The following is a 72,089-nucleotide window of genomic DNA, read 5'->3' on the forward strand; positions in this document are numbered from 1 at the left end:
CAGAAACCGTGGAGCTTGATCACATTGCGGTGCCGGACCTCAGTCAACACGCGAATTTCGTTCTCAAAACTCTGGCGGTTGACTGCTGGTATGTTACCGGATTCTAATGTGTTGAGCTTTTTGACGGCAACAATTAGGCCAATACGGCCTTGTAAACGCTCCCAAACCCGCCTTTTCCAATGCAGCACTCTTCGCTGAAATCATTGGTGGCCTTGGCGATGTCGCTAAATGTGAACTTCCCTAACCTTTCCCATATGATCTGCTCAATTTTCTCGTGCTCTTTAAGATGCTTGATCTCTTCCTCTTCGTTGAGAAGCTTTTTCCGCCGCTGAAGTGCCAAAATCACTGTAATTAGAGTCGCTAGAAGTAGTAAGCAGCAAACACCAACACTTACACCAACTATAACTTTTTCCCTATGGTTCGTCGATTTACTGCTCGTCCCACAAGGAGATAATCCCGTCACGTTTCCACACAAGCCCAAATTCCCAATAAAAGCACTTCCCGGTGCTTGTTGGAACAGGCGACCACTAGGAACCGCACCCGTCAGCTCGTTGTACAATAAGTCGATTGAGCTTAAACTCACCAAGCTGGTGAGAGCAGCTGGGATTGTACCCGATAAATTGTTATGGGAAAGATTGAGATTTTCCAGTTTGGTAAGCTTCGCTAAATTGGACGGAATTGATCCCGCTAGTGAATTGTGGCTCAAGTCTAGGAGAATCTGTAGTGCGAGCAAGTTCCTGAGCTTCGACGGTATGACACCTGATAGATTGTTGTTGCTCAAGTTCAAGCTTAGTAAATTCTCGCAATTTGCTAGCTCGTTCGGTATGCTACCGCTCATTGCATTCTTCGACAAATCAAGATAATTTAGCTTCAATAAATTTCCTAATGAGATGGGAATCTCTCCGACCAAATGGTTGTTGCTCAAGTTCAGATTAAGCAACTCCCCTAGATTTCCCATCTCGGCGGGAATTTTCCCAGTCAATTCATTGTTGTACAAAGTCAGGCCACACAACTGAGACAATTTCCAAGCTCTGGGGGATGCTGCCGGAGATTTTGTTACCATCTATCTGCAAATTTGTGAGATTTGTGCATCTCCCCATTGTGCCGAGAGATTCCCAACAAATCGGTTGTTGCTGAGTGTTATAAAGACCAGATTCGGATAAACTCCAAACGCACTCGTGATATCTGCAGTGAACTGATTGCTCTCTAGACGGACTCTCCTTAGCCCCGAACAATTCTTTAAGCAGTCGGGCAGCAGCCCGGTGAAGTTATTCCCATTGACCGTGAGATATTGAAGAGCAAACCCACTGCATAAATTTGGCGGCAGTTCTCCGGTGAAGCTGTTGTCAGAAAAGCTAACTATGCTCAGAGAAGGACTGTACTTGCCAAAATCGCGTGGTATGCTTCCCAAGAAATTGTTCGTGAACAAAGAGATCGACTGCAAGTTAGCAAGGCGAGTGATGGTCTCGGGGACCTCCCCATAAAGCTGGTTCTCATTGAGGCGGAGATTGGTCACTGATGTGAGATTCCCGACCTCCGGAGGAATTTGCCCGGAGAGATTGTTTATTGAGAGGTCTAACTGGAGCAAATTCTTGAGGCTCCCAATCCCAATAGGGATCAAGCCGGAGAGTGAATTGTGGTCCAAGTAGAGGTAATTGAGTTTGGTTAGGCTTCCGATTTCTGGCAGAATTTGCCCGGAGAGATTGTTACTTGAGAGGTCTAATTGGAGCAAATTCTTGAGCCTCCCAATCCCCGTAGTGATGGGGCCGGAGAGCGAATTGTTGCCCAAGTAGAGATATCTGAGCTTGGTTAGACTTCCGATTTCGGGCGGAATTTGCCCAGAGAGAAAATTGTTCGGTCCATTTGAAGAAGGTATAACTGGAACAAATTCTTCAAGCTCCCAAATCTGACCAGATTGGACAGTGAGATGGCAGCCCCCAGAGATTGAATTCTGGGCAAGGGCTAAGTAGGTGAGGTTAGCACAGAGCCCAAGCTCCGAAGGGATCGAAGAGGTCAACTCATTTAGACTCAAATCAAGCTTTTCAAGCTTTCTCAATTGTCCAATGGAGCGAGGAATCGCCCCTTCGAAGAAATTGCCTGCCAGGTCCAAGAACCTGAGCTGGGATAGATTGCCGATTGAGGACGGTATTGGGCCGATGAGATTGTTGTCGCTGACGTTGAAGCAGGTCAGGTTTGGAAATGAAGCGACGTCGAGCGCACTGAGCGTGCCGTTGAGGCTTATGCTGGAGAGGATGATCTCTGAGACCAACCCGCCATCGTTGCAGGCAATGCCAGTCCAGTTGCAGCGATGGGTGATGTTGGTGAGTGACCATGAGCTCAGAGAAGGTGGTGGAGGAGGAGGAGAGAGAGAGTTCTTCCATTTGACAAGAGCTTGCGCCTCTGTGGTCGGTGATGGTGAGGCCTGAAATGGAAGCGAGAAGATGAGACAGAGGAAGAGGCAGAGGGAGAGAGGGCTGGTTGGAGTTGATTTTGTCATGCTTAGCAAGAATTCATGAGAAATAAGGGAGCTGAATGAACTTCTTTTGTAGCCCGAAGGGTTCTAGTTTAGACCAAGGACCTCGAGAAAGTGACGAACTCTGCGGGAGTCTTACGGTGACAAAATGTTTGACTCTTAGTCATTTTCCGACAACGTTGCATGAAAAGTCCTAAGGGGCTGCCTCCATGTCATTTCGCCCGCGTATATAGCCACGTTATTTTTTAAGAAAAGTTTTACCGAAATCACAAAAGTAGTCTTTGGACTACTAGTACTTCTTACTAATACCAGATTCTTTGATTAATACTAGGATGATATGATTTGAAGATTCTTGGTCAGGTGTCGAAATAACTGAAATCCATGTATACAAAAATTTGCTTGTTTAATTATAATAGACAAGCATTTGTCTAGTCAACGCACTCACTTGAGCGGGTGAGGGCAACCCCCACCCTCTCTTGAGGCCTGGCAAAGGTCAATGAGGCCTGGCAGTGGCCGATGGAGGGGAAAAGCAAAAAAGAAAATAAGAAAATAAAAAATAAAGAACAAAGAATAAAGAATAAAGAATAAAGAAAATAAGGAAAAGATAATATAAAAAAATTAAATTAATATAAAATTCAAAAAATTATTTTAAAATTATTTTAAAAATTATCATGCATTTAGAGTTGACTATAAATATGTATTTACCAATGGTTTGATGTGAATGTCTTATAATGCAATTATAATTGTCATAATCAGCCCCACTTTTCAATTTTGTCAATGTTGTCCTAAACAATTAGGTGATATTTTAATGTAGTCTTTCTAGCCAATTGCCACCTAAAATTGTTGACATGGCATCTAGTCATCACCAACCGCCTTAAGTGACATGCTACCATAGGCAATTTGTTGATTTTCCCATTATAATTTTCGACAACATTTGACAAGAAAGACTACATTTAAATATTGCACAATATGTAGCATTATATTGACAAAAATAGAAAGTTAAACCTGAATTGACATCCTTAAAGTATGTTTAAGAATACATTGATAATTTTCCCAAATATTTAAATAATCACTTCTTCAACAGACACATCTATAAGCATGTTTTGGGATAAGTACATTAGGAGTGCCATAACTTTTATAGAATGTTCACTTGAACATCACAAATTTGAAAAATCGATCACTTAAGTAACATTGACTGTTTGACTCACCGGAAAATCCGACGTAGGCACTGGTCATCTTGTATGGCAACGCCAGTGCTGATGTGGACAATTAATAAAATAATTCAAAAATAAAAAATAAATCCATGTCGAAATGGAAAATTAATGAAAAATTCCACATATGATGATTTGCTAGAAATGGCACTCAAATAATCAAATTTACTCGATGTGGCACTTAAATGAGGAAAAAAAAGGTCATGGCCTTCAAGTGAGCACCATATAAAAGTTGTGGCACTATTGCTATACTTGTCCCACAAAAGTGCAATAAATTTAGAACTTTTTAGACAATTGTTCTATATTCAACTTAACGTGGACTTGCAACTAGAAAATCCCGATATAACTGGTGCATAATCAACATAAACGATGCATATAGTGAGGTTGTGCCTATAAAGCTAGCAGTTACTATAACTGCTAACTTGACAAGGTGCATCTTCGATCTTATAACAGAATTGCATGCAATGGTGATGTTTCTTTATCTATGGTAAAGGATGTTGAGTTTAAAAATTCTTGTATGGTAATTAAAGGTGTTGGTAGATTTGGTACCTTGATGAGGCTCACTTTTATAGCGAATTTTAAGCACGAGTTAGTCTTTAAAGATGTCTGTGATGACTAAGGAGCCCAAGAAGGATTGTGGAAGAGTAGTGGTGGTGTTCGAGTTCAGGTGAAATTGTCATGAGTAAATTAAACGTCGAGCCAAAGTGAAGATTATTGTGAATATGTCTCAAATTGGTGCCCATAAAGGAAACTCAATCTAAATAGATTTTCTAAAAGAAGGTTGCTATTTTATATTCAAATATTATGGGGCGTTATTTTTTGCCCATCAGTGAGCAAAGGAGCGCTTGGTCATAATAATTCACTTTGTGGCATGCTCATAAATTACGTCGTGAAGAATATATATAGGTGGGTATTGGTTTTTGTTAGGAAAATCCCTTATGATATTTTGAAGATGACAAAATAAATCAAAAGTTACTAACGAGTTTAATGGTTGAATAATATACTATGCAGATGATAGAACATGTAAAGGATATTGTCAAAGTCTATGTTTGGAAGAACCAGAAGATGGACTCTATGCTAAAGTTGAACTTATTTAGATTGTGTCCAACCCTTAAAGCTAAATATGTTCAGAAGCATAATATGTTTAGACTCAGATTGTAAAGTCTATTGCATTCAAACTCATATTGTAAAGTTTACATCCAGAATGAGACAGACCGTAACACAAGCCCCAAACATATAACGGCTAGTGATCTGGTTTGAATTTTACATCAAAATTGATTTAATTGACTCGATCTAATTGATTGACAGTTAAATCTTGAAAACAAGAACTTTCTATACGAAGAAGCTCTACTTATGGAAACCAAGATTCTGTTTGTATGGGCGATTGGAATCAATTTGGGATTCTACTTTTATCACTCAACGGTTACCAAATCTTCTAAATACAGATCTGTCCAACGGAAGATTGGAAGGTGATCCTCTAAGATACTGTCCAACAGCTAGTTTGGAAGTGGATGAGTATTTAAGGAGATCAAGGACCGATGAGCAAGTAAAAGACGGAGCGTAGAATTTATAATTCGAAAGTCTGAGCGACATTCGATCATACACTTGTCTCTTGTGAGCTTAAACGTTTGTGATCGTAAGAGAAATACCAAAAAAGTAACTTAGTAAGATAGTGTGATCTACCACTAAGTGTTTGCACTTAAAGTTGTAATCTCTTGTTGATTGCATAGTGGAATCCAGCAGAAGGCTGTTAGTGTGGGAGAGTGAACGTAGTCTTGATTTAAGCCAAACCACTATAAATTATGTGTTATTATTCTCTTTCCTAAACTCCTTTATTTTATTTCGCATTTATTTGCCAAGGTTTATTTTAAACACCTATTCACCCCCCCTCTAGGTGTTCTTACTAGTCTTTTCAATTTTTTCCTATATTTAAGTAGAGAAACCATTGGCCGCGACAATCAATTGTTCAAGTGCCCTCATGAATTACATTGCGAAGAAATTGGAAATGTTTTAAAGACAAAAAAAAAAAAAAAAATCTTATGATGAGATTTGTGAATTCCTTTGTGAAATTAAGAAATTATTCATGAGGAATTGTGAGGGTCAAATATTATGTAAGTTATTGAATGTAATTGGAGCTAGAAAACACTGAATGTGTTTGAAAGATTTGAGTGCGATTGCAATATCCATAATATCATCTTATTTATAGTAGAATTTATGTGTTGTTCTTCCTATGGAATAGATCACATTGGTCAAATCATATAAATTCGATATTCGATTCATTTGTACTATTATTATGTATGATTGCATGTCGTTTTGCAACGCTATCTTTTAAAGGTAATGATGGATGGACTTAAGTACACTTTTAACATCGTCATTGCTATCCATGTTGGGTTCATATAATTAATTTCCCTTTAAGACTCCATTCATTTCACATAAAATGACTTATTTTTCGATGTTTGGCCAAAATCTAAAAAATGAACTAAAGAATATTTTTCATCGTTTGATATGGAAAATTTGATTTGATTTTCTTCTGTGTACTCATTTTAATAATATATTATTTTTTATTTTTTATTTAAAAAAACGAATTTTCTATTTTTCTTTCTTTTTCTTTTCTTTTTTATTTATTTTACTTCTTCTTGAACTAATCACTGACCACAGGCGAGATTGAGCTTTCTCGCCTTCAACGAGCGACTCCCTTGCCCCGTAGTCAATTGTCAGCCGTCACCATGGCAAGTGATTGGCCAAGGAAGAAGGCCAAAAAAAAAAAAGGAAAGAAAAGAAAAGAAAACTAGAAAAAAAAAAAAAAATAACTAAAAATTCCATTTTTTTAAAAAAATAAAGACAAATAAAAGAAAAATTAAAAATAATTAAAAGGAGTGCAAGGAGGAAAACATGTTTGGTTTGGGTGAAAGAAAGATGAAGAAAAATGATCTCTTATTTTCAAAAAGCGAAAATCATTTTTCCCTATTTGAGAAAACTCTTATTTGTGTACCATACATTAGAAAATCCAAAGAAATATTTTCGTGGAAGTTGTTTGCCACAAAATGAACGGAACCTAAATACTAAAATATTTTCACTTTTATTAATTAAAAAAAATTCATAAAATACTAGCTACTGGCCAGGTGTAGACTCTAGTCTACTGAAGATTGCCGCCGTTACAACGGAAGCCATTTTTAATGAAAAATCGCCCTCTTTTTGAATTTGCTTACTAAATACCTTACAAATAAAAATAGGATTGTGATTTAGCAAAACAAATAAAAAGAGGATTGTGGTCTCAATTGGAATGATAAAGTGCTACTGTCATTTTTTAAGCTAGTATACCTACAGCACCGATAAAATGTAGTCTTGATTCGTGCCATTTGACTGCACATCAACGAATAGAGATCTATTCAAATTCATGCGCATCATTGGAAGCAGTGAACGATAATTTTGCGCCATTAAAAGGTTGATTGAGACAGGTAAATTAGGCGGGAAATAAAAGCTGCGAGCAATGCATATGGATTTAAAAGGCTACAAGTCAATCGGAATCGAGCAGAGATAGCTGATAACATGAAATTTGTAGCCAAACTCTTTTCTTTTATGATTAAGAAATATCGTCAGGTCTGTTTTATGAACCTAAAAAGTTATGAAAGAGAGCACTTTTTCGATGGTTATCTGCTGAAGAGTCCATTTAAGACCGCTACGAGCTATCACCAATCTGATTGTAGATTTCGAAAATTTAGTAATATAAGGTAGGATGGAGATTGAACGATCCACCAATATTTTCTCAAAGTACAAGGAGAGGTCATTTGGAGGCGACACAAGGGACCACCATACACATTATTTTGGCTAGTGATCATCCATCAATCAATTCAACCATCGTCAAACAGATTTGATTAGAAAAAAAAAAAACCAATTGAAAAAGCTGAAACCAAGGATACAATAGAAAAGGAGGAAATTCATTTGTACCCTTAATCACGTCAGAATAAAAAAAAAATAATCGGGTAAGTCAAGACTTATCAAAGCTGGCATGAGGGTAGAATCACAGCGGACCTCCAAATTGACATTGACATTGACATTTATTGCGTGCATCGAGGGTGTTGGAAATATACTACTTTCTCTAGTTACTATATAGGATTAGATTAATTATAATCTATATTAATTGTAATTTTACTCTAATTGCATTCTCACCCTATACACAGGGAATGCGAGTTAAAGAGAAAATTGGCAATTGTTTAAATCAGCCCTCCTATTAAATATTTTTAATTAGAAACGTGTTGTAACAGAGGCACAATTACGCCATTTCTTGTTTGGTCAATCCTAATCAAAGGCCCGCAAAACAAGCTAATGTAAACATAGAGAGTCGTGTAGGAGATTTGTGCCGGCTAATCTCGTTATTAACAAAGACCAATAATACATTTGCGTACATGTATTTCACGAAAAATTAACCATCGAGAAAAAATGATTATTTGCATTGCTTACAAAAATGAATGGACAAAAAATAATTTCTTCTTCTATGAAAATATATATAAATAAATTGTTATTGACAATGAATTTTAATATAACATTTGGGAATTGGGGCCAATGAGGAAAAGGACAAGGGCGATATCAAGTATAAAACATGGGGGTAGTATTTTTGCCACGCAATATATTAGAGCAATTTTCCTAGACGCACTATTCACATATTCCAGCTAAACTACTTTAGCATCAAATCGATTGTACTCGAATCTAATTGAAATTTCTCGAAAAAAGCAGGACAAAAATTCATCAGGAACAACTACATAGAGGTTGATGTCTATGTACTATTATGAACAATTCAATTTAGGATTATAGAAAGCAGTTTTTTGGCTCGGAAATAATTGCAAAAATTGATCTATCTCAGGCATATCAACCAGAGCCAGAGCAAGTCCATTAGTATCTGTAGCTAGGATAATTCCAATAGTATTTGTAGCTAGGATTTTAGCTTTACATCTATATACGGATATTCTCTTAGCCTTTCATACGCATATATTGCAGTACAAGTCTAGCTTTACATGGATTATGTGGATCTACCTATATTTAACATGAAAAATGTTTGACAATTCCTAATTAAAGGCAAATTGCAATGAAAAACTAGATGCGCAGTTTCCATGTCTTATTTGAGATGTGAATATTGGGAACTTAACTCATCGCTTATTTTCCTTTGTTTGCTAGTGTATTTCCTTTAGATTATGTTGCACAATTACATTGTTGTCTTGATTGGTTTAGACCTATCAATCATGATTTGCCATGTGGCTCCCGATACTCCTCCCTGTAGACCTCTTGCTGACAAGTAAGGCAAAGCTATTTTAGCATTCTGTATGACTAAATCCACCTTATTTTCATTGAAGAGACGGAATTCACCTTTATTATTAAGTTGAAACTTAAAGTCGGGGATCCCAATTTACACATTGTCCTTCTCTTTCTAGCTTTATGTAGCATCCGGTTACCCTAATTGACAAGAACACATTTAAGCAAATATAACCGTGCACATCAAAAACCTATCTTTTCTTCTCTCTTTTTTTTTTTTTCCACTTCTACACATATTAGTAATTTTATTTGCTAGAGAGAGATCTTTAGAACTTTTCATTTTGTCAAGCAAATTCTAGATTAATTTCCATGTAGAAATCCAGAAAAACCTAGATATAAACAAAATTTTCAAAATAACAACTACGCCTAAAGTAAAAGAAATACATTTCACGAAAGCTCAATTTTATTCATGTTGGATTGACAAAAAAAAAATGTTGTTTTAATCCTCTTAAAGATAATGGGTTCAAATTTGAAGGGAACCCACTATAGAAAAGAAATAAATTGAGGAAAATGCATAAATGTGGAATCCATCAAGGGTGATTTCAACCATCTTGCATAAACAGAGTGTATTTAGTCATAGAAAGGGTGGAAATAATGTCAACCAAATAATACTGGAATGGTAAATGATGCAATACATTAAAGTTGCAAAGTAAAAAAAAAAAAAAAAAAAGTTTGATTTATATATGGGTATAATTGCTTGGTCAAGTCACCAACAATGCATTTTATGCCTAACTTCCAACGCATCAATAACTAATTAATCAAAGTGGTTTTAGGGATAGGTCTCTCATTGCCTCAGCATGCACACGCGGACTGTAAGCCAAGCTCTATATATTTGTACATTTCTATGATTTAGCTAGGATTAGGACTTATCAAATCGGCGCATTTGGTTAGTTTGGATGGGTTGCGATAGGATTGGACCCAAATTAACCTATATTTACCTATAATTTTAGTAACAAATACCCAACATGAACTCAACACATACCCAACCCAATCGAGACTCCAATCCTTAACAACTTTTCTCGTCAAATATAGAGAATAACTTACTAAAAGAAAATAACCAATTTTATATAAAGTAAACTTGAATAAAACTAGCAAATAATAAATTACCAAAAATAATCCTCCTTGGGCAATCATCATTGCACCGTCAACACTGTCGCATTAATGTCGTTAAAAATTTTGGAAATTAAAAAATTGAATTTGAAATGAAAATTATGATCAAAAATGTTTTTTTTCCTCCAAAAGAAAAACATAATAGAGTATAGAAGACCCAAAATTCATCCAACCATCTCCTGTAAAATATATTGTTCGCTATAACGAACATATTAATAATCCTTTTTATAACGTGTTATGTTCTTAAGAGAGCTAATTATGTGATTGGACCTTTGCACTCGTGTTCTTAATTTAATAAGAAAATAATTGAGGTAACAATCACTTTTTTTTTCTCTCTTTTCTTTATCGTGCATTGCATCATCTGCATAATCTTGAGCACGCCTAAGTAGAGAGGATTTCAAGTTTAATGACAATGGAAGCGATTTCAAAGCTTGCTGCTTTGGAACATGAGGCTGTCAACTATCAATCTTTCTACGTATATGCTCAAAGAAAACTAATTAACGATTTAAATTAGAGCTTGGTCAATCTGAAGTCTTCTTCACGCTCAACTTTTTTTTTTAAGGGGTTAAAAGTGGTTGAAAGTGAAGACAGAATTTTTCCAAGCAGACTGGAATTGCATTTTGGGCCATTAGTAGGACCTACCCATTGGATTGCACCCTGAAAGTGGGTGTAATTTGACAAGTCAAAAGTCACTAATAATGCGATTTACGCGCATCCTCCAACCCCAATAAGTAGGATTGGTGAATGTTCCCTCGAATTAGGACTTTTCCTAGTCAATTTATCTTTTTTGAGCAATGTGTCGTACCATGGAAATCAATATACCCCTAGCCACATTCAAAATCATGGAAACTTATGGTAGCCGACAAATTGCCAATCACTTTAAGCGATAATTTTTAAAGAGGTTTCACTTTAAGCAATCACAAATTGCCAATCACTTTAAGTGAAAACCAATTAGGGCCTGTTTGTTTGTATTTCTTTTTTTTGTTTTTGAACACTTTTTCTGTTTTTTTGTTCCTGGGAACAAAAAAGGAACAGAAACGCGTTTGGGTGCGTTTACTTCCTTTTTTTCCTTTTGTTCCCAGAAACAAAAAAGAAACAAAAATAAGAAACAACAAATTTGTGTTTCTTATTTCTGAAACAAAACTTAGAAACACTTTTTTATTTTCTTCTTCTTTTTCTTCTTTTTTTCTTCTTCTTTTTTCTTTCTTTTTTCTTTCGCCGGTCGCCGGCCTCGGCCATGGCCGGCGACCGGCCGACGAGGGCCGGCGGCCTCGCCCAGCCACGGCGAGGCTCGCTGGCCCCGGCGAGGCCGAGCTCGCCCGGCCTGGTGAGGCTCGGCCTCGCCGGATCTGGGCGAGCTCGAGCCGGGCCTGGGCGAGGCCGACCTCGCGCCGGGCTGGGCGAGCTCGATCTCGCCCCAGATCCGGCGAGGCCGAGCTCGCCTAGCGGCCGGCGAGGCTCGGCCTCGCCGGATCTGGCAAGTCGGCGTCGCCGCGGTGGCCCGGCGAGGCTCGGCCTCGCCGGGCGAGCTCGACCTCGCCGGGCCGGCGAGCCTCGCCGTGGGGGCGAGGCCACCGGCCCTCGTCGGCGGTCGCCGGCCATGGCCGAGGCCGGCGACCGGCCAAAAGAAGAAAAAGAAAAAAGGAAAAATAAGAAAAAAAATAGAATAAATAGAATAAAAATATTTAAAAATAAAAGAAATAAAAAAAATTATACAAATTTACCAAACGTGTTTCTGTTTATTTTTATTCCCAGAACAAGTTTACCAAACGCGTTTTTTTTTTGTTCAAAAATTGTTCCGGAAACAGAAACGGGAACAATTTTTAAACAGAAACGCAAACAAACACACCCTTAACCTCTAAAAACAGAGCTTGGTCAATATGAAGTCTTCTTCATGCTCAACCTTTTTAAATGGGTTGAACGTGAAGACAAGAATTTTCCAAGTAGACCAGAATTGCATTTTGGGCCATTAGCAAGCCGTACCTATTGGATTGCACCTTGAAAGTGGGTGTAATTTGATAAGTCAAAAGTCACTAATAATGTGATTTATGCTATCCTCCAACCTACCAATAAGTAGGATTGGCGAATGTTCTCTCGAAATTAGAAATTTTCCAAGTCAATTTCTTTTTTTGAGCAATGTGTTGTGCCATAGAGATGAATATACCACTAGCCACGTTCAAAATTATGGAAACTTATGATGGCCGACAAATTGCCAAACACTTGGGATAAGTATATTAGAAGTGCCAAAAGTTGTGTACGACGCTCACTTTAGTGCTAAAAAAAAAAATTTTGGATCACTTAAATACCACTTAAAAAAAAAAGATCATTTAAGTGCCAATTCCGGTTTGGGTTGTCGGAACTTTGATGTGGTTATATTTTATTAATCTGTTAGTCCTACGTGGCTCATCGTCGTGCCTAATTAACATATAACCCATAAATGACGTCGTCCAAAAATTGTAAATAATAATCATTTAAGAACCAAATTTTATTTAAAGTAATCATTTGTGTGCCAAATTTTTTTAAAGTAATCACTTCAATTGTTAAGAAAAACAATCACTTCAGTGCCAAACATGTCATGTGAAAATGCCACTTGAACTGGAGTTTTTATAAAAATTGCCAAGTCATATTAAAATTTTAATTATAAATTATTCGTAATCAATTTGGCTGAAATTTCTTGTTACTAGCACTTAAGTGATCGTTTTTTCTCCGATTTAGCACTTAAGTGAGTCGACGGGAACTTTTGACACTAAAGTAAGCGTTATACATAACTTTTGACACTTCTAGTGTATTTATCCCTAAACGCTTGAAGTGATGAATTTTAAAGAGGTTTCAATAGTAGATGATCAAAGGTTGTTGAAAAGGAAAATTCAAGATTAAAAAATGATGTTCGAAAGCACTATATTGCAAACTTTCAAAAAAAGATTCAGAATTTAGACCGCTTTGCTGGAATGGCAAAGAAGTTTACTCATTGATTAAGTAAGATTATTGGCTAAACAAAAGGAAATAGGGAAAATTGTCTAAAAAATCATAAACCTTATATATTTTTACCAATTCAGTTCTAATCTTTCTTAATTTTGCTAATTGAGTTTTAATTATTTTCAGATTTTATCAATTGAGTCTATATCACTGATATAAATGCTAACTATCTCATGTGGCATGTCTACTGCTAACGTGGATAATTTTTTATAATATTGTAATATTCTTTTTCTCATTTTTCTTATTTTCTTTTCCCTTTTTCCCCTTCTTCCTCCTCTAGTAGTCACCAAGTCTCGGCTACCAACCAGAGGTGAGGGTCAATGAGGACGACTTTGTTGGCTTCTAGCAAAGTTTAAGCCCACCAGCTACTAGTGAGGGCAAGCCTCCTTGTCGTTGGGTGAGGTCACCATTGGCAAGGCTCAACCTCACCAACCCTCGCCTCTGGCTGGTGGTCGAGGCCTAGCGACAGACTACAAGACGAAATTTTTTTAAAAAATATAAAATAATAAAATATTATTTAAAATTATCCACATCAACATCAAACTTACCACATAGGATGGTAGCATTCACATCAGCAATTTCTAGTAAAAATTGGTAAGATAGATCAATTAGCAAAAAGTGAAAATGTTTATGACTCAATTAGCAAAATTAAAAAGTTTAGAACTAAATTGGCTAAAGTAAAATAGGTGTAGGAATTTCTAGTCAATTTTCCTTAAAGAAAGAAAAAAAAAAGCAATCAAAGAATGAACGAGCGGAAGATAAGACAATGAATGTCAAATAATGTGTGAATTGGCAATGTGTATAGATATATGTAAATATATATACGTACGAAGTGTAGGTTCTCAAAAGCCAATTCACACATAAATTAAATCAAGAAATCTATTATGGAGCTACATGCATAGGCTCGGTTAATGATCAATTATGCCGAAAATAGTTGCACCAACTCCCCCTTTACCTTGAAGCCCCGGAAACCCTTCATGGTGGGTATTCACTTTGAGAGAATTATTACAAGAATATTAACTTTTTTGTTAGAGAATCTAACATCATAAATTGAGCGAAAAAGCCAAATCCTAAACATTCATGTGAGCTTCTCACGCTGGAGCTTCGGCTAGTCACATTGAAGTTTCCATCATAACAAAGTTCAAGATGTGAAATTTCCTTACACGACTCGAGAACGAGACTCGATCTTAACAAATTCGAGTTCATATTCATGATGTTCCGTTTGCGGATTATCGTCCACCCATCTGATGCAATCGACAATATGACTTCTATTAGAGTTTGTGTGCCAACAAACAAACCTACTTGGAAAAGGGCCATATTAGAGTTAGAATTTGAGTGCGCAAGTATCTTCACACGACCATTGAAAAGGCAACTTAGGAGTTGGGATACATTCCATATCCGTGTATAGGAAAACAACGCAGATAATGGATGACCTACTTTATACTCATTAGAATATCCGTACTTGAGATTTGTAAGAATGTTTTGAAGACAATGCAGACATCACAGGCCTAGCCATAATAATAAGAGTACATCGAGTGCCGAGTACCGCTATAGCCCGATTCCATTTTTAGGTTCGCATCACGGGTCGATTTCCCTGTTCCCTCGTGAGAAGAATGAAAACAGTAATAGAACCCGATATGAAGCTCCAAATCCAAGTATACGGTAACCCAAATCAACACAACCTGGATATGATTTCACTGTCAACAGAGAAACCCATCTCACTATATCTGCTCAACACCACCTATTTTATCACACCTCCTTTATCACTGATGGTCATCTAGGGGCCTTGGCTAGTGATCTGGGCTGTTTTCCTCTCGACAATGAAGCTTATCCCCCATCGTCTCATTAGAGAAGAGGTATTACTTGCATAAAATCTATGATTGGATTCAAAAAAGCGTAGGCCGTACAAGTAACTATGACATATCAAATTGAACAAACATTTAACATAAAGTGAATAACATCAGCCGAATTAACACAATTTGGATATGATATCACTCTCAGTGGAGAAACTTATCTCACTACGTCTGTTCAATAAGGTACATGTAACTATCACACAGGTCAATGTTTGCCTTAGCTTGCAAACGTGGGGTTGTACGCCAAGCTCTATATATTTGTACATCTCTATCATTTAGTTAGGAGTAGACTTGTTAAATCAGTGCATTGGGTTAGTTTCGATGGGTCGCAGTAGTTTTCAACTGAAATCAACCTATATTGACCTATTATTTTAGTAACATATATTCAACATGGACCCAACATATACCCAACCCAATGGAGACTCCAATTCTTAACAACTTTTTTCCTTAAATATAAAAATAACTTATTATATGAAACTAACCAATTTTAAATAAAGTAAACTTGAACAAAACTAGCAAACAATAAATTATTAAAATAATCCTCCTTAATAACTCGTATTTTGAATGCATTAACAAAGTGACCAGTGTCATTTTTTGGGCAATTATCGTTGCACCGTCAGCACTGTCGCATTGACGTTGTTAGAAATTTTGAAAATTAAAAAAAATTGAATCTGAAATAAAAGTTATATTAGGAAAAGACCAAAAATGTTTTTTCCTCCAAAAGAAAGAACATAATAGAGATATAGAAGACCCAAAATTCATCCAACCATCTCCTGTAAAATATTTCCGTCGCTACAACAAACCTAGTAATAATCCATTTCTAAAGTGTTGTGTTCTCAAGAAAGCTAATTGTGGCGATTGGACCTTTGCACCCGTGTTCCTGATATGTTAAAAGAAAGAGAGCTGATTGAGGTAATAATTACTTTTTCTTTCTTTCTTTTTTTCTATTGGATATTGCATCACCTACATTTCTAGAGCAAGGTCTAAATCTCAAGTTCGTGGACCATAGACGCGATTTCAAAGTTCGCAGCTTTTGAACATGAGATGGCCCTCATTTATCGATCTTTCTACATCCGTGTTCGAAGAAAACCAATTAACCATCTAAAGACAAAGCTTAGTCAATCCGAAGTCTTCTTCACGCTCACGCTTAACCCTTTTGAAGGGGTTGAACGTGAAGACAAGAATTTTTCCAGGCAGACAAGAATTGCAATTTGGGCCAAAGCTGGCCATACCTATTGGTTTGCACCTTGAAAGTGGGTGTAATTGATAAAATCAAAGTCACCAATGATGCGATTTATGCCTCTTTCCAACCCACCAATAACTAGGATTGGTGAATGTTACCTCAAATTAGGACTTTTGCCATTCAATAAATTCTCTTTTTAAGCAACGTGTGGGGCCATAGAGATGAAAGTACCACTAGCAACATTCAAAATTATGAAAACTTATGGTGGCAGACAAATTGCCAATCACTTTAAGTGATAACTTTTAAAGAGGTTTCAGTAGTAGGTTATAAAAGGTTGTTGAAAAGGAAAATTCGGGAAAAAAATAATCTTTGAAAGGACTATATTGCAACTTTTCAAAAAGATTCAGAACTTAGACCACGTTTTCGGAATAGCTAAGAAATTTACTCATTGATAAAGTAATATTATGTGAATTGGCTAAACAAAAGGAGAGAGGTAAATTTGTTAAAAAAGTGCTAAACCCATTGTATTTTTACCAATCAGTTCTAAACTTTTAATTTTGCCAATTGAGTCTTGAACTTCACATTTTGCCATTTGACTCTATCTGGCTAATTTTGACTGGAAATATCTTATATGGATGTTGGCCGTCCTACATGGCACGCCTAACGCTCACTTGGATAATTTTTAATAATTTTTTAATATTCTTTTTCGAATTTATTATTATTTTTCTTCACTTCTTCTTCCTCTAGTCAATCACCAGGCCTAAGCTATCGACTAGAGGTGAGGACCTCCCAACTTTTGGCAAAGCTTGACCCCATCAGCCACTAGCGAGGGCGAACCTCACTGTCATTGGGTGAAGTAGCCTTGCCGCCTTCAAATTTGGCTAGTGCTCGAGGACCAATGACCGACTAGGGTACAAAAAATTAAAATTAAAATATTATTTAAAATTTTCCACGTTAGCACCGAGCGTGTCACATAAGACGGCTAACATCTAAGTCAGCGATTTCTAGCTGAAATTAGTCAGATGAACTCAATTGATAAAATGTGAAAATGTTTAGGACTTGATTAGCATAATTCAAAGGTTTAGCATTGAATTTGCAAAAATAAAATAGATTTAGAATTTTTTGGATAATTTTCTTTATAAAAAAAAGGCAATTAAAGAACGAATGAGCGGAAGATAAGACAATCGATGTCAAATAATGTGTGAATCGGCTAGATGTGTGTGTGTGTGTGTGTGTGTGTGTGTGTGTGTGTGTGTGTGTGTGTGAGAGAGAGAACCAAGTGTAGATTCTGAAAAGCCAATTCACATAAATTAAATCAAGAACTCTATAATGGAGCTATAGCATAGTCTCGGTTAATGATCAATTGTACCAAAAAACTAAATCCCCTTTACCTTGGAGCCCCGGAAAACCTTCTTCGTGGGTATTTCATTTTGAAAGAATTATTACAAGAATGTTAACATTTTTGTTGGAGAATCTAACATCGTAAATTAACCGAGAAAAAGCAAATTCTAAACTTCATGTGAGCTTCTCAAGCTGGAGCTTTTGTGGGCCAAAAAAGAAAAATTGCTAGAGCTTTGGCTAGTCACGGAAATTTCCATCATGTTATTCTTTTTAGTCTTTCACTTCGATGACAAAGTTCAAAACATGGAATTTCCTTACACAACTCGAGAATGCAACACAATCTTAAAAAGTCTGATTTCATATTCATGATGTTTAATTCCCAGATTATCATAGCTGCAGATCCTACTCTGGAAACAGAAATACCCAGATTAATAGCAGGTCTGATTCCAGCATTGAATATCCCAACATGGAAGTATTGAAAAAACTCATATAAGCAAAAAATCTCAAATATCCCTACCCATTTGATGCGACTGACAAAAGGACTTACTATTCGAGTTTGTTTGCAAATAAAAACCCTAATAGGAAAAATGCCATATTAGAGTTAGAATTTGAGTGCGCAAATTGAAAAGGCAATTAGGGAGTTGGGATACTTCCCCTACCAGCGCACCGATAAATAACACGGATCAGTGATGACCTATTCATATTCATTAGAATATTCATATTTAGGATTTGTAAGCATGTTTTGAAGATGATATAGACATCACAAGCCTAGCCATAAACCAAGAGCCGGGTAAACTTGTCAAATGGGTGGGTTGGGTCTGGTTTGAGTCAGGTCATAAATGACCTGACTCAAATTGACTCATTATTCGGTTCATGACCAATTTATGGTTGGGTGATGTTCTTGCTTTATGCTGTACAACTTGATTTGTTATGGTTACATGCACCTAAGTCATAAATGAGTTGATGTTGAACAGATATAGTTAAATGTGTTTTTCTATCAAGAGTGAAATCTTGTCCAAATTGTGTTAATTTGATCATCATCGTATGCTTGGATTTGGAGCTTCATGTGGGTTATGTAACTGTTTTCATTCTTATGAGGGAACGGTAAAATCGACATGTGATGGGTAACCTTGAGAGTATTTGCACAGTGTCTAGAACCAGGAATACTAGTTAGACGTGTTGGTTCTAGACACTATGCGAAGCACGTGTCTAACTAGCATGAAGCAAACCTCCGACAGGACTTCCAGCAATAGTTCGGTAACTCGACACCCAACTTAGATACGTTCCTTATTTTAACGTGTCAGTACCCACACATGGAAAAAAAATGACGAAGGTGAGCCCACGCAAACCATCTCAAGAACCTATAGAATGTAGGCACGGATTACAATTAATGAGCTCCCCTGTTTAAAGCCCTCTCCAACCTTGTCTCAAAAAGGGTGGAGTGCCAATTCACTTTCTTATCCCACAACATCAAGAAAAAAACAAAGCTAGTTAATTTCCTTCCCACGTTGACCTTATGAAACCACTTACTTGCACATCTGTGGTCAACCAATACCTCTCTGTATTTGCTGGTAGAGTTTGGCATTCCTTTGAAGGAAGAAGCAGTTGAGCAAGAATTGCCGACTGAATCCGACTGGCTCCACTATGTTCCGCCTGTCCCATTTATGGGCATCTCGTCGGGACTTCTGCTCGGTTCAATGTTTGCAGCTTTGGAACAAGAAATGCCTATCAATCTTCAATCTTTCTACATATATGTTCAGGGAAAACCAATTGACCGTACAAAGACAAAGCTTATTCAATCTCAAGTCTTCTTCCCACTCAACCTTTTTAAGGGTCACCATGTATATTAATCAGTCAATCCAATCTTACACTTCCGTCCGGAGAAATCTGTGGAAACACACAAATTTTTCCAAGCATACAAGAATTGCATTTTGGGCCAAAGCAGGCCGTACCCGTTGGATTGCACCCCAAAAGCGTGTGTAATTGGCAAGTCAAAGGTCACCAACAATATTTATGCCTAACTTCCAACCCATCAGTAGGGGTTCAATGGTTTGGTTTGATTCGGGTTTTCAAGAAATCCGAAACAAATCGCAACCCAAATCGAAAACTCGATTCAGTTAGGGTTTTTCGTTTTTCGGTTTTCCTTTTTTTGCCTTGCTTCTGGGAACCGAATTGAATAATGGGCGAGAAAGAAGAGATATTTTAAGTTGGATTGTTAGTTTTTGTCTAGAATTTCGGTTCGGCTCATTAACTAAACCGAACCGAAATAACCGGAATTGGAAAAATGAACAGTTATTTTTCCATCATGCAAGCCAAACCAAAAAAGCACGAAATTTCGGTACAATTCAGTTTGGTTCTGACACCCCTACCCACCAATAACTAGGATTCATAAATGTTCTCCCAAATTAGGTAGGAGAAGAATGGCGCAAGTCCCATAACTTTTGTATGGTGCTTACTTGAGGGTAACTTTTTTTTTCTCACTTAAGTATCACATCGAGTAAAATCGATCATCTGAGTGCCGGTTCCGACAAAGTATCCTATATGGATTTTTTTTATTAATTTCCCATCCGATGTGAATCTTTTATTTTAAAAAAAATTGAATTTTGAAATTTTGATTAATTTTTTGAAATTTTTATTTTCAGTTTTGTTTTTAATTTTTGTTTTTAATTTTCTTTTCTAAGGCATGCCTTGCCCTTGGCCGTGAAGGCCCTAGGTGGTTGCCTCACCAAGATCTAGCGAGGGCCTTCATAGCCGAGAGCGAGGCGGCCCTCGCCCAATCTAGGTGAGGCCTTCACAACCAGTAAGGGTTGCTAGTGACCCTCACCAGCTATAAAAAGAGGAAAATAAAATATAAAAATAAAAATTCAAATATATATATATAAATTATCCACGTCAGCATTGGTGAAACCACGTAGGACAATCAACATCTACATCGGCTTTTCAGATGAGGTAAATCACTGATGGCACTCAAGTGAGCAAAAAAAAAAAAATTATAGCATTCAAGTGAGCGACGTACGAAAATTATGATACTTGTGCTATTCTTACCCTGAATTAGGACTTTATAAGTCCCATATTCTCTTTTTTAGCAATGTGTCATGCCATAGAGATGAATGTACCACTAGTGACCTTAAAATTAAGGAAACTTATGGTGGTCGACAAATTGCCGATCACTTTAAGCAAGAACTTATAAAGCGTTTCAATAGAAGGTGATTAAAGGTTATCAAAAAGGAAAAATCAGGAAAAAAAATTGATGTTCGGAAGGAGTATATTGCAACTTCTCAAAAAAGATTCAGGACTTGAACCGCGTTTCCAGAATGGACAGGAAATTTACTCATTGATGAAGCAACATCATGTGAATTGGCTAAACAAAAGGAAAGAAAGAAAGCAAACGAAGCACGGACGGGCGGAAGATGAGACAATCAATGTCAAAAGAGCGCGTTAATTGACAATCTACGTATACATATGTACTAAGTGTAGATTCTCGAAAGCCAATTCACACATAAATTAAATCAAGAAATCTATAAGGAGCTATTTGCATATGCTCAGTTAATGATTAATTATACCGCAAATAGTTGCACTAAATCTCCATCATGTTATTCTTTTTTAGTCTTTGAATTCAATAACAAAGTTCAAGACCTGGAATTTCCTTACACGACTCGAGAACGCGACTCCATTTTAACAAGTTCGGGTTCATGTTCATGATGTTTAGTTCGCAGATTTTCGTCGGATTTGATGCGATCAACAAAATGACTTCTATTTGAGTTTGTTTGCAGACAAAAGACCTACTAGGGAAAAACGCCACATTAGAGTTGAAATTTGGGACCGCAAGTATCTCTACATGACCATTGAAAAGGCAACTTGGGAATTGGGACACGTCTAATACTAATGTATAGGAAAACGACATAGATAAGTGATGACCTACTTTATATTCATTAGAATTTCCGTACTTAGCCATAATAAATAAGAGCACCGTCGAGTGCCCGGTACCGCTATAATCCTATTCCATTTCTGGGTTCGCACGAGTTTTGTATGCTCTCAAGCCTATCCATCACGTGTCGATTTCCCAGTTCCCTCGTGAGAAGAATGAAAACAGTAATAGAACCCATATGAAGCTCTAAATCCAAGAATACGATAACCGAATTAACACCACATGGATATGATTTCACTCTCAATAGAGAAACCCATCTCACTATATCTGTTCAACATAAACTCTTTTATCACACAGGTACATGTAACTATGAAAGATCAAATTGTACAAACAATGAACATAAAGTGAATAACATCAGCAAAACCATATACCACCACGCACCAAACAGATTTGAATTCACAAAAGAATGGAAAAAATGACGAACGTGAGCACACACAAACCATCTCAAGAACATACAGAATGTGTACGCACGGATTACAGTTGATGAGCTCCCCTGTTTAAAGCTCTCTCCAACCTTGTCTCAAAAGGGGTGGAGTGCCAATTCACTTTCTTATCCTGCAACATCAACCAAAAAAAGAAGAAGAAGAAGAAGAAGAAGAATAAGTCAAACTCCCTCCCACTTTGGCCTCGTGAAACCACTTGCACATCTGTGATCACCCAATACCTCTCTGTATTTGCTGGTGGTGTTTGGTATTCCTTTGAAGGAAGAAGCAGTTGAGCAAGTATTGCCCACCGAATCTGACTGGCTCCAGTATGTTCCGACTGTCCCAATTATGGGCATCTCGTCGGGACTTCTGCTCGGTGATTTCCTTGGCGAAGACTTGGCTGAAAACTGTCTTAGTTCTTCCACAGTCAATGCACCCAAAATCGGTCTATCTTCTTGGCTCCTCGGTGAGCTCATATATCCTTTTACCAATGATGTCTCGACTTGGACAGAGTCCAAAGTCGTTGCGCTCTTCTTTTCAATCGGCGTAGTTACTGAGGAAGGCAACCAGTTTGAAAGGCTAGCATCCACAGGTACTTCTTGGGTAGATTTCTTTGTCTCATTTGGTTTTGCCTTGAAACTGAATGAGACTTCCTTCAAAGCTGGTGCAGTGTCGAATGACATCCTAGCTTCTTGGTCAAAGCTCAAATTCTCCTTTCGGTGCTTTGGCAGCGGCGTCCCCTTCGCTTTCACGGCCTTCCATTGAGTCAGATTTTCGACAGGATTCAACACCGAATGGATGTACACGCTCCTATCTCGAGCATTCACATTCAACTTAGTAGGGTTCACCTCCGCTAAAGGAGATTCCCGACGCATATGTTCAGGATTGCAAACCTCACTAGGAGTTGGGTGAACTGCCCTCGTTTCTTCGATCTCATCATCGCCCTCATAAATCTCATTTGAGTCCTGACCTTCATCCTCACTGTCACGGTCGTCATCATAATCATCATCAGTAAGATCGCTCACATTGCAATCTAAGACCCCATCTTCATCGTCGCTGTCTCTACAGTTCTGGTACCTGTGGTTCGGAGGGTGTGATCTGACGCTGGACACGACCGAGCTATCCTCAGAAGCACACTGAGCTTGACTTAACTTTTCATAATTATCATCCAATTCGACCACATCTCGACTCTCCCATAAATTTTCTTTTCCAGCATCACCATCATCATCAGGAGGCAAAACGTGCTCGTAGGTTTTAACATTCGAATCGAAAGTCACTTTCTTCCGGGTACTGCAGCTCAATGGCTCCTCAGGCTTATCACTAGACCAACAAACACAACTCAATCTCACTACCCAAAATCACCAATACACAACTGATCCAGGTAAAATACATGCATAAAGATCGAAGAACGTATGACAAATAAGGGAAAAGAAATCACTCACAGCAAATCAGAAACCGAAGCGACTGGCTTTGCCGGAATTTCTTGCCCAGATGAAACGGCAAACTCAACCGGCCGGACTGGCTTTGCTGGAATTTCTTGCCCGGATGAAACGGCAAACTCAACCGGCCGGCCACCCGAATTCCGCTGCAACGATCAACAGAAAGATCCAGTGAGAATCAACAAAACCAAAAATCAAAAGAATTCCGGCACTGACGGCTTCCAATCACTCGTTCTTCATCGACCCATTAATTAAACAGGGGGAGAAGAACGTTCCGTTTCTTTTCTTCCCCCGCCCCGGGGCGTCTCAGAAACAAAACAATTCAATGATCCAGAAAACATTAAAAAACAAAAAACCAAAAAAGAACAAAAGCCAGCGACGAACAAGAAGGCCGGATCCGCAGCTCGGCGGAGAAAGGCTTACGCGGTGGTGGTCGCGGGGCTGGACTTTCCTCCTCTGCTTCCGCCGCTTCCCATCCTTCGACGAGCCGAAGCACGCGAGGAAGCAACCCATCCCCGACCCTCTCCCACTCTCTCTCTCTCTCTCTCACAAAAGGCTTCAACTCCTCTGGCAGAGACGATTCTTGATCAAGGAGCAGCGGCGGCGGCAGCAGCAGCAGCATCCATGGCGGTCTTCGCCGAGCACGATCGATCGATTCCGACAGTGGATAGCCGCGGCGAGCGATTCTGAACTCCTTCGGGGCTTCGAGGGGGGAGGGGATTTCTAGGGTTTTATTCAGGGAATTGCTATAATAATCTCTCTTTCTTCTCCTCGATTCTGCTATTCGTTGCGGAAAAAGGCAAGTGACCGTTGGAGCTGGTGAGCGCTGCGGCATGACGTGAAATTTTAAATAAATAGATAAATAAATAGTTAAATAGATAAAATAATCTCCGTTTTTCTATTCGGGCGCTGAGGACCCGATTCGGACCGTTACGTTCGAACCGGGTCCCATCCCATCCCGTGCAGCCTTCGAAAAGCATCTCGATGGCCAAAAAGATATTCTAATGACGGCGGATGCGCTGTCCAGTGGCCCCGCCCCGGTTTAAACGAATCAAGGACCGCGCTCGCCGTCCTGTGATCGTCGGGTCGGAGCGATGGGCTGGCGAGAGCACCCGGGTTCGGAAGTTCCGATTCAAGAATCTAGCAACAATTAATAGTGTCACGCCCCAATTCACAAGAAAAATGGCATGACACGGCCATCCTTTCACCAAATGATGCAGTCTCAACATAATCAAAATTCAATCTGATATCAACATATATATATAACAAAAATGGCATTTGGTTACAATATCAAAGTATTTCTACAATCCACCGAACCAAAACATATACCTTCTACAAAGATTAGCTTATAAACTTATTAACTATGCGCAAGTCATACCAAAAAGTTTCTACCACAAAAGTCCTCCCCGAACAAACGCTCACGCCTACTCGTGACTCGTTGAAAAACCTGAAAAACAAGTATAAGAGAGGAATGAACTACCACGACTCAGTGAGTAACACATTTTTTATGCACATTTAAAACACAATCATAACTCATTTTATCATAATATATATCATAACTCAAATACTGAAGATAGCAATGGACCAGTCCATTAGTCAATCTCATAAAACATGTATCAATGGTCTATTCAATTGATCAATCTCATCAAACCATACATCAATAGTCCATTCCATTGATTAAACTCAAATTACATGTCAATGGTCCACTCCATTGACCTATTTCATGCTCAAATATCTAGCCATAGTCACGTATAACGTCCATGACATGACGATCAAGATTCCCCTTAGCAAGGTCTCCACCTATTATTAGCCGATAGCTCGACTCACAAGAATATCCTAGACTAATATGCGTATACTCACACACCGCTCGGGGTTCACAGGGACATTGAGCACCAACACCAATCACAATATCCAGTAATCCAACATCAGAATGAAAATCATATCACAACTCAAAATTTAATATATAATCATCAACGCATTCTTCAAAATGTCTTAGGATTCTTTCATAAAGAATTTCACAAATCAATTTCAAACAACCATTTAAATTGAATTCGAAATATAACTCCTTTCAAACAACAAAAATGGCAATAATAGCTCAATCATGTTTTATACAATAAAATATGCTTTTTATCAACTCATAGAATATATAATCCACCATGTTTCTCAAAACATGAGTTTAAAATACATAAAAGAAATAGTCTCACTCACCTCAGAAAAACTAAAAATCAATTACGACGCATACCGAACCACGCACTCGAATCCCTAACAATTAATGGAAAAATAATATCAAAAGGCCGAGTAAAAAAAAAAAATTCTTATAACGACATGTCGATAAAACGACACCTATGCGCCACGAAAGCTCGCATTTAGCGGAACTATGATGCATGGACTGTATTGTTTTGTGTGAGATTTTTTTGGTATGGTGTTTTTAATGAGATATCTACCTTTAGGTCTCATCTATAATGTATCAAGTTTTCATAATTTATTAATACCATTTACTATGAGAGTGAGTGAAAGTCCTTCTTGACTGAAAATCTCTCATTTAGTATTCTTGAGAAAACCATGTTGTTGTCTTGAACGACAATTCTCTCTTGTAAAAATTTGGATAATGTAAATATGGTAAATTTATCATACATAAACCTTGACTTTTCCGCTAGGCCCAGCCCATGCGCCAACTTTGTCACGCCATAACTTCCTCCACAAAATTTCATTTCAAGCCGTCTTATAGTCTTTAGAAAGCTCTCTTAACGTACAACAACAATTTCAACTCAGCCATCCCAAAACAGTACTGAAAACAACAACAAAACAGGCTCGAATCTACTGTTCACTACCGTTCTAGATTGCATCCCCAACTTTAAAATTTCGTTCCAGACCAACCGCAAGCTCAAATCACGATCCATAAGATGTTATAGCTTCACAATATCAAAGTACCATTTATACAAAGATATACAGCTCAACGACTCAAAAATCGGGCTTCGCCACACAAATATCCAATAAATTTGAATTTTGAGCCCTAACTAGGGCGATTGCTTCAAGTAGGTGATTAAAGGCTTCGAGTTCTTACCAGCGTTGTTGAGTCGGCTTGATGAGGCATCCAGATCACGAGCGCGCCAAATTTTTCCCTTTTTCTTCTTTCTCTCCTCTCCCCTGTTTCTCCCTTCCCCTGTTTTTCGTTTCTGCTGAAGGCCTCCTTCTCTCCTCTCTTTAAAACAGCATAAGGTTCCACAGTTCTCCCTCAGCTTCCTTTTTTTGACTTTTCAACCCTCCCTATTTTTTTTTAGCCCATATATTACAAATAGAGTCATCTTGGGTATTGCTTGAGAATAGTACAGAGACTAATAACCCCTATTGCGCCTGCAAATGTGATTATGTGAGGAGTCGGAACGGACTGTAAGGAGGCGGCGACTAGGCTTTTTGTTTAAGATGAACACGTTACCGACGGAGGAGCTTCAGCACGTTCGGAGCTGCCCAGTGCCGGGCAGGACAGATACCGATTCTATGTCGGAATGGGTCGACAGTAGGAGTCGAGTTCAATCATCACATGTGATGACGGACAACTTCCATAGGCCGCGAGCAACCAAAGTACAAGAATAGTTACAATTATTGACGGAAAATCAGCAGATTACATCTGCACAAAACCGCCCTGAAGAACCAGTGTCTATATTCAGATACGTTGTGTACATGTAAAAGAGCCAATAGTTAGCTCCTCAAAACGACATTCAGCACCCAGACTATGGAAAAATTGAGCAATACATGAATGATGAATGTTACTAAATGACCTTTAAAATCAAGCCAAGGGCCTCTTAAGCAGTAGTACATTCAAAGCAGCTGTCAATTTCAAAATATGCACAGTTACAATGCTCGTCTCTATGACGACCAACATAGGCTGGAAGAGAATCTTGTGCACACTGTCTTTTGATCTGTGGTGTCCATTCCCGCTGCCGCAATTTCTTCACTTGTAATAGCGAAACTAAAGATGACAACATGGAGCGAGTAGCCATATCTTGCTTGAATAGGTCCAACTGGAAAAGCAGACAATAGTATAGTCCTTGGTCAGTAAGCATATGAAATGCAAAAACCTTTATGGTGACATTTTTTAATCAGGAAGCAGTAAATGAAGACAACACAGAGCATGAAGTGGAATAGAATCAGTAAATCATCGCCACATTTTTCCCACTTTCCAGATGTTCAACTACTGCAAGACCGTATAAAGGGCATCTGTCGTATCTCAAAGAGCTGGACAGTGCACAATACTTATTAGAGGCATCCTCAGTTTACAGTTCCTTTTACTTTAACTAAGTTCATAACGTGAAAGAGCTACGGCATGGAAGGCATGCATGAGTTCACCGCATTTTAGCTATTGGAGAACCATCAAACACCATTTTCATTTTGACCTTTTACCAGAAAATGAACTGAAGTACCAGCTACATATGCCCTCTCTCCTACCTACATGCAAGAATCAAGACAGGCAATTTTTACCACAGGCATTAAAAATGTGAAGGTCACTAAATCTATATGGAATCCTGTCGTCATATAATTCATGCCCCCAAATCTGACGTCAGATTTCATAAAACCAGCTCCATATGGACCTCTTTCTTCAACATATACATATTCAAGTTCCACACACACATAAAGATAGCATGTTTTTCTAAAGAGTATGCTTTGAGGCTAAAAAACAACTGACAAAGAAAAGCTTCAATCTCCCAGCCAACAGAGGGCCTATATAACAGACAATAAAAGTTTGCCTGAAAGGTCAACCCGAGATCAGACAACATACATACAACTTTAAAACTGGTCTTTTTAAAGGTAGCTACGCATATATTTGTTTTACGGCTATTTGAGTTTGATGTCCAGGAAGGATGACATCAGCAATATGTTGCTTGTCATTGTTATCAGGCAGACCGGAGAGAAATTGTTGTTACTGAATTTTTCCTAGGTGACCAAAATGACATGAATGTAACTAGCAAAGGAAGATCAGAAATTGGTCCTGACATATCCGCATTTTCTACAGACTAAGCTCTAAGCACAGCATTCATCAAGCTTTTGAATGATTTACCTCAGAAGAGTTAAGGAGGAGAAGATCTCCAGCTTTTTCCTGCAGATAACCACCTAAATTTAACATTGTATCAGACAAACTCCTCATCATCCTCATCATCATAGTCAGACTCTGATTCATCATCATCACTCCTATGTTTCATAAATGTATTCATATCGAACGATGGCAATGCATCCATTTCTTCCAGATCGATACTGTCATAATCCATCCTTTCCTTGAACTTCTCATCGGAACAGTTGAGAAGCCAGGCAAGAGAACATTTTAAACCCTTCTTAGCAATCCTTCTGTGCCGTGGTTTTACAGTGGATTCGAGACTATAAGTGAAAAACGATGGGAAAGTGACCAAGTCCTCCAAAGGCCTTTCCATTTCTTTTCTAAAGTAATCAAAACTGAGCTTCATTATATCTATATTCAAGGCTAGCAGTTGAGGACACCCAACAACCATATCCTTAACTTGTTGCAACGAAAATCCACAATCTTTGAGAAAGTCCACATGCTTCACGACAGCAGTACTGCTGAGGCTGACAACCTGCGGCATCCTCTCAACAACTCTGCCGAATTCTTCATCACTCAGCTCAGTAATCGAACTAATCAAAGACCGCTGATTCAGAAGCTTAGGCTTCAAATCAGTCCCTATAATCTCAGGATACTGCACCACAACCGAGGGAACCAATGTCCTCCGGACATGAAATTCTAACAGCAACTCCACATTGGGAATCACCGTGTCATCTAAACCGAACCCAAGTACGTGAGGACTCTTCTCTATCAATCTAGCCACAGCTAATCTCGGAACGCCCAAGTATTCAAGATACTCAACAAAGGGCTTTATCACTCGGCCCACTCGCATCCCCAAAATCTCCGGATATCTAGTCAAAACTCCCCAATCTCTCTCCTACCAATCCCAATCCCGATCAAGTAAGCAACCGAAGTACTCATGGTCCCCTCAAGCTTAAACCCCAGAACTTCCGGGTACTTCTCAAGGACGCGAGGAACGTCGTTCGGCTTAATGTCCATACCTTGAAGGTACTTGACCACCGGAGCGAGGTCGACCACGACGCTCGCGTGGAGAACCTGGGGATACCTCCTCAGGAACTCAACCAACGTCGACCTCCGGACGCCTAGCTTGCCGAGGTAATCGAGCACCGGAATCATGTTCTTCTTGACGCTGCAACCGAGGACGAGAGGGTAGTTATTGATGTCCTCGATCGTGAGCCCCAGATTGTGGAGAAAATCGACCCGCTCCTTTATGACCTCGACCGTGACGGGAAGCTCCAGCCCGTCGAGCTCGTCGGGGACGATCCCGACCCCGCGGAGGAACTCGTAAACCCTAGCGCGGTTCTCCAGCCGCGCGCTCTTCATCTCCGCCAGGCTGGGGCGGCTGTACAGGGAGGAGGAGGAGGAGGAGGAGGAGGAGCCCCTATCCCGGCGGCCGAGCCGGACCCTGGTCGGGCCGTCCGGCGCGGCGGGCGAATCCCGCTCCGAGACGGAGGTCCGGGGCCGCGAGATCTGCCAGACGCGGCGGTCGCGGCGGCCCCGGAGCGGGAGGCTCGACCGCCATGGGAGGGCGGCGGGAGGTCCTGGCGGACGAGGAGGAAGGCGGCGGGCTTCGCGGCGGCGGAGCAGCAGCTCCTGGAGAGCATCGTCTGGAGGGGCGGGCTTCCGAAATGAGTGCGAGAATTAGCAGCGAGCCATGGGAGAAAAAATTCGGTTCTTGAAAATCCTTCAATCGGAGGTTGCAGACAGAGAGAGATGGTGAGAAAGGGGATGATTCGGGGACTCCGAGGAAGTGATAAGGGCGGGCTTTGTGGGGGAAGTGAACCAGTGAGGTGGGTAGTGAGCCGACTGTTCTAAGTCGAGATGTTTGTTCACCCCTTCCGAAGAGAGTTATTCCCTAATCCATATAGCGGGGGCCTGTTATCAGCCCATGTCGACCCGACACGAGACAATTCATGATTGCTCCTGTATTCTTCACTCGTCAAAATTTGTGATTGAATCGGGTCGGAAATGATCCGATCGGAGTAGACACATGTTATCCATTTTGATCAATTTGAACACCTCACTCAGCTCATATTGTTAAAATACTTCAATATTTAATCCATTTTAGAAAAAATCCATGCCTACACTAAAGTGAAAGCACGAAGTAAGTGAATGAGGAGGATAAGAGAGAATTGAAAAGACGGTGTCATAAAAGTAGAAAAAATTGTCCAAATAGTATAAACATATTGCATTTTTGTCTGTCTAATCCTAAACCATCTAATTTTGTTAATTAAATCCTAAACTTTTTTATTTTGCTAATTGGATCAATCCAGCCAATTTTAGTTGGAAATCACTAACATAAACACCAGCTATTTTGTGTAGCATAGCCAAAGCTGGTACTGATGTAGATAGATTTTAATGGTATTTTAATTTTTTTTCTTTCTTTTTTTCTTTTCCTTCTTTTCTTCTTTTTCTTTTCCTTTTCCTTTTCTCTCCTTTATTGTTTTTTGTTTTTCCTTTTCCTTCATCCCCTTTACCCTTCATTGGCCCTCAAGCAAGTGCCTCCCTTCCTATCCTCGAGCAAGGGTCTCCTAGGCCTAAGCTAGAGAGGGCAGCCTTGCCTCATTGGCTTGGCAAGGCCACCCTCACCCGATCTTACAAAAGGTTTCTCTCACTCGCCCAAATAAGAACGACTCTCGCTCTCATTTGTTCTAGTGAGGACTACCCTCCCTCACCCTCTCCTCGCCCTCGCCTCACCCAAGGCCGATGAAGATTGTCAATCATCAACAAGGCCTAGTAAAGGGAAAAGAAAGGGAAAAAGAAAAAATTAAATAAACAATTTAAAAACTATTAAAATAATATTAAAAATTGTCTATGTTAATGTTTGTTGTGTCATGTATGACGGCGACGTCTATGTCGGCGATGTCCAGTCAAAACTAACCAAATTAACTCGCTTGGCAAAATATGAAAAGGTTTAAAGCCCAATTAACAAAATATGAAAATATTTATGACTCAATTGGCAAAATTGATATGTTTAAAATTAAATTGGCAAACATATACTAGATTTAAGACTTTATAGATATTTTTTTCCCATGGGTTGGGTCTAAGTAAACCGTAATCCTATTTTTAATCCATTTATGACCCATTTACTTAATATAAGTAACTCATATAATAACTTAGTCCATCATATATGAGCCTACTTAGTCCATCATAGATGAGCCTATAACCCATTTTGACAAGTTTACTTTATTCTCAAACATGTGATAGCCTGTGCACCGTCGATCCCTTCTACTAAGATTGCCACATAGACGGTAATCTTGTAAACTTAATTCTATTCTCTTTGATCCTCTCGCTATGAATACCGCATCGCTTCATGTCTTCTGAGGGAACTTACTTGGACTCCTAAACTTTTGGCTTGATATTCCTCGCCTGCTGCCTGCCCCCCCGAGTACACTAGATCTGTTCGCTTTTCCTCTCACGCCCTCTATACTTCATCTCCCTTACATATACTTTCAGCGTCGATAGATATGTGGTTATATAACTTTCTCCAAAAGCCTCAGTATCTTGGTCCTGATAACCCTTGTTATCTAATTAGTAACTTTTCAAATAGACGGAATTAGGCTTAGTACCTAATATTATCCTCAAGACTGTAAAGTTAAAAAGAAAAGTATTATTCTTTTTTTTTTTATATGAAGATGATTTTGCAAGTATAAAACACATCATTTCACACTCGTTTTTTTTTTTAAAGAACTTATTTCATACCATTTTTAGTGGTTAAATAATGATATAACATGTCAACTATTATTTATATTTAAAAAAATTTGGTTATAAGATATCATTTTCACCAATAAATTCAATATTCTTTTGATTTGTTCATAGTGTACCATGCCGGTTTTAAATTATACTGTAAGAGGCCTGGGCTTTTTTAAAGTACTTTTAAGAAAAACAATAATATATACAACTATTTCCTGTACAGTATAATTGTCTTCCTAACACAAGTAACAAGTAAGAATTATGACACAACACAATCTCTTTACAGCTCCCTCGGTGGCAGTGGGCCAGTGGCTATTGCATTACAGACCTCATGATTTTTCTTTGTGCGGTAAGCCCCTGTATCATTTCTCCCATTCACTTAGCACCGTTAGATTGTTAGTTACAAGCAAAATTAATAAAATTATTATAACTAAAGATATTTTATTATTTATGTAATGATAACATTAACTATAATTATTTCCAGATAATCACATATTATACCAATAAGGAAAAAATATTAAATAATAATTAAATAGTTGATGTAATTATAATTATGGTATCATAACAATAGATAATTATTGTTGCAATAAAACATGATATAATAATTAGAATAAAATCAGTTGCTTACTAGGTACGATTATCTAAATTGTCATAATTAAATTTTATATTAACCATGGTTATCTGAATTGTTAATTACATGTATTGATTCTCAAATTTATCACATACTTATTATTTTCAATCATATGAAATATGCTACAAATAATATACATATTATATAACCACATATAATATGATTAAATTTAAACAAAAAATTAAATATTATATATTAGATATAATTTCTTGATATTCTTTTGGGATATTACACTCATGAATGGCTATTAAAGTGAAAATTACTATAGTATTATTTTCAAATAAATATAATCATTCATCATGCGCCAAATTCTTAAACTATAATTAAATATGCGATATAATAAATTATATATCAATATGGAGCATTAAACTCATGGATCACGATTGACTTTTAATAAATTAACTGTCATGTTCCATCTCAGGTGTGTTTTGAGAATTTTGATGCCATTCCCACTTTATCACCTGTGTGTTTCATGAAACAAACAGTGAAATAAGCATTGCATTACTTAAATCAAAGAATGGTATAAATATAACAGCTCTATTACATTAAAGCGTAATAACCATTACATGACAGCCTCACTTTATTATTGTAGTCAAATAAACTATGAGGTTCCATTTGTTTCACATAAAAAGGAATAATTTGAATAACATTTTCTTAAAAATGATCGCTTGTATCACTTAAAATATATAACCAATAAGAATGCTTTTATTATGAATAATATTTTATCTCTAAATTTTTTCGTGAACGATGAAATTATTTTTTATTTAATTATTTTTATAAGTAATATAAGCGATTATTTTTAGGAAAATACTTTCCAAATCATTTATTTTATGCAAAACAATCAAAACCTTAGCATTTTTTGTCATGGGAAGGAGTGGAATGGACCAAGGAATGGCCATTCCAGCCCTTTTTGATACAAACCCAACATAGTTTTGGGATCCAACCCTAGAATAGCAAATCCTCTGTGGGTCTATCGTGGCCTTCCTGATTGAGCTTTTTTTAATTTTTTTACAACTCCCATCTTGCGTGCTACTTGCGCTCACTTGCTCACCAATACGTAAACATGGAAGCTTGCTAACCAAATGGTATTCTAGAGATGGTCCATGCAGCTCTACCACGCGACTCATGAACCTGCACATTGATTGCATCGATGTATACCTTGCTCATAGCACTCATTTTCAGGTTTGGTTTACCGCTCACAATCAGATCTTAAGAAATAGTAACACCGAGCCGGCTTGGAGATTACTAATAAGAAGAAGAAAAGGACATTGTGATCTAGAAAAGTTTCATCTTTTTATAGGTTTAAATATGCTTTTCACATGATGTTTACATGAATCTCATCTTGTGATTCATTGATGTGATACTGACTAATATCGACCTAGATTGAAGATTATTGACAAGAAGGAGAAGAGGACATTTTGATCTAGAAATGTTTATAGAAATAAACTTGCTTTTCATATGTATATAAATCTCATCTTGTGATTTGTTGATGTGATGCTGGCTACTATTGACCTAGGTTGGAGATTACTAATAAGAGAAAAGGACATTGTGATTTAGAAACGTTTCATTTTTTTTAGGATTAAACCTGTTTTTCATATGATGTTTATGTGAACCCCATCTTGTGATTCGTGGATGTGATGCTTATTATGTCCGTGGCATGAATTGCCAATAGTTGACCCAATTTGGGTTATCTTTTTTAAATTAGGCAGGTTCATGTCTCGAGTTAATGTACCGAACATCAATTTCGTCATTTAGAAAGGACTCTTTCAAATTTAGGGAAACTGCAAAAGCTTGATTCAACTCCAGCACCAACATTGAATCTTTCTTCCCGCAAAAACGACGATGGAAACGATAAAGTCTCTTTATTAGAAGACAGAGGCATAATCATCTCATAATAATGTATCACTCACTAGAGACACTCAGAACTTCCATTAGTTTTCCCCCTAAAAGGTCGTTTTCCACTTATTAAATCAAGGGTTAGAAGCTTAAAAAAATTTGCCTAGTCTTTGTTGCCAATTGCTATCATCTTCCATGACGTCAGAGCAATTGACTAACACTAAGGTTCAGTCAATTATTTGTACCTGGATTGGCCAGATGCACCTAAATGATTATTACCCAAAGAGAGAGATAAAAAGAAATCTACTCACCTTGCGAGAAAAAGAATCTTCATTTAATAACGCTGCAAAATATCATCCATTCAATCTTGAGTCACAACTTAAAAATCAATTTAGTATCATTCGCTGTCACTCACGCCTGAAAATGACTACAAAGTAAAAGCCAATTAAGAGTTAAGAGCTAGGATTTCTTAAAGATAATTATGAAAGTGAAAGAGCAATAAATTAATCGACCATGATTAACCACCCTTATAAAGGACATAACGAGTTGAATAAACACAATTTACAAAGGAAACTATTGTTGCTCTTCCTTTCTTTCCCTTCAAAACAAGATGGCGAGAAAGGTTGAAGAGAAAGGAAGTGCACATAGAGATGATTACACACAAGATGGCACTATGGACCTCAAAGGGAGACCCATCCTGAGATCCAAGAGAGGTCGATGGAAGGCTTGTTGCTTCATCATTGGTACGGGAAAAGCCGGTGGCGCAGCCAATTTATAGCTAAGTAGTTCATTCTGAAAAAAGTGCCATTTCATCTAGTTACTAGATCATAGTCTTTGCCCCCCCCCCCCTCCAAAAAAGAAAAGAAAAGAAAAAACTTTCATATATATCAATTTGCGTCATACTCGAATTTTGCTTCTGTGATTCATGCTCTCTAGTACTCAAACGTACATAGTTTCATAACTGGGAGGGGAAAAGAGAATGGAATATATGATTTGATCAACGTTGATTCACTCTGACGTTACTTACATAGGATATGAGGCATTTGAGAGAATGGCGTACTATGGGATTGCAACAAACCTAGTGACCTACTTGACGAAGAAGCTCCATGAAGGAACTGTGACATCTTCGAACAACGTCACGAACTGGGGCGGCACGGTTTGGATGACGCCCATCCTTGGCGCTTACATTGCTGATGCTTATCTTGGACGTTACTGGACTTTCATTTTCGGATCCGTCATTTATCTCATGGTATTGCACATGTATTTGCATTCATTTACGTGGTTACGTATACAAATTCGGTCTCTAACGCGATTAACAAATGCATAGGGCATGTCCCTCCTAACGCTGGCGGTGTCGGTGCCATCGCTGAGGCCTCCATCGTGCGACCCAGCGATCAAAGAAGAGGAATGTGACAAACGTGCCTCGGCCCTCCAGATTGGAATCTTCTACTTGGCCCTCTACATAATAGCGGCTGGGACGGGCGGGACCAAGCCCAACATCTCGACCATGGGCGCCGACCAGTTTGACGACTTCGAGCCCAAGGAGAGGGCCCAAAAGCTCTCGTTCTTCAACTGGTGGATGTTAGGCATCGTCTTCGGGACACTATTCGCAACCACAGTCTTGATCTATATACAAGATAACGTCGGTTGGGCATTAGGGTATGGCCTTCCCACGCTAGGGCTTGCATTGTCAGTCCTGGTCTTCTTGGTGGGCACTCCATTTTATAGGCACAAAGCGCCCTCAGGAAGCCCGTTGACAACGATGGCTCAGGTGTTGGTGGCGTCGATCAGGAAGCGGAAGTTGCCTGTTCCGGAGTGATCCGAAGGAGCTTTATGAATTGAGCCACGAACAATACGCGGAGTTGAAGAAATTCCCGATCGATCACTCTATTTCTTTGAGGTTCACACTTCCCTAATTCTACGGTTTATAATTAGATAGTTTTTTCGAAATAAATCATGACAGTTTCATGTCACGTGTGTAGATTTCTTGACAAAGCCGCGGTGAAGATTAATTCAAGCTCGCCGTGGATGCTATGTCCCGTGACCCGAGTAGAGGAAACCAAGCAGATGGTCAAAATGCTCCCAATCCTAGCGCTGACGTTCATCCCAAGCATGATATTTACCCAGGTGCTAACGCTCTTCGTCAAGCAGGGCGAAACCCTGAACCTACACATGGGCCCGCACTTCCGGATCCCTCCGGCCTGCCTCACCGCGTTTGTCACGATCTTCATGATCATAGGCATCCCCATCTACGACCGGTTCTTGGTCCCTGCTGTCAGGCGCTATACCAAGAACCCTAGAGGCATCACATTGCTGCAGAGAATGGGGATAGGCATCGTCTTCCACGTGATCACAATGGTCGCCGCTTGTCTCGCCGAGAAGTGGAGGCTGACCGTCGCCAGAGAGAACGGTATTTACGGTCAGTCCCAAACAGTCCCTCTCACCATCTTCATCCTCCTGCCACAGTACGCTCTCATGGGAGTGGCCGAAACCTTTGTTGAAGTGGCGAAGCTCGAGTTCTTCTACGACCAAGCGCCAGAGGGCATGAAAAGTCTAGGAGCATCTTACTACACTAGTAGTTTAGGTATCGGGAACTTCCTAAGTAGTATTATTCTCCAGGTGGTCTCACGAATTACCGAGGAACACGGCCACAAGAGTTGGGTCTTGGACAACCTTAACATCTCCCACCTCGACTACTACTATGCACTCTTGGCGGTCCTCACGTTTCTCAATTTTCTCGTGTTCCTTGTTGTGGCCAAGCTGTTCGTCTACAATGAAGAAGTCACCTTGGATAAAGAGATGGAAGCTTTGCTTGCTAATTCAGCTGATCAGGAGGCCGTGTCTGTCGGATGAAGACATAAAATACTGTATACGCATATAATGGTTTGTAAGCTCGATATAGAGTAAGCTTTATTACATATAGTTGAGAGAAACTTTATTTTCTTGTGATTAACAGTTCGTCAAAAATTTAGTCGCGCAGAACTCATAATGACCGAAATTCCTGGTAGTTTTTTTCTCACGAGATTGCACACTTCTCCTGTGAGGGGCAGTATGAAACTTTGGGCAAACAGCAAAAATACAGGGAATTCCATAGAAACACTTTAAATAATGAAAATTGAGGTTTATGGAGGACTAAAAGATGAATCAAGCTAACTATGGATACCTTATGGGAAGAAAAAGAGGCTATGGAAAATAGTATACTATTTTATCACAGAGGGAACAGTGACTTCAGCTCTTTTAAAGGCCAAGAGCAGCGCACGGGAAAGAGAAAAGAGATGGAAAGAAAAGAAAGAAAGAGGAAAAAAAAAAAAGGGGTTTCGTACGTACTTGTCAGTAGAGCCTCACCAAGCCAGAGTTATTTCAATTCCCAACACTGAATAAGAGTGCGTTTGGTAACATTTTTGTTTAAAAATTGTTTTTAGAACGAGAAATAGAAAAAAAAAGTATTTATGCTTGAACAATTTTTGAACAAAAAACACGTTTAGTAAATGCTTCTAGAAATATAAAAAGAATAGAAACACGTTTGGTAAATTTGTATAATTTTTTTATTTCTTTTAATTTTTTAATATTTTTATTTTATTTTTTCTATTTTCTTTCTTATTTTTATTTTTTTCTTATTTCTTATTTCTTTTTTCTTTTTTCTTATTTCTTTTTCCTTTTTCTTCTTTTGGCCGGTCACACAGCCTCGGCCATGGCCGGCGACCGGCCGACGAGGGTCGACGACCTCGCCCGGCCGACGACGAGGCTCACCGGCCACCGGGCGAGCTCGGCCTCGGCGAATCTGGGCGAGATCGAGCTCGCCCAGCCCCTCGAGGTCGGCCTCGCCTTGGTTGGGCGAGCTCGAGCTCGCCCCAGATCGGCGAGGCCGAGCCTCACCGGGGCCGGCGACGCTCCGGCAAGGTCATCGGCCCTCGACGGCGTCGCGGCCCTCAACGGCCGGTCACCGGCCATGGCCGAGGCCGGCGACCGGCCAAAGAAAAAGAAAGAAAAAGAAGAAGAAAAAGAAAGAAGAAAATGGAAAAGAGAGAAAAAGTGTTCCTAAATTTTGTTCCCGAAACAATAAACAACTTTTTTTTTGTTTCTTGTTTCCGTTCCGATGTGTTTCTAAGAACAAAAAAATAATTTTGGAACAAAAACACAAACAAACGCGTTTGTTCCTTTTTGTTCCCGAACAAAAAAAAAATTTGTGTTCCTGGGAACAAAAACACATTTTAACAAACAGGCCCTAAGTGTTCTCACCCTTTGTTCTTCCAATTGGAGAAATTTTCGGAATTGGGGTTTTAACTTCAAAATTTTATGAAATTCAAGCCTTGAAATCCAATATCCAAGTTGCTAGGTCATGGGATTTCATTGGAAAAGAAAAAATGATTAAAACTTGGAAAAGGTTCATTTATTAGAAACATGATCAAATGTCAAAATATTTATATTTAAATCATATTTAAATAATGATAAAAGATAATTACATAAAAGGAAAATAAAGGAATTTTCTTGTTGTTCTCCTCTTGTCACGAAGAAAGTAATAAATATCAATTGTTGATTCAATCTCATAGCAAGTGGATCAAAGCTTTAAAATATACTTAAAATTTTCCTTAGAAAAAATCTAATGTGAGTTTGAAAGTGCAGAATGTGAACATAAATTTTCTACCCCATCTTACAATTCCTATTAAAATGTAAAAAGTTTCAATCTACTTATCTAGCCAATTTGATAAATAAATAAATAAATGGGCGATTTACTGTCTATTCATAAGCTGTCATAACTAGGAATTTCTAACATTTATACTGTGAAAATGATAAAATAAGAGAGACTATAGAAATAAAGGTAGTTTTGTTAATAAGGTAAATTTAAAAAAGAAATGTTAAATTGAAGAGAAAGATGGATATTTTGGCCAATAAGTTAACAAAAGAAGTGTCTTAGCTAAAATGGGAATGGAAATAACACCATCCCTTTTTTCTTTTTTCTTTTTGTGTTGCGGCAAATATGTATTTCAATATGAGAGAAAATCCCACAAAAAATCCTAAATTTTTTCTTTCTTGGAAACACCAATTCCCCAAACAGTACCAAGAACGCAAAAATACCTCCCATCACAATTTTATCTATAATAGTCTTAAAAAACCGACGTGGCAATATGTGGACAACGCCTCGTCAATTTTTTTACTACTATAATGGAGGGAAGTCTGATGAAAGGTATTTTTGGGTCATAGATATAATCTTGGGGTGATTGTGAGATGAAAAGAAAAGTCTGGGGATTAGTGTCCCACGGAAAAAAAGTTTAGGACTACATTACTTAAACCAAAAGCACAATCAGTATTACAGCTCTATCATGCTACATCGTAATAGTTATTTTATTACAGCCGTATTCTATTACTATAACTAAACAAGCTAATAGAATATTTTGTCATTGGAAAGGAATAAAACAAACCTAAAAAGAAAATTGTCCAAAAAGTACTAACTTATTGTACAATAGCTGATTTAGTAATAAATATTTTAATTTAACCAATTTAATCTTATATCTTTTGAAAATTTGCTAATATAATTTATTTTTGTTGGCAATCTTGCTTGGAAATCGCCAATGTAGATAATAGTCATCCTATGTAGCACGATCGTAAGTTTAACAACATTGATACAAATAATTTTTTTTTTTATACCGAGGATCCGATTTGGCACACCTTACAGGTGCTCACGGCCCATGAAGGACCACCGACTATACCTCAGGCGGCGCTAACGCTGGGACCCACCACCACGACGCCGCACTTAAGACCACTAATGAATGTGCAATATGCAAATCGTGGGATTCGAACTCTCACCCTACCGTGAAGAGGGTTTGAGCACATACCAACACAACCACTGAATGGGGTGGTTGATGCAAACAATTTTGTAGTTTTTTTTTTAAAATTGATTTTTGATATTGTTTCTCATCTTCTTCTTTTTCTTTCCACTATGCATCTTCCTAGAAGGGTAAAGAAAAAAAAAAAAAAAATTATAAAATTTTTTAGAAAGATTTAAAAAATTGCAAAATTTGTCCACATAAGAATGGACCATCCGCTAGTCATGCCACAAAAGCCGGCACACATCCATGTCAATAATTCCCAATAAATTTGATCAAAAAAATTATGTTGGCAAATCGTCAAAAGATTTAGTACCGATCAAAGAAAAAAATTTAGTACTAACTCAGTCACCGTGGTCTATAACTTTTTGACAATTATCCTAACAAAGGAATGGCCATTCCGGCCCTATTCCAATACATTCCTAACATAGATTTGTCATCAACTTTTAGAATAGCAATTCCTTTGTGGGCCCATCTTAGCGGTGAGCATTGGTCTAGGGTTAATCTTAGGCCGACCTTAGATCGGCTCAACTCTATCGGTCTTGGTCCGGTTCCAAGGGAGACGGGATCAGTCCTTAATTCTAGGATTCCTAGATCAACACTGTGTGAGTTGGTCTCGGTCTTGAGAGTTTAGGGTTAATCCAACCCAAACCAACCCTGCCCGTATATATATTATATATAGTATATCTAAAATATGTTATATATTTAATAAATTATTTATATTTTTATATATTCCCTTAGTCAAATGGTATCAACAATATTAAACGGCTCCTCACGGCATCGTCCTCCAGTATTCATTCTCTTTTGTTTTCTTTGTCCTCTTTAGTCTTCAATTTGCCAAAATCGAAAGAGACAACTTCCTCATTTGCCGCTCAACACTCGCCCTACTCAACTTCCTCGCTCGCCTCTATGAGCAATCTTAATCGTTTTTTGTGGTTTCTTAGTTTTAGCAGATGTGAAATTTCTATTGTTACATTATCTTAAATTTGTTAAATATGTACTCATGTTTATAATTTGGTTGCACAACACCGCATTATCGATGGATATGTAATTTGAAATGGTAGGTTTGCCTTTTCAAGAAGTACAAAAAATGAAACAAAAAAATTGTTAGTTGGTCTTGGGTTGACTATGAAACCGAACCGAACCTATTGGGTTGGTCCGATCCTTGATTCTAGACTCAATAGGATTGGTCCTCAGTTCCAAAAATTGAGGACCAACATTGTGCGAGTTGGTACTAGAATTAGGGAGTGGATTGACCCAACCCGAACTATGCTCATCTATAACCCATCTGGCCTTTTTGAATGAGTTCCTTCCAAGAATTGATCACAAAAACTCTCCAATCATATTTTGCAGGTTGAAGTGCTAATGGCGATCACTTGCTTACCAATACTTACCCATACAAGCATTGAACCACCACGCTAATTTAACACGCAACTTAAGATGCGACAATTTTCGTTAATCCATGATTGTACTCCTGATAATGGAGTCCAAAGTAATTGCATACTCATTATTCTTAGGTTTTTGATATTGTCCATGGTCACATCCTAAGAAATTTTCATACCAACCCAGCTCGGAGATTACTGACAGGAAGAAGATAGGATAATGTGATCTAGAAACATTTCATCTTTTACTAGAGTTAAACCTACTTTTCACATGATGTTTATGCGTATCCCATCTTGTAGTCCGTTGATGTGATTTTGATGATACAATGTCTATGGCACGAGTCGCCTATAAATAACCTATTTGTGCATCTCTTCTAAAATCGGGAAGGTTTTAACGAAAAGTCAATGATAATCGGGCAGAGAGCTTTAAGATTGTCTCTTCTCCATGTCTCAAATAAATGGAAACTGCAAGAACTTGATTAGACTCCAACGGCAACATTATTCTTTCCATGATGACAAAATCTGGCAATGTCATTTATCTCTTTATGGAAGTGTTAAAAAGTCGTAAACCTTTTGTATTTATGTCAATTTAATCATGAACCTTTTTTTTGGTGACATTTAGTCCTAAACATTTTTACTTGGTGTCAATTTAGTCATTTCCAGCTAATTTTGGTTGGATTTTATTGACTGAGTGCTGGCCAATTGACATGGCACAACTAGCACCGACGTAAATTAATTTTAATAATATTTTAATATTTTAATATTTTTTTTTTTTTTCTTTTTTTTTTTCTCCTCCTCCTTCCTCCAGCCGGTCGTCGGACCTCACCGATTCAGCGAGGTCAAGCCTTGCCCCGCCTGGCACAAGGCCACCTTTGAGGCCACCGGTGAGGGTCAAGCCTCACAAGTGGCCTCCATTGAGGCTCGACCTTGTAAGATCTAGTGAGGGCGAGCCTCGCTGCCCAGGCCACGATGGCAACCTCACGTCGGGTTGGCAAGGCTTGCCCTCACTAACCTCTGGCCCAGTCGAGGAGGTCCGGCAACCAACTAGAGGAAGAAGGAGGAGAAAGAAAAAAGAAATAGAAAAAAATCTAAAATATTAAAACATTATTAAAAGTTGTCAATGTCGCACCAATCATGCCATGTCAGCCGGCAGCCGATGTCTAGTTAGAAAAATCCTTCCAAAATTAGTCGAAAATGACTGAATTGGCACCGAATAAAAAAATTTAGAACTAAATTAGCACAAATACAAAAAAGTTTATGACTTTTTTTTTAACACTTTTCCTTGTCTTTCGTATCATGAATGCTTCTAGCGAAACCAACAATGTAGACAACAAGTCTCGCCATTAAAAACAACCGGCGTGATCATCAATGTATATATATTAAATTCATTGAACTTCCAAAAAAAATTCCCCCTTAAGGGCCGTCTTTTACTAATAAAACAAGGGTTAAATTCTTACAAAAATGTGCCTAATCTTTTTTGCTTATTGCCAGCTTCGTTAATGACCGCAGTCATCGACAGACACTAAGCATCGGTCGATTATTTGTAAGCGGATTTGTCAAGAAAGATATGACTAAACGACTAGTACAACCAAAGAGAAAAGAGAGAACCTTCTCTAGTTCCGAGAAAAAGAATCATTTTTTCAATGCAAGGCGATATCATCAATTCAATCCCAACTCTCAGCTTAAAAGTGGATAATGGGTAATAAGTAAAAACCAATTAGTCGGCCTAGAGGAACCCTAGGAAACTCAGTAATTATATATTCCCCTCTGTAAGAGTTAAGAGTACGGATCTCTTAAGGAAAATTATAAGAGGGAAAGAGTACTCAGCTAATCGACCATGATTAGCCAACCTTGTAAAGAGCATAGCAAGTTAGACACAATTTATAGAGTAGGTGCTCTTCCTCTCTCCCTTCAAAACAAGATGACGGAAAAGGTTGAAGAGAAAGGAAGTGCAGATAAAGATGATTACACGCAAGATGGCACTGTGGACCTCAATGGAAGACCCGTCCTAAGATCCAAGACCGGTCGATGGAACGCTTGTTCCTTCATCGTCGGTAAGGGCAAAGCCTGTGGCGCGGCCTTTCTACATGGAATTGAGGGTTAGCAGGACGTAGTCATGTTTAGGTTCATCAGTTTTCGCTTCGATGTATATTAGCCAAATCTGTTAGATAAGTGGTAAATTCTAGGAAGTGCCTTTTCATATTTGGGCAGAAAAGAAAGAGTTAAACTTTCAGGTATATCAAGTTGTGCCATACTCAAATTTTGCTTCCGCAATTTTTGTTCACTGGATCTTTAAAAGTATGTAGTTTCCTAATCACATGGAGGAAAGAGATAGGAATTTATGATTTGATCCAAATTAATTCATTATGGCGTCGTGTATGTAGGATACGAGAGTTTTGAGAGGATGGCGTACTACGGGATTGCAGCAAACCTAGTGACATACTTGACGAAGAAGCTCCACGAAGGCACTGTGACATCCTCGAACAACGTCACAAACTGGCTCGGGACGGTTTGGATGACACCCATCCTCGGTGCATATATTGCCGATGCTTATCTTGGGCGTTACTGGACTTTCATTTCCGCATCCGTTGTTTATCTCATGGTATTGCACATGCATTAGGATTCATTTATGTTGGTACACATACAAAGTTGGTCCTTAGCATGATTAACGAATGCACAGGGCATGTTCCTCCTAACGCTGGCGGTGTCGCTACCATCGCTGAGGCCTCCTTCATGCGCCTCAGGGATCAAAGAAGAGGAATGCGACAAGCATGCCTCGGGCCTCCAGATAGAATCTTCTACTGCGCACTCTACATAATTGCGGCTGGGACGGGCGGGACCAAGCCCAACATCTCGACCATGGGCGCGGACCAGTTTGATGACTTTGAGCCCAAGGAGAGGACCCAAAAGCTCTCATTCTTCAACTGGTGGATGTTCAGCATCTTCTTTGGGACACTATTCGCAGACACATTCCTGATCTATGTACAAGAAAAACTGAGTTGGGGATTGGGCTATGGCCTTCCCACGCTGGGGCTTGCATTATCAGTACTAGTGTTCTTGGTGGGCACTCCATTTTATAGGCATAAAGCGCCCTCAGGAAGCCCGTTCTCGAGGATCGCTCAAGTGTTAGTGGCGTCGATCAGGAAGCGGAAGTTGCCTGTTCCGAGTGATCCGAAGGAGCTTTATGAATTGAGCCTCGAACGATACGCAGAGTCGAAGAAATTCCGGATCGATCACTCTACTTCTATGAGGTTCACACTTCCCTAATTCTGTGGATTGTAATCAGATTGTTTCCTTAAAATTAACCATGACCGTCCGCGTCGCATTTGTAGATATCTTGACAAAGCCGCAGTGAAGATTGATTCAAGCTCGCCGTGGATGCTATGTCCAGTGACCCAAGTGGAGGAAACCAAGCAGATGGTCAAAATGCTCCCAATCCTAGCTGTGACGTTCATCCCGAGCACCATGTATGCGCAGGTGCACACCCTCTTCATCAAGCAGGGCACGACCCTGAACCGACACATGGGCCCGCACTTCGAGATCCCTCCGCGTGCCTCACCGCATTCGTAACGATCTTCATGCTCACAAGCCTCATCATCTATGACCGGTCCTTCGTCCCTGCCGTCAGGCGCTATACCAAGAACCCCAGAGGCATCACATTGCTGCAGAGAATGGGGGTAGGCCTTGTCCTCCACATAATAATAATGATCACTGCTTGTCTGGCCGAGAGGCGGAGGCTGAGCGTCGCCAGAGAGAACGGCATTGACGGTCAGTCCCAAATTGTCCCTCTCACCATCTTCATCCTCCTGCCACAATTTGCCCTCATGGGAGTCGCCGACACCTTTGTCGAAGTGGCAAAGATCGAGTTCTTCTATGACCAAGCGCCTGAAGGCATGAAAAGTCTAGGAACGTCTTATTTTACTAGTAGTTTAGGTATCGGGAACTTCCTAAGTAGTTTTCTTCTCAAGACAGTCTCGCGAATCACCAAGGAACACGGACACAAAGGTTGGATCTTGGACAACCTTAACATCTCCCACATCGACTACTACTATGCGTTCTTGGCAGTCCTTACGTTTCTCAATTTTCTCGTGTTCCTCGTCGTGGCCAAGTCTTTCGTCTACAACGAGGAAGTAGCCTTTGATAAAGAGATGGAAGCTTTGCCTGCTAATTCAGCTAATCACGAGGCCATGACTGTCGGATGAAGACACGATAAAACATCGTATCCACATATAATGATTCGTAAGATCAATACTGTGAAAGCGCTATTACATATACTTGACGGACATAGTGGAACACTTGTTTATATTTATTATAATAAATAATCATAACATAAGCCATCTCTTGACGGACATCATTCTCTTTATTCCCCCATGATGATCGGTTAGTCCATGATTTGGTCGTGCCGAAAGTCATTAAGAATGACATTCCTGGTAAGTTTTTACACTTGATTGTACATTAATCTTCTGTTTGTGGCAGCATGAAACCTTGGACAAGTAATGAAAGTACATGGAATTCCCTAGAGACATGTGAAATTATTAAAATTGAGGTTTATGGAGGATTAATAGGTGGATGAAGTCATCAAAGTGGATACTCTATATGATTGAAATGAGGCCACAGATAATAGTAAACTATCTTACATTACAGCAGACTGTTCAAGAGACCTAATCAAAGGATTAAAATAAGCACATGTCGCCTTATAGCATACATCTATTTTTATGTGAGACGAATTCCCACCAGAAATCTTAAATCTTTTTTCTGTGGGACACCATTATCCCATATATTTTTCATCACAGTCCATCCATAATTGTAAAAATTGACGTAATGCCACGTCGTATTTTTAAAGGCCTTTATGGACGGAAGTCTAACGGGAGGCACTTTTCAGTCATGGATACATTTTTAGAGTATTGTAACTAGAAAAAAAAAAAAGTCCGGGATATTGGTGAACCTGGAAGAAAAATTTAGGATTACATTACTTATATACAACAATGCAATCACTATTGCAGCACTATTGCAGCTCTATTGCACTACAGCGTAATAATTATTACATTACAACCTTATACTAGTACCAAAACCAAACAGGCTGGTGGCATATTCTGTCATCGGGAAGGATTGAAATCGACCCAAGGAATGGCCATTCCAGCCCATTTCCTAATGCATAACCCGGCATAGATTTGGGATCAAACCCTAGAATAGAATTCCTTTGTGGACCTATTGTGGCCTTTTTATTTCCCTCACTGAAGAATTAATTACGAAAACTCCCCCATCTTACTTTGCGCCTTAGAGTACTAATGGCACTCGCTCACCAATACCGACCCTGGTGAACATCGAACTACACTCATAGGATTCTAGAGATGATCCAAGCAATTACATCCTCGTTATTTTCAAGGTTCTTAGTATTGCTTGTGGTCACATCTTAAGAAACAATGATACCCACCCGGCTCGGAGACTGCAAATGAGACGAAATGAAAAGGGCCTCTTGTGGGTAAATCCCATCTTGTGGGTCGTTGATGTGATGCTTACTATGTCTATGGTGTGAATCACCAATATTTGGCCTATAAGTATCTCTTTCAAGTTAGGTAGGTTTCACCACAAAAAATAAATAATCGGGCAGGTCGCTTTTCGACTGTCTCTTCTCCATGTCTCAAGCTGAAGTTCTAAACAACAGGGACTTGTTCAAACACATGGAAACTGCAAAAAGTTGATTCGACTCCAAGACTACCCCTGAAAATTTTTCATGGGGAAACAATAAGATAAGGTCATTTATTGCTACCTGTCACGCATGCTTCTGGCAAGAACAACGACGTAGACAATGAGTCTCTTCATTAAAAGACAGAGACGGCGAAATTCATCTGTTAATTAATGTAACATGATCGCTAGAAGACACGCAGACTTTCTATTAGTTTTTCCCCACTTAAAAGAGTCGCTTTTCATTAATAAAACGAGGGTTAAATACTCAGAAAAATGCGCCTAGTGTTTGTTGCTCATTGGTAGCTTCATTCATGATGTCAATGTCATTGAGAATGATTAAGGCTTGTTGATTATTCGTACGCAATTTCGCCAAGGGAGAAAAATCTAAACGATTAGTACAACCAAAAAAATGAGAGAACCTGTTCACGTCTCGAGAAAAAGATCTTTTTTCTTTTGAAATGATGTGAAGTAATATCGTCAATTCAATGACGAGGGTCATTTTTAAAAGATCAGTGTGGAATCATATAATGTCACCTTAAGCCTTAAAAAAATAAAAAGTAAACAACAATTTCTCAGCCTGGGGGAATCCTAGGAAACGTAGTATATGTACATTCCCCTCAGCAAGAGTTAAAGGCCTAGGATCTCTTAAAGATTATTATAAAATTGATAGTTGTCACAAGCCAATGTGGAAGCGAGATGAATGTCGAGAATAGAAGAAAATGTATTTTGTGCACTTCATTGATTGATTCAATGTACAAAGGCTAAGTTTGGCAGTCGGAATAAAATTCATGATATAATATGATTTATTCTATCCTATGTTTGGTGCTCACTTAGGACAAGATAAAGTCGGATATAAGAACATGACGGGATAAAATTATCTTATTGAGGAGGTGGGATAAATGTGGATATAATTTCTAATGTCTATAATATGAAAGTTATTTTTTCGAATAACAAACTTATTAAATTAACAAAATTGAAATTATATTTCAATATAAATAATATTCGAATTCTAATTTAAGAAATTAAAAATAAAATATATATTTTAATTAATCCTATTTTAATTTATATATTCAACTTTAATTCTATCTTATAATAAACATTCAATCTATAAATTAAATATTTATATTTATTATATATTTTAGGTATTTTTGTATTTTAGGTATTTTAGTACGGTTTACTATTTGATAAAATTTTATTAAAGAATGATGAAAGGGAAAAAAAAATAATAAAGAAAATAATATAAAAAGAGGAAAAATAAAATAAAAATAATTTAAGGAATAGTGTTACAAGAGATTTTCACCATCTCCGTTTATAAACATTTAGATTCATTTGTATTGATATGCCGTTTATATATATAAATGATATGATGTAAACATATCCAACTTTAATACTGCGATTCACCAAATAATTGATATGATATAAAAAAATCCTAAAATTTCATATTTTATCCTATCCAATCCTATCTTAATTAGAAATCCGGACGGCCAAACGTAGATTGATACAAAATAATCAATTACAATCTCGAGTATATAGTAGTTATCAATCGACCATGATTAGCGAACCTTTTAAAGAGCATAGCAAGTTGAACAAACACGATTTATAGAGGAAACTCTCGGTGCTCTTCCTTTATTTCCCTTCGAAACATGATGACAGCAAAGGCTGAAGAGAAAGGAAGTGCTGATAAAGATGATTACACACAAGATGGCACTGTAGACCTCAAAGGAAGACCCATCCTGAGATCCAAGACCGGTCGATGGAACGCTTGTTCCTTCATCGTAGGTAAGGACAAAGCCGGTGGCATAGCCTTTGTGTGTGGAACCGAGGCTTGGTTAGTGGGACGTCGTAATGTTTTCGAGTTCTTTAGATTTCACTTCGATGTGTATTAGCCAAAGCAGCCAGATAAGTAGCTCCTTATAGAAAAGTGTCATTTATTGTTTTGGGCAGAAAAGAGAGTTAACCTTCAGATATATCACCTCGGGACACACTCAAATTTTCCGTCTGTAATTCTTGTTTACTGAGTCCTCAAACGTACTGGATTTCGTTACAAGGTGGGGGAAAGAGAAAAGAATCTATGATTTGATCCACCTTAATTCATTCTGGCGTCGTGTGTGCAGGATACGAGGCATTTGAGAGAATGGCGTTCTATGGGATTGCGTCAAACCTAGTGGTGTACTTGACGAAGAAGCTCCACGAAGGCACCGTGACATCCTCGAACAATGTCACGAACTGGGTCGGGACAACCTGGATGACGCCCATCCTCGGCGCTTACATAGCTGATGCATATCTCGGATGTTTCTGGACTTTCATTTACGCATCCGTCCTTTATCTCATGGTATTGCAGATGCATTATGATTCATTTGTGTAGGTACTCATACAAATTCAATCTGTAACACGATTAAGAAATGTGCAGGGCATGTTGCTCCTAACACTGGCAGTGTCGGTGCCATCGCTGAGGCCTCCGTCATGCGGCCCGGGGATCAGAGAAGAGGAATGCAACAAGGATGCCTCGGCCCTCCAGATAGGCATCTTCTACTTGGCCCTCTACATAATTGCGGCTGGGACGGGCGGGACCAAACCCAACATCTCGACCTTGGGCGCAGACCAGTTTGACGACTTCGAACCCAAGGAAAGGGCCCAGAAGCTCTCGTTCTTCAACTGGTGGATGTTCAGCATCTTCTTCGGGACACTATTGGCAACCACAGTCTTGATCTATATACAAGATAACGTGGGTTGGGCATTAGGCTATGGCCTTCCACGCTGGGGCTTGCATTATCAGTCCTAGTGTTCTTGGTGGGCACCCCATTTTATAGGCACAAGGTGCCCTCAGGAAGCCCGTTCACAAGGATTGCTCAAGTGCTGGTGGCGTCGATCAGGAAGAGGAAGTTGCCTGTTCCGAGAGATCCAAAGGAGCTCTATGAATTGAGCCTCGAACAGTACGCGGAATACAGGAAATTCCAGATTGATCACTCTACTTCTTTGAGGTTCACAACTCACTAACTCTATGGCTTGTCTTTACATGGTTTCCTCGAAATTAATCATGACAGTTTCATGTCACATTTGTAGATTTCTTGACAAAGCTGCGGTGAAGATTGATTCAAGCTCGCCGTGGATGCTATGTCCGGTGACCCAAGTAGAGGAAACCAAGCAGATGGTCAAAATGCTCCCGATCCTAGCGGTGACATTCATCCCGAGCACCATGTATTCGCAGGTGCTAACGCTCTTCATCAAGCAGGGCGCAACCCTGAACCGACACATGGGCCCGCACTTCGAGATCCTCCTGCGTGCCTCACCGCATTCGTCACGATCTTCATGCTCACAAGCCTCACCATCTATGACCGGTCCTTCGTCCCTGCCATCAGGCGATATACCAAGAACCCTAGAGGCATCACATTGCTGCAGAGAATGGGGGTAGGCATCGTCCTCCACATAATCATAATGATCACCGCTTGTCTCGCTGAGAGGCGGAGGCTGAGCGTCGCCAGAGAGAACGGTATTGACGGTAAGCTCCAAATAGTCCCTCTCACCATTTTCATCCTACTGCCACAATCCGCCCTCATGGGAGTCGCCGACACCTTCGTTGAAGTGGCAAAGATCGAGTTCTTCTACGACCAAGCACCACAAGGCATGAAAAGTCTAGGAACATCTTACTACACTAGTAGTTTTGGGATCGGGAACTTCCTAAGTAGTCTTATTCTCAAGACGGTCTCGCAAGTCACCATGGAACACAGCCACAAGGGTTGGATCTTGGACAACCTTAATATCTCCCACCTTGACTACTACTACGCATTCTTGGCGGTCCTCACGTTTCTCAATTTTCTCGTGTTCCTTGTCGTGGCCAAGATTTATGTCTACAACGAGGAAGTAACCATTGATAAAGAGAAGGAAGCTTTGCCTGCGAATCAAGCTAATCATGAGGCTGTGACTGTCGGATGAAAACACGATAAGATGTCGCACACATATGAGGATTCATAAGAGTGATACAATGTCATCTTTATAAAAGATCGTTGACGGGCATTATCCTCTTTATTTCCGTACTAATATTGACATTATCATGTTTGTCAATGATTTAGTTGCTCCAAAACGCATAAAAACTGAGATTTCTGGTCATTTTTAACACATGTTGTACACTAATCTTTTGTTACTGGTAGTATGAAACCATGGACAAGCAGCAGAAGTACATGAAATCCCCAAGAGACATTTGAATCTTGCAAAAACTAAGGTTTATGGTGGATTAAAAGATGTTGAAGTCATCAGAATGGGTACCTTATGGGAAGAAAAAGAGGCCGCGGATGATAGTAAGCCGTTTTACATTACACAAGACTATTCAAGATACTAAATCGAAGTACTAACATGAGCATATATGAATAGAATTGTATAATCGTTATTGTCGTGAAACATTTTCAATTCTCCAAGTATCAATACAAGAATATCGCGAAACATTTTCAATTCTTCAAGTATCAATACAAGAATACCTTTCGCCAAGAGGCTTACGTTCCACGCACAATCATTCAACCAGTATTCATTATATGAGCAATTTTTTGGACAAAAGAAAAACGGATAACTCAGTACAGATCCCCACAAAGTTCATCGGAGAGTTATTGATTATCTGTTCTTATGTGACTACTCTATTTTTTTCTTCTTTTTTTGGGTCGAAAGGGTGACTTCTCTGTTTAAATCAATACAAGGTATGACAAAATTCAAACGTATATATGCACCGGAGTGAATCTAAATCAATTTCTACCTCAAGAAACTCAGCATATATGCAATTTCTGTTGGAATTATCTTAGTGCTGCTGTTTCCTGTCATGTTTTCCTCTGTTTTCCTCTGTTTTTTGATTAAAAAAACAGCCAAGTTCATTTAGTTATGCATTTAGTGTTTTTGCTATTTTCTAGGAAGTTAATAGCAGGTTTGTGTGTAGTTATGTGTTGCACGTATGTGAGTAGTTTTTGCTTTGTATTTAGTTGTGGTACTCGACAGTTTTTTCTTTTGCACAAGACGTATGAAGTGCTATGCTTTGTTTTTTTTATCTTTTCTCTCCCTCAAACAACAAAAAATTTTCTGTTTTGATTGTTGTTTTATGAGCTTTAACATTGGTATCAGAGCATTTGTGGGATCTTAAGGGACTGTGAAGTGAGGGTAAGTGAGTGAAGATTGCTTCCAATCTGCAAAGAAAAAGCTGATGGAGGCAGGATCGAGTGGATTCTTTGTAATGGCTGCTCTAGTCTTTACTGGGGAAAATTATCAGGCTTGGGCTGTCAAGATGATAGCATTCTTGGAGGGTCATGATTTATGGGAGGCTGTGGAGAATGATTATGAGGTTGCTCCACTTCCGACAATCCGACCTTGAATCGGATGAAGTACCATAAAGAGAGAATCACAAGGAAGGCTAAGGCAAAATCTTGCATGTATGTTTCTGCTGTTTCACCCACTATCTTCACAATGATCATAAGATGTGATTCTGCAAAGGCAATATGGGATTTCTTGAAGGATGAATACGAGGGAGATGAGAAGATAAGAGGCATGAAGGTGCTGAATCTCTTGAGGGAGTTTGAGAGACAACGGATGAAGGATTCGAGTCGGTGAAGGAGTACTGCGATAGGCTGGTTGAGATAGCTGAAAAATCAGAGTTTTAGGGATTGACTTGAAGGATGAAAGGCTTGTTCAGAAGATCTGGTGTCTCTTCTAGAGAAGTTGAAGCCACCATAGCTTCTCTGGAAAATACAAGAGACTTAGCTGATATAAAACTTGCAGAATTGTTAAATGCTCTGCCCGGTGCACAAGAGCACGGAAGACCGATGAGAACGAAGAGTTTGTAGAGGGTGCGTTGCAAGCTAAAGTGAAGTCAAATGATGGAGGCAAAGGAAGAAATGGATTCAGTTCGAGAAAATGCTAGTGACTCAAAGTTTGTAGCAAAAGAAGGAAATTCCAGTGGGTTTAGCAAATGGAAGAAGAACAAAAAGCCTTGTCAATACTGTGATAGAATTAATCATCAGTTTTTTAGATGTTGGAGAAAGCCTGATGCTAGATGCAGAAGATGTCACAAGTTGGGTCACATGGAAGCCATCTGCAAAGAAAAAAATTACCAGCAAGCAGGAAAAGCACAGGTAGCAGTGAATGAAACTGAGGAAGAGCACTTGTTTGTAGCTTCTTTTTCTGAATCTTTGGTTGGGAATGATGCATGGTTGGTGGATAGTGGCTGTACCAATCATATGACTAGCAATTCAAAACTGTTTAGGAGTCTAGACAGGTCAATCAAGTCCAAAGTCAGAATTGGCAACAGATAGTATATCGAAGTACAAGGAAGGGTACAGTGGCTATTAAAGGAAATTAGGAGGTGAAGCTAATCAATGATGTTCTTTTTGTGCCAAACATTGACCAGAATCTGTTAAGTGTTGGTCAATTAGTTGAGAAGGGCTATAAAGTGAAGTTCGAAGGGAATGAATGTCTTATTAATAATGTAGATAGCAAACAAGTGCTAAGAATCCCAATGAGGGACAGGGGTTTCATGTTCAAGCCACAAGAGATGCAACAAATGGCTTTAAAGTGCAAATAAGAAAATGCAGAGCTATGGCATAAAAGACTTGGGCATATTCACAGGAAGAGCATGTCGTTTATGCAAAGAAATAGCTTGGCGTATGACTTGCCAAGTTTGGAGGAGGAATTTCCATAGTGCAGAACTTGTCTTCTTGGTAAGCAAGCCAGATTGCTGGAGAGCATGTGAGAAGCTGCAATTAGTCCACACAGATATATGTGGACCTATGTCTGAGTCTTCTCTCAATGGTAGCAGGTATTTCATTACCTTTACTGATGATATGACTAGGATGAGTTGGATTTATTTTCTGCGAGCCAAGTCTGAAGTTGCTGATGTGTTTGTGAAGTTTAAAGCCTCGAGTTGATAATCGAGTGGGAAGAAAATTAAAATGCTCGGAGTCGATAATGGTTCTGAATATACGCTCACAAATTTAAGTTGAATTGTGAGCAAGCAGGAATTGTGCAACAGTTCACTGCTCCCTATTCACCTCAACAGAATGTGGTCAGTGAGAGGAAAAACATAAGCATTATGGAGATGACTAGATGTATGATGTAAGAGAAGAAGTTACCTAAGAAGTTCTGGGCTGAAGCAACTAATACTGCAGTGTTCCTGTTGAACAGATTGCCCACAAAGGCCTTAGAGAGGTCAACACCTTTTGAAGTCTGGTATGGTGTTAAACCTTCTGTGAAAAATTTGAAGGTTTTTGGGTGTTTGTGTTACACTCATGTTCCTGAGGTCAAGAGGGACAAGCTGGATAAGAAAGCAGAGCTCGGAATCTTCATTGGGTACAGTCTCCAATCAAAGGCTTACAATATTTATTACCCTATGACAGGGAAGGTGACTGTAAGCAAATATGTTGTTTTTCTAGAGAAAGATGAGTGGAATTGGATGGAAGGAAAGAGTGCAGAACAACAACAGTTCGAAAAAACAACCTGCAACATATGTAGAGGTTGATGAAGTTATAGATAGATTGGAAGACAGTATGAATGATTTACCAGTGAGAGGCACAAGGTCACTTGCCGAAATCTATGAAAGAAGCAATGTGGCAATACTCGAACCATCTAACTTTATGGAAGCTAAGGAGAATCAGAGGTGGATTGCAGCAATGCAGGAGGAGATTGCGATGATCCAGAAAAACCACACATGGGAACTTGTTGACAAACCATCTGATAAGAATGTGATTGGGGTTAAGTGGGTGTTTAGAACAAAACTTAATCCTGATGGTTCTATCAATAAACACAAAGCTAGACTGGTGGTGAAAGGCTATGCACAAATATGGGGAGTAGACTATTCTGAAACATTTGCTCATGTTGCACGACTTGATACAATAAGGCTACTGTTAGCTATTGCAGCAGATAAGGGGTGGTCTATATTTCAGTTAGATGTCAAGTCTGCATTCCTGAATGGAGAGCTTGAGGAGGAGATTTTTGTTGAACAACCTGAAGGCTTCAGTATCAAAGGCCAAGAAGAGAGTGTATACAGGTTGAGGAAAGCTCTATATGGACTGAAGCAAGCTCCAAGAGCTTGGTATGGGAAGATAGATCGATATTTGCAGGATTTTGGCTTTATAAAAAGCTTAAGTGAGTTCACTCTTTATGTCAAGAAGGTGAATCACAGTGTTGTAATTCTATCACTTTATGTAGATGATCTATTAGTGACAGGGAATGATATGGAATTGATAGAGAAGGTGATGCAAGATCTATTTGCAAGTTTTGAGATGTCAGACTTGGGAAAGATGGCTTATTTTTTGGGTCTCGAAGTCAAACAGGCTTCATATGAGATCTTCATCTGTCAGAAAAAAATACATTAAGGAAATTCTAAAGAAGTTTCAGATGGAAGATTGTCGAAGTGTAAGCACTCCTATGGCTGCTAAAGAGAAGCTGCGGAAGAATGATGGAACAGATGCAAAGATGCTTCTATGTATAGAAATCTGATTTGGTGTCTCATGTATCTTACAGCAACCAAACTAGATATTCTATTTGATGTGAGTGTTTTATCCAGATTTATGAGTAGTCCTAGTCAGTTACATTTGATTGCAGCGAAAAGGGTCTTGAGATATCTCAAAGGAACATTGTTCTTTGGTGTGAAGTTTAAGAAAGGTCAGAAATTTAATTTGCAAGGATTTTCTGATAGTGACTGGGCTGGTTCAGTAGATGACATGAAGAGTACGTCTGGATCTTGTTTCAGTTTTGGTTCTGAGTGTTTCTCCTGGTGTTCCAAAATGTAAAAGATTGTAGCTCAGTCCACAGCAGATGGTGAGTTTATAGCAGCTACTACAGCTGCAAATCAAGCTTTGTGGTTGAAGAAGATAATGAAGGATTTGTGGTTGAATTCCAGTGATTGTATCGAAGTCAATGTGGACAATCAGGCTGCTCTAGCAATATTACATAATCCAGTTTTCCATGGCAAAACTAAGCATTTCAAAGTCAAATTTTTCTCTGTGTGAGGTGCAACAAAGTGGCGAAGTTAAGTTGGTCTATTGCAGATCTGAAGATCAGCTTGCAGATATGTTCACAAAACCACTTCAGGCTGGAAGATTTGAATTGTTAAGAGAGAAAATAAGTATCTGTAGCAGCAACTGATCCAAGGAGGAGTTTGTTGGAATTATCTCAATGCTGCTGTTTTCTGTCATGTTTTCCTCTGTTTTTCTCTGTTTTTTTTTTATATTAAAAAACAACCAAGTTCATTTAGTTATGCAGCTAGTGTTTTTGCTATTTTCTAGGAAGTTAATAGCACGTTTGTGTGCAGTTATGTGTTGCATGTATGTAAGCAGTTTCTGCTTTGTATTTAGTTGTGGTACTCAACAGTTTTTTCTTTTGAACAAGACGTATGAAGTGCTGTGCTCTGTTTTTTTTTTTTTAATCTTTTCTCTCTCTCTCAAACAACAGAAATTTTTCTGTTTTAATTGTTGTTTTATGAGCTTTAACAATTTCATTCTCCTAATATATCATTGCTCCAACGGTCCTGATCCTGCAGAAACATCATCTCTCTAGTTCGTCTCTTCCTTCTCATCAAGCCCGTCATGCTGATCCGAGGTCTCTACCTCGAAGAGCTGTCACAGCTTTAGGAGATCCTCCGTGTTCACAACATTCCCATGGCTCAATACTTCATGAGCCGACACATGAGATTCCTGATTCCCCGGTGCACTCTCCTCGCTTAAAGGAGCACACTCATTTAGTGGGTCGGCGTCTGCTTCAACTCATTAGTTGGAGCAATAATCAGAACTTCCGAAGCATCTCCAATGCTTGAATTTTCTTCAACATTCAACTATCATATGCTATGGTGGATGTAGAGTCATCGAGTCTGGGCCTACTCTCGTTTGCTAATTGGTTTTTGGAAAGTTGATCATCACCCTCTTCAACAGCATCCTTGCATGGTCTCATCGAATCATCATTTTTCTCAATCTCCATTAGCTTTTCAACTACTCTACCAGCGGCTGCAATTGCCCAGGAATCACCGGTCGAATCCCTATTTGAAAGAAACACAATGGAATAAAAATGAAGGAATTAATGATAACTAAGAAACATGCCCTCCTGATGGATGTCGCAATGTATAGCTTAACATGAAAGCAACAGCTTTGCGATGACACTTTTAATTAGTGCCAATTGATCTCGTGATCGAGCATCACCTTTGAGGATCCAAGCCAGCTGAGACATATGCAGACGTCAAGAGATCCATCAGAGCCGAGAGGGATTCTGAGAAAAGTATCCACCACGCCTCGCTACTTCGGCTATAAATTGCGCGCCCAAGATAAATAGCTGCTTCAAGCAGATTACGATAACACCAAAACGGAGTTAGTATTAGAGCAGAGAATAACTCAGAATCGTAGACACAACTGACTGTTGATGAACGCTCGTGTGAAGCTTTAAGTATGAAAAACCAAACAAACTCTATATATTGTCTATATGAGCTACCATATTGTTACATCAGATTGGTGGTGTAAGGCGTTGATAAGAGATAATGAAAATTAGTGAAAGATGGAAATCGCTCATAATTTGTAAACCGTATGGAAAAGAAAAAGGCTAGTAATTTTATTTATTTTTATAAAGTCCATAAGTTACCAATAAGTTATTGAAATATCAGGTGATCAGTAACTTTTTTTTACCTATAGTTCTATTATAGTGATAATTATCTAAAAACTTATAAACCTATTGTACAACAATTCATTTAAACTTTGACTTGACCAATTTACTCCTAATCATTTTGACGATTTTTTTTTTATGTAGTCCTTCCGACCAATTTTAGCTGAAATTGAGAAAATGGCCTTCCATAGTAAAAAATTGTCAAAAGGTTCAAAATTAAATTAAATTAATCAAATTGAAAAATTTAGGATTGAATCTCGTACAATAGGTTTGGGAAATATGGACAATTTTCCCATTTTTTTTATACTTACCCATTAATTTTTTGTCTTTAATTGTCATTAAGTTACTTGCCAAGTTAATTTTTCTTTTAATGATAAACTTCTCTTATTCTTTATGAACTTCTGTTTACACTACTTAATCACTTTTTTCAATTTACCAACCTCTATATAAAATTACTAACTTTAATTTAAGTGATTTATCAAATTTTCTCTAATTAAGTTATCAACCGGGTTTGAATATTATTTGAGTTATTTAGAAACATTTATTTGGTTTTTTTCCTTAGTTTACCAGATTTTCTATTTTGATAGAGAATGAGCTGGTAAGTCACCAAATAAATAATGGAAAATTAACATAAAAGTAGAAAAAAATTAAAGCGTTTGTAAGAGATATAAATGCAAGTGGGTACTTCATAACAAAAGATAATAAATGAGAAAAACCAAATAATCATTGGTAAACAACTCAAGACTAATTGGTAGTAAAATCAAGAAAGAGTTAGGCAAATCACTTGAATAAATATCAGTAAATTCACGTAAGAATTGGAAAATGTAAGGCATTGATAAGATACAAATAAAGATAGTAGAAGATAAAAATTGTTTATAGTTTGTGAACCATAAAAAGAATTAGTAATTTTACAAAAGCGTCAGTTAATTTACCAACAAGTCACCAAAAAATCGGTAACCCTTTTAACCAATATCTTTTTCCCACTTACCAACTTCCTATTAGTGAAACAGAAGAATCGTTCTTCTACATGGAGTGATCAAGACATAGATTAGCCCGACAGTGTCATCATATTTGGCTTATAAATGTTTGCTTTTCGCAACTACATGATATTTTCATGCTCCATTGATCATAGCTGACATATAAGAAGAGTAAGGAAAGGGTTCCACTTTTACTAAAAGGGATCTCAAGATGAGGAACAGGCATACCTGTGGCGAACTTTTTGTACATTTAATCGTCGCGTCGTCATCGTCCAAGTTCGTTTTTTCATTCAACATCCAAGAAAATATGGCTTCTGTCAACTCTCTCAAGAGCTGCATTACCCAACTATGGTCGAATGTATCTTCTTTAGCAAGTTCTTCTATTTTCCTAATCTCCAAGAAGAGCATCTGGGGATTCAAGATAAGACGATGAACATTAGAACTCTCCAGTCGGTTCAATAATTATCTCTGAGACCGCTTGAATTTGAACGGTTTTGCAGAATGATAAAATGTCGGTAACCTCATAGTCAGCTAAAAAGATTCACACATAGGATACCTGAAACGAAACTGAAGGCATCAGATCATCGATGGAGTGGTTCTCTTCTCGGGCATGGATTTCTGAAACAGTTTGCTCGTTGCTTTGCCGAGATGCAACTCTAGATATAAACAGCCGAAAGAAACAGGCTCAAAGCTGGTTATATGCCTCTTCAGTAGATGATAAACATGCGCCATACTCGTCGCCTTCACTTCGACGAGTTATTTTGCTATCGGTTCGGAAACTGCTCCTGAGTATTCTGTAGAAAAAGCCTACCAAAGTCGAGAGACTCACCAAAGCAGATACTTGTCTGGTCAATATCTCGATGTAACTCGGGCAATCGCCAATCACAAGTTTTTTTAGCATCACAGCATAGTGTATGAATAGATCTGTGAGTCCTCTAGTGATTGAATTATCCATCTGAGCAGCAACTAAAGGTGAAATTTCTTCTGCAAAAGCCTTGAAGAGAAAAAAAAAACGTTGTAACTAGTACAGGATATAGACAATTACCATGATCACAAGTACATAATTTAACCTTTAATGTCATATGGATCAACATAAGTTCCATAAGAGCATCATAATGGCTAGATTACTTTATAATTTGCCAGTTCACCTATCAATCATTTAGGATGCAGATTTAATCACGAGGAACCAAATAAGGTCGGTTTTCTGAATGCGAAAAGCACAATAAAGTCATATTACTGATCAATAAGAAATAAGCATAGAGTAATCAACCAAAATTATCATACCTGTAATAGTGTTATTAATTTACGACCGCTATTTGTGAGAAAACAATATTCAGGCAGATGACCAACTTCCATCGTCGAATATCCTTCAGCCAGAATCCCCGAAGCAAGGTACTTACCAAGAATCCAAGTATCGGTAGCCGTAATTATGTCCACCACCTTCTTGAAATGGTCTACATGAATTGCTAATACCTCTTCCATGTGAGGTTGTATTTGCTAAATCAAGTGTGGCCTCAATACCAACTGTTGATCCATCTCTAGCAAAGAGCAATAGGATAAAGCGAATTGCATCGATTGTGTAGCAATGCACAGGCTGCCACTTATTTCGGAAACTGACTTTATATATTCATCAAAATAAGCGACGTAAGTTTCAACTTCCTGATGCGCCCATTGGATGAATTCGAGACCATATCCTGATACGTCTCCTTGCAGCATCGCAAAGCTCCTTGCTGCTTGAGAGATCAAAGAGAAGGCTAGCTTCGAGAGTTCTCGTATGTATACTTCATTCAACAAGGATTTCGATTGTCGCAGATTGCGCATTCCAGCTGCGATACGCTTGTGGTGATATTGAAGCGACAACTGGATTGCAAGATTGCTGTTGCCAAGTCTTCCAAGACCAACCAATGCCTTGCGAAGTTCCGGTGCGGTTATTCTTTGATTCTGAGCCAATTGTGTTAGCTGAAGCACGAACTTGACCTTCCTCTCAGAGATCATGGACTTATATGACTGTATATTGTTTGGTGAAGAGTTCACTTTGCCGTACAACATTGTGAAATTCTTGTCCTCTAATTCAAGAATGTCGATAGATTCATCGATTCTATTTTCTATCAAGAGAATGTCAAGAGTCTCTAGGACATCGATGGCTCGAGCCTGCAGCTTGTTCAATAGGAACCATTCCTCAGCTTCATGGTCAACGGGGATTGGCTGCACTGCGTCTTCTATTGACAATTCTAGATGCAACCGATCCACGAACCCCTCCACAAGTCTCTTTTGATTTGAAGCGTGACCTTTTAATTGAACCAGTTCCCTCTCTATCCCTTCGACTTCCTCAAATACTCTGCACAATATACAAAACTAGTTAATTTTCCAATGATTACATGAGAACGAGAGTTGAGACCACAATTTTTTTTATTTTTTTTTTTGTGCTGGAGGAACCGCTTTAGCCGACAGCCGCCACGTAAACCCCCAGGTGACGCTAGCTCAGGACCCACCACCAGGGCGCCACGCGTAATACACCTAATGGTCTACCAGTCTCCCTGCAACGCAGTTGCAGGGGCTTCGAACACCTAACCTTTCCCTTCAAAGGCAGGAGCCTACCCAGCAGAGCCACCATAGCCGGTGGTTTGAGACCACAATTATTGTAACTCGTTATTTTTAAGGTTCTTTCTTTGTGCTAAGTCTTCAAGTGATTTTGAATTTGAGGCAATCTTTCTACTCTCATATGGCGTGTCTGATGGTACAGAAAGTAACCTAAATTTAACGTTCACGATGGATATAAAAGATCAAACATTGTCGAAATATCACTACGTCCGCAAAGTGATGATTTCATGTTTTCAACATGCAAAATGAAAACATTCTACATTAAGCGTGACTACAATTGCGATTACAAGGCTCGAAATAATGAATGATCATAATCAAGATATATATACACATGCACACACACAAAAGAAAGAACGTTATTACGCTAGACTAATCAACTGAACATTATTAAAGCTTCTTTGGTTGAGTACATCCAGGCAAGTTTGTCAAAAACGAATTACCTAACAAAGGTTGAATAATTAGAGAAGATGTTCTGGTGAAACTCCTCATCAGATGCCACCTTTAGCTCAAGAAGCTCCAAGCAGAGATGTTTTATACCCTAGCATCGAAGAAAAATTACGATCAAGGAAATTCATCCAAACATATAACCTACATACAGTTTCATACAACCCATAATGTTTCGGCCCAAGATTAGAAATGCGAGCGTACCTTGGCGTTCATGGACTGCAGCTGATCGTCATCATTGTCATCACACTGTTCGCTTGAAGAGATGCTAGTGCTCTCGTCAGAGAGCATGGAATCGTCCATGTCTTGGTGATCCCTGAACAGGAACCTGGAGGTAGACTCCATGGTGGACATGATCCTTGTCAATGGACGGCTAAAAGAGTTAAGACATCCTTACATGTGGTCTTTATAAAAGATGAACCAGAGGATGCTTTTCTGGGGCTACCCATTTGTCATGTCGTTCCATTCTTTTCAGGGCATTGGTCTTGTCGCTGAACAATCGAGGTCTTGTGTCTTGTTGACTGGTTCTGCAGTTTAAATAAGGCTCATGCCCTTGTCCTTTGCTGATCGGTACCAACGTCGGCATCCATATTCAACTTAGGTCCTGACGATGCCGACTTTGATTTTCTTTCTTGGTTATTACTAGGTCGTGCTTACTTATTGCATAAGGGGGGAGAAGAATGACCTGTCTTTCACATGACAAATGGGTATAGTTCAGTTCATTTCTTGATCAAACTTAGAGAAAAGGCTCAAGCCTGAGATATTACTAGGCAAAAGTAGAGCCCAAGTGCCAATATTTGGCACAAGGGACGTTTAAATACTAAAAGTTCTATAATGTACACTTAAATGTCACTTTCTTTGAAAAATAGGACATTTAAGTGCTAACTCCTGCTAAGGGTGTCAAAAATCTGACGTTGTTTGTTTTTAATAAGTTGAGTCATCCAAAAAAAAGCTAAAACAACTTCGTTTTGCCCCTTATTTGAATTTTAATATATATTAATTAAAATAAATTTAAAATTAAATAAATAATTTTAGGAGAGAAGAAAAGATTGCGGAAAGCATTCAACGAGGGTTGTGCAAGGCCTTGCCGCCACCTCCCCACCACCACTAGGAAGGGCCAGAGACAGTAGGGGGAAGGTCAGCCGAGGTAGACGGATCGGTGACCCTAGCCAACCGATGACAAGGGCCATTGAGTCGAATCTGGAGAGATCCGTGACCCTCATCCCAAAATTGGGCGAGGGCTTGCAAGCTCTCGTCAACCCTTGGCCAAAGCCCAGCAACCCCGATCAACCCTTCCCCCACCATTGCCTACCCTTTCTAGTGACGATGGGAAGGCAGCAGCAAAGGCTTGCACAACCCTCACTGAACGCCTTTTGCAATTTTTTTTGAATCTTAGTTTTAAATTTAGTTAGATTAGTATTTATATTCAAATTCAAATTCAAAGCAAAACAACGTCATTTTCGACTTATCTAGCCATATCAGTGTGCAAAACGCATTGTTTTGCACTTTTCTCGCTGAAAAAATGCCACGTCGCCATTTTGGTTAGAATTTCTCACCGTGGCACTTAATTGATTCATTTTACTCCGATTTTAGCATTTAATGTACATTTCCGAACTTTTGACATTTAAATGTCTCTCGTGCCAAGTTTTTGCACTTGGGGTTTTCGAGACTCGATATTACTAGCAAACTCAATCTTACTACAAAGATGAGGGACTACATCACAACGTCAACATTAGGAATAACTTGTTGCCACATAAACCCATGAGTAGTCCCCTGCATTCGGTAGCAAGGATAAAAATTAGAATGTGATGAATTTCATCATATCCAATGTTCTATTGTTGCTTAAAACATGATAAAGTCATATATAAGAGAAATATAATCAAGATAAAATATTCTCATTTGCAGAGGTGGGATAAAGGTAAATAAAATATATCTCTCACTCATCTCTCTTCTCTATCCCCTCTACCCACCCATGGCCAACACTCACATATTTTTCTACCACCCATAGCCTCCCACCGAGCTTCATCTTGTCTCCACCAACAAGGCTCCTCATGGTGACAAGCTTGACTGGATCTCAGCCACAAAGGGCTCTATCACCAAATCTAGAGCTCCTCAATGGTTGAGCTCAACTCAAGGGAGGTTGACTGGACCTTGGCCAAGTGGGAGCTGATCTTGACCTTGGTCATAATGGCCAGATCTAGAGCACCAGTCATTGTCCTCCTCCTTTGTTGCCGCCCCCCTCCATGGCTAGATCTAGCGCAAAAGTCATCATTCCCTGTTTCTCACGCACCTTCATCGCACAAGCAGCCTTACCTTCATTCGTCGCACCTTCTACTGGGCCTTGACCTCAGCATCAGCAGCAAGGCTAGAGGTGGCAACCGGGTTGGTGGTTGCTGAAGATTGTAGGCCAGCAATGGAGACAAAGGAGGGACAGGTGGTTGTTAGAGATTTCACACAATAGTGATGCTCAAGGTAGCTTGGACGTCTGCAAGGACTCGGGATCTAAATGATCGACATTCAATCCAAAATTGGCGTAGAGGAGGAGGAAGTTGACATTCAATCCAACTTGGATATTCATATACTGACCAAACATTACACAAGATATTAGAGCTCTCATCTTTGTCTAGTTCAACCTACATCCTATCCAACCTTGTCCTATCCAATAGAAAAAGTCCGAAAGATCTTACGCTATCCCATCTTTAGCAGACTGCTTAATCCAATGATGTTCAGTATTCCAATTTCATGGAACTTGAACGATAGCATGTAGCAACAAACCTCTCTTCCGATCTGGACCCGCGGAAAGAACCATCAAAGGAATTATAGTAGATTTAGGCACATTTAAAGAGAACCAAGCAAGGCTCATGTCGATGCACTTTTAACCCCTCTCGTCCTTCACCATAATGCTCATATATTTGTCGTGGCCGTCCGAGGTCCTCAAAGCAGGGAGATTCGAGTTAGGTGCCCTTTCGAGGGGTGCACCCGTGCTCTCCTCCTCCGGGTGGTTGGCTCCATCTCTCGTGATGATGGATGAGTGCAACGCCTATCGTGCATGAAGATCATGCAGCGATTAAGATTATCCGTGTGTTGAGGTCAAATCTATTTTGGGTCCTGAAAAACTACTCATAGTTACTTCTTATATGCAAATTAGCGTCACATAATTACTAATAATCATTTGTATCTTCTTACTTTTCTATTGGGAAGTTGCTGCTTATCATTATGCTCAAGTGTCGAACACCTGAAGTGCTAAAACTTGGTATAAAGGGACATTTAAGTGCGAAAAGTTTGGAAAATAACACTTAAAAGCCAAAATCATAACAAAATGGATCAGTTAAGTGTCAATGGCGAGAAAATCTGGCCAAATTGCATACGTGGCATTTTCCGGCAACAAGCTTTACCGACATGGCAAATATTTAAAAAAAAAAAAAAAAAAAAAAACACATGGACAAGGAAAACGACGTCGCCCGATTCATGCTAGCTTGGCCAAGCTAAACGACATCGTTTTTCCTTAGTGCTAAATGACATCATTTAGCTTATTTTGGGTTTAATTAGATTTGACATCCTCTCCATCGTCGTTCACAGGTCATCAATCGTCATCATCGCTCTCCGTGGTTGCTCGCAATCATCGCTCATTTAGGTTTGTTCTCTTCTTCCTCTCCCCTATGGTGAAATTAGGGCTCCGAATCATCTATTAGGGCTCCAACTATTAAGGCTCCAACCTAAAATTTAGGGCTTGGCTGAGAAATGTAAGGCTTAGATGGTATTTTGATGTGAGATTTAAGGCTCAGATGTGGTGCTAAAACCCTATTGGGGCTTCGGATTGGCAGTTTAGGGCTCGGCGGGGGGAAAATTATGAGTTTTATGCTACTGTGATGTGTGATTTAAGGCTCGAATGTGGTATTGTGATGTGTGAGAGTAATTTTTAGAGGTCATATGTGAAATGTGATGTGCAATGGTGATTGTTAGGGTTTGGAGTAGTTGTCGTGGGGACCCCTGAGCATTTTTTTTTATTGAAATGTTGAAATGGGTGTCATAAGAACCTATCTTATCTTGGGAACCTCTTTTTGTTGGTCAATATTTTAAGGGAATGCGACATAATCAAAGTTGTTGTCGTGTGGGGACCTATATTTATCCTCAAGGCATCTTTCCAGTAAATCTTGTCTAACCTATGCATCTCTTCCCTCTTTATTCTTTTCTTTAATAAAGTCTATGAGAGTGTAGGGACCTCCACATGCAATTGTCTATTGTCCTTTGTGGATGTGATTCCAAAAGTTAATTGTATTTTTTTTCTCCTTGGTTGCACAAATGGCTTATGATAAGGACTATGTTGTTGTTATTGTTTGCTACGGTGAGGATTTTGTGATTGAAAATGATGAATGGGAGTATGAGGAGGGAAATGAGGGTACTATCTTTGTAAATATAAATAAGGTATCTTATATTGGATTTGTTAAGGATATAGTGACATATTTACCTTGTAAAGTACAAAAGTTGTTGTATTGTGTTCCTGAGAAAGGCTTAAGAGATAGTTTGAGAAATTTAGAAGATAATAATGGTTTTAGGGATGTCTTATATTATTATCTTCATGGCGAAGAGGCGAAAGTAAACTTTGAATACAATAGTGATAGTGAGGAAAAAGATGATGACCGAGATAGCACCTTAGTAGGAGAAAGAGGAGATGGTATTCAAGCTAGTCCTAAGGTTAGGGATGAAAGAGGGCATGATAGACAGGATGGGGAGGAGAGGGACGCAGACGCTATTCACTAGAGTGATGGTGACATAGGTGATGCCATAATAACTGAATTAGATTGAGAAGTAGTTGAATCTAGTGATGGTGATGATAACGATGAAGGGTTGCCTATTGAAAATTTCTTAAGTGATGACGATGATGAGGAGCTTACATAGTCAATGAAAAAACAAAGGGACTTTTTGTCATATAGATTTGTAGCTTTGCAGGTAGCTGATGAAGTTCCAAACAGAGACGAAGGCCCTACAGATGCCGATGTTGCTAGCCAGGAGATGGATTATGAAGAAAGCATCGAGAATGCTACTTCCCAAGACGAGCTTAAAAAAGATCAAGGAGTTGTGCATAGAAGGAAAAGTAATTTTATTCTAATGATCCGTCCATTGCCTCTCCTGCTTTGTCAATAGGTATGAAATTCCAAGATGCAACACAATTTTGGAAAGCTATACTAAAGAACTCTATTGCTGCACAAAGAAAGACTGACTTCATTAGAAATACTAAAAACTTTGTAAGAGTTAAGTGTTTTTTTTTTTTTTTTTTTTTTGGTAACGGTAAGAATTGTAAGAGCTAAGTGTTCAACAGCAAAATTGTCCATGGAAGATTTATGGTGCGTTTGTTAAGAGGAGTGAGTCTTTCCAGATTAGAGCCTACCAAAAGGAACATATTTGTTCCATTAATTTTTAAAACAAAAGAGTAACAAGTGCATAGTTGTCCAAGCACTTCTTCAATCTGATCAAGCCGATGCCCGAGATGAAAAGTACTTATTTTAGGATGCTGGTGAAGAAGCGTGTAGGCATCAATGTATCCACTAATCAGTGCAAAAGATCGAAGCAAAATGTGATGAGGATACTTATTGGTTACTATGGCAAGGAATATGGGCAGGTGTAGAATTATGCTTGAGAGTGTAGGCCGCAAAACTCTTCAAGTAGAGTGTATGTAGAGGTGGTGGAGAGGCCGCTTTCTAATAGTGGGACCAAGTTCAATAAGTTCTATGTGTGCTTCGATACATGCAGACGGGGATTTTTAGTTTGTTGTAAACGAATTATAAGTTTGGACAGCTGTTTCTTGAAGAGCTTGTACAAGGGAGAATTGTTGGCCACAACTGGAAGAGGTGAGTATAACGAAATTTTCCCACTAGCTTGGACTATTGTAAGAATTGAGAACAAGGATAATCGGTCCTAGTTTTGAAAAATATGATGGCTGACTTAGAAATAACAAACAAAGAAGGGTGAGCATTCATGAGCGACCAACAAAAGGTAATGATTACTTTTTGAAAAATCTAGTCAATTGTTTGCTTTATGATATTAACATGTTATTTGCTTACATTTTTTGCTTTGAATTACTGTAGGGACTGGTTCCAACAATAGCTGAGTTGTTGCCACATGCTGCACGTCGATGTGTGCACGGCACATATACAAAAATTAGGCAAAGACCTACAAAGGGGATAAGCTGCAATTGTAATTTTGGCTGTTAGCAAAGAGCACGAACATGACTGACTTCATGAAAGCCAAAGAATAACTACTTCAGTTGACAAAGAAATGTTGTGTTACTATTTCAAATAGAACCAAAGCATTTGTGCAAGGCATTCTTCAATAAGGAATTCAAGTGCAATAACATCGACAACAATATATGTGAAGCATTTAATGGGAAGATAATAGATGCCAGATGCAAACCAGTCATTTCAATGCATGAAGATATACGAGTTATGGTCATGACTCAGCTGCACAAACAAAGAGATGAGGCTGCAAAGTGGACTAGACAATGTGGTCCTATTGCCAACAAATTGGATGAGAACTTGGCTACAAGTAGGTATTGTCATCCCATTTGAAATAGGGATGATGGATATGAGATAATGAAGGGTTCCGATAAGTATGTTGTCCATCTTGATACGAAGAAGTGTTCATGTAGAATATGGCAACTAAAGTGAAATTCTTTATGCACATGCCATATGTGCCATCTAGTTTAAGGGTCACAATACAGAGGATCATATTGATGATTGGTACAAAAAATCAAAATACTTTGCTTTGTACCGGTTCATGATGCAACCAATCAGAAGTAGCAAGTTTTGGGAGCCGACGAATCATGAAGCACCTCAACCTTTGCTACTAAAGAACAAAATAGGAAGGTCAAAACGAAGATGAAGAATCGCAAAGGGAGAGGTCTCGGGTCAGCAAAGAATGAGCAAGACAAGTGCAAAGATGACGTGCTCTTATTGCCACGTAATAGAGCATAATATTAAAAGTTGTCAATTAAGGAAGCAATAAGAACATTTGAGACTAGCTGAAAGGCCTAACGAAGGAACAGTTAGAGAAAGGCAAACATAAGGGCCAAGTGAGTCGACTGTTTTCTAGTCAACAACTAAAACCCTAGTAAGTCATGAAATTTGTGTTTATGATTTGTGGTTTATCATAAATATGTATGCAATATCCTATTTGACCTTTTATGTAATGTCTTTATCAAATCATGAGAAGAACCCTAGTAAGTCATGAAATTGAAGGGCCTGTTCAAATAAGGCGAGGTAGAAGACGGCCAACTGAAGGATTGGCCCAAGCAACCAAATGGCCAGTTCAGTCGACTGTTCTTCAGCAAAGAAAGAAATACCCAGTAAATTCAACAATTTGTATTCAGTTTTCTTTTACGTTATTATATCGCTTGATGTTATATTTATGGTATCTTTTTTTCTTCTTTCTCAGGTTTGAAGAATGCAAGTTGGATCTCAATTGCCAACTGAAGGGCCATCACAAGAGCCACCACAAGGGTCACCACAGAGGCCACGATAAGAATCACTACAAGGGTCACCACAAATACCACCAAAAGAGCCAATAGAATGTGTCACTAAAGCCGAAGGACTCCATAGAATGACAACTAGAAGAAGGTCAGGTGAAGGGGCAACTACAAAAAGGGTATCTGGAAGACGCCCAGCTAAAGAATTTGTCGAAGTAGCCCCAACTGTAGCTGAAGGGCCAAAAAAAGGGCCCAAGAAATCACAGGTGAGAAGAAGAGCTAACAAATCACAAGCTTGTGAAAATACTCCCCTCTTCAAACAAGAGGGGCACTTGGGAAGAGGTTAAAATAATATGGCTATGGCCTTTATACAAATGAGCGTACAGGAACAGTCATTCTGAATGTAAGTTTTATTGGCTGCATTTAATTTAATTTATGCTGCAGACTTTTGCTGACAATTTATTATCTTTTTGTAACTTGGGAGAAGTTCAGAGGTTCTTATCTCTCAAGACCCAACTCAAGAATCAACGATTACGCCAACAAAGAAGAAAACACCAACTGCATCAACAAGAAAGAAAAGCAAGAACCCAGTTGTAAGTCCATCTGAATCAATTCAACCTGGGACAGTTGCAGCTCCTTCTAAATCAATTCAGCCTGAAACATTTACAGCTCCATCTAAGTCAGTGCATACGGAGAAGGTTGAAGAAGAAGTTGCACGTCCAGTTAGAAAGAGAGAAATGATTATGAATCAAGTAAAAGGCCCATCAAAAGGAGCACGAATGGGGGGCGTTGTGCATATTGATTGATGAGATGGAATGTGATAGAATTTGTGGAGCTTAAGAGTCAGTTTTGTAACGTTTATAATAACTTGATATGGATGGTTATCTTTTCTTTTCTTTTTTTAAGTTTGTCATTAGCTTTATGAGACTTAATTTCAATATCAATGGAATAATTTTGCTGCTTGTCAAATTATTTTGTTTTTTGTAAGATATGGATTCTACTTTTACTTGTCGTTGTTGGTGTTAGGTTTGTGGTGATAGCTAGAGTGCTGGTGAAGCTAGTGGTGGTGGATAGTGATGCTTGGTGGTAATGGGTTTGTTGTGAGGTTCGGTTGAGGGCTCGTGCTATATTTAGTTCAAGTGTGCAGTGTGCACATCTTGCACCAGGTGATATTGGTGCAAGGCTCAGCTTGCACACCTTCTACAGCAAATCCACCACCAGCACAATGACTGCTCAGTGGTGGCCGAGTGCTAGTGTGGTGGCTAGGGTGCTAGTGTAGCTGGTGGTGGTGGCTAGTTATGCTTGGTGGTTGTGGGTTTACGATGGAGGTTAGGGACTTATGCTATACTTGGTGCAAGTGTGCAATGTGCACATATTACATCAGGTTGCAAGCTAGTGCAAGGCTCAGCTTGCACCAGTACCTTGTGCAGCAACACCACTAGCACGGTAGTGGCTGGAGTACCTAGTGTTGCTAATGGTGATGGCTAGTGGTGATGGTTGGTGGCCGATGGTGGTAGCTAACGCGATTTTTAGAGAAAACCTTAAAAATTTGGCACTTAACTAATCACTTTCTAATAAACTTAGTACTTAAGTGTTCATTTTTAATTACAAGTGACACTTAAGTGATCGCTTTAATAATAACTTGACACTTAAGTGATCTTTTTTTCATCGCGACTAGCACTTAAGTGATTACTAAATACAACTTATGGCACTCGAGTAATCATTCGTGTTTGTCTTGTGTATATGCTGATTTGGAGCAAAACAGAGAAGGTGATGGTAGTTTAACTTATGGCAACTCCATTCAATTTCAATGTTTGCTGCTGGTTTTTTTTTTTTTTTTTGGGGGGTAAAAGTTTTGTTTATATTTAGTTCAAGTAAAAAAACCACCACAACACATTGACCTAATACACATCCATCATTGTTGGTTTATATTCAAGAACAAGCAAAAACATAGTATAAGTAGCATCTAATTCAGTCATTCCATTTCCTTAACATCCCACAAACACAAGAAGTAACCGACAATACATATGACAACACAAATAGCAACAAAGGCACAATGTTATTGTGGAACAATACAAACTTCTCCTCATCTTCCAAAATGAAAAAAAGCTTACATTTAATCCAAAACAATTACATTTGTCCACTCATTTTTAATTATGGCGGTCGGAGAAACTTTTTCTCATCTTCAAGTACTTTAAATTTCATCATAAAATATAATAGACAACAAAACAACACCATAATAAACGCTTGGTAACACTTCCGTTCAATTTTCATTCTTGAAACTTCATTCTTGAAAAGTTTAATTGAAGATGCTTGACCTTGCATTAAGTCAACATCATCCAAGTCATCCACGAACATAGATGGAGATTAATATCATTTATCAAGTAGATCCAATATCACCGCTGTGGCTCGATGAAAGAATTTCGCATCGACCCATTTAAAGTATTTGCACTTCGACCCTTTTTTATATCCGGCGCATCCATAAAATCTTCTCCCATAATTCATTCAAGTCCACGATGTTCTTCTTGAACTCAATAACCCACAAAAATAGAAACTCTGACCTTTTCATTCACTTCTGTGAGAGGCATTTGAGGCGTT

General features: G+C 38.9%; 4 protein-coding genes and 2 pseudogenes across 5 annotated transcripts in view; 3 read left to right on the forward strand and 3 right to left on the reverse strand.

Annotated features, from left to right (window-relative positions):
• Positions 1-2,497, reverse strand: part of LOC104455463 (MDIS1-interacting receptor like kinase 2) — a 3,444-nt gene extending 947 nt beyond the window's left edge. The window contains 4 exon segments of the mRNA XM_039316375.1: positions 1-136; positions 139-1,025; positions 1,027-1,093; positions 1,096-2,497. The exon segment at positions 1-136 is cut by the window's left edge and continues 320 nt beyond it. Coding sequence (XP_039172309.1) covers positions 1-136; positions 139-1,025; positions 1,027-1,093; positions 1,096-2,497 — 2,492 coding nt within the window.
• A 19,084-nt stretch (positions 2,498-21,581) lies between these two features.
• Positions 21,582-24,032, reverse strand: LOC120286510. 2 transcript variants are annotated; one of them, XM_039298783.1, is made up of 4 exons: positions 23,631-24,032; positions 23,250-23,392; positions 22,047-23,127; positions 21,582-21,937 (listed from the first exon to the last, which is right to left on the reverse strand). In XM_039298783.1, the coding sequence occupies exons 1-4, from the start codon at positions 23,757-23,759 to the stop codon at positions 21,857-21,859; spliced, it is 1,434 nt and encodes a 477-aa protein (XP_039154717.1). In that variant the 5' UTR covers positions 23,760-24,032; the 3' UTR covers positions 21,582-21,856. The 2 variants fall into 2 exon arrangements, with proteins under 2 accessions (XP_039154717.1, XP_039154740.1); XM_039298806.1 differs by having other exon boundaries at positions 23,670-24,026.
• Positions 24,033-26,890: 2,858 nt separating this feature from the next.
• Positions 26,891-33,838, reverse strand: LOC104437022 (transcription termination factor MTERF4, chloroplastic). Its single transcript, XM_010049884.3, is given in 4 exon segments — positions 26,891-27,268; positions 28,303-29,184; positions 29,187-29,958; positions 33,821-33,838. Coding segments are annotated over 3 exon segments (1,602 nt in total). The 3' UTR covers positions 26,891-27,268; positions 28,303-28,372.
• A 1,270-nt stretch (positions 33,839-35,108) lies between these two features.
• On the forward strand, positions 35,109-37,351 carry LOC104455583 (protein NRT1/ PTR FAMILY 5.2). The gene is given in 5 exon segments (XM_010070354.2): positions 35,109-35,241; positions 35,530-35,747; positions 35,826-36,314; positions 36,316-36,398; positions 36,481-37,351. Coding segments are annotated over 5 exon segments (1,794 nt in total).
• A 6,275-nt stretch (positions 37,352-43,626) lies between these two features.
• LOC120295341 lies at positions 43,627-45,907 on the forward strand (annotated as a pseudogene).
• A 3,129-nt stretch (positions 45,908-49,036) lies between these two features.
• LOC120295344 lies at positions 49,037-51,326 on the forward strand (annotated as a pseudogene).
• The last annotated feature ends 20,763 nt before the right edge of the window (positions 51,327-72,089 follow it).

This window comes from Eucalyptus grandis, chromosome 1, assembly GCF_016545825.1.
Source record: "Eucalyptus grandis isolate ANBG69807.140 chromosome 1, ASM1654582v1, whole genome shotgun sequence".
Classification (NCBI taxonomy): domain Eukaryota; kingdom Viridiplantae; phylum Streptophyta; class Magnoliopsida; order Myrtales; family Myrtaceae; genus Eucalyptus; species Eucalyptus grandis.

Excerpts from the sequence above, each read along its gene's own strand:
- LOC120286510 (XM_039298783.1), bottom strand. The coding sequence starts at position 23,759 with ATGGGTTGCTTCCTCGCGTGCTTCGGCTCGTCGAAGGATGGGAAGCGG. Across the intron at positions 23,393-23,630 it reads GCTGCGGATCCGGCCTTCTT|CGGAATTCGGGTGGCCGGCC; the intron begins GTTCGTCGCTGG and ends TGATCGTTGCAG. Across the intron at positions 23,128-23,249 it reads GCTTCGGTTTCTGATTTGCT|TGATAAGCCTGAGGAGCCAT; the intron begins GTGAGTGATTTC and ends TTGTTGGTCTAG.